This window comes from Nuphar pumila, chromosome 16 (genome assembly GCF_984573655.1).
Source record: "Nuphar pumila chromosome 16, dmNupPumi1.hap1.1, whole genome shotgun sequence".
Taxonomy (NCBI): domain Eukaryota; kingdom Viridiplantae; phylum Streptophyta; class Magnoliopsida; order Nymphaeales; family Nymphaeaceae; genus Nuphar; species Nuphar pumila.
This window is the reverse complement of record NC_143264.1, coordinates 5,628,479-5,700,567: the sequence shown is the minus strand read 5'-3', so window position 1 is coordinate 5,700,567 and position 72,089 is coordinate 5,628,479. Positions and strand designations below refer to the sequence as shown.

The window sequence follows — 72,089 nt, the reverse complement described above, 5'->3', positions numbered from 1 at the left end:
TAAATAGGGAATGTCAACCGTTCCTTTTTGGGTCGGATATCCAACCATGTCCTAATCCATTTAGTCAAATTCGGTAGACCAAACAATATACGATTAAGAATTGGATTTGGATTCAGTGTTCAATTTCACATCTGGATCCAAATCCAAATTTGAGAAAATCTGAATATTTAGATATTTGGATCCAGTTACATGTATAAATGGTATCCAATTAGCTATTTAAGCTAATCATATCTCGATTCCATATCACCTTCTCTCACCTGTATTCAAATTCGACTACTAATCGGATTCAATAATGCCTACATCAGAACTGAATCCAACCCATTTACATCTCTAGCCGTAAATATAAAAGCATACTATTTTTTTTCGAATTATTTCTCATTTTGAAGTAACGAATGCCTTAACAAGAACTTTCTTTTTTTCGAATTATAACTCGAAGAAACTGCATTTGGCAAGAAGACCTGTTCGCATTGGCTCATTCCGCCATACATACGTCCATTGTGCCAGCAGCATAAAACTCTGAGGCTAAGACCCCTGCCCTTGGAGCCTATGTTGGGCATCGGCTTGCGCAGAGGGACGACGCCCATGAGAATCAAACCTTGAATGTCGGTCTAGCAGCCAAGGCCCACACCCACTAAGCACCAACCCCCCTTGGGGCTGCCCTAACAAGGACTTGACAGTGGCAACTCCAACATGGTCAAGCCAAGCCACCTGAATGATTTGGACCTATTATTGTGTAAAAAGAGTGCACTGATCACATGCCTAAGATATTGGCACTAAAAAATTATTCTTGAAATGGACCATACACACAGTTGTGGTGATTATAAATGGAAATATTATAAGTTGATAGTTTCATCATTAACTAATGGATCTAGCACAAAATACCATTCCATTAAAAAGGAAAGGACCAAGAACTAATGCTCTAAGTTCTTTGGACACACGCTAGTGATGGTGGGAACACCAAACCATAAAGGTAATGCTACACCGACAGATTGAGAAAAGATACAAGACATAAATGAAAAGCATCCCTTTTGATTGCCTCCCTTATATTAGCTTAGTTTCACCACTTATTTAGCATCTCTTCATTCCGTTGACTCAATGGAGGGGAAGATTGGGTATTATAGTTTCCACAAAGTTGGAATTAGGCTAGTGGATGTTTGATGAACCAAGCATATGAAACTATTTTGATGTCTCCGTTATGCTAGTGAAAAGATGATTGCACAAATATTTGTACATTAAGCATCTGCCTGTCAGGTGTGGGACCCAAGACCTGATGGAGGGTTATCGAGGTCGTAATGCACAAAATTTTGTGCAATCATATTGCACCCGATCCGGACTCATTATGCTAGGAGACCCCCCCCCTCTCTCTCTCTCTCTCTCTCTCTATATATATATATATATATATATATATATATATATATATATATATATATATATATATATATATATATATATACTCTTAAATCATTCAATTACAATGTATAAGAAGGATCTTTTATGGCTTGAAAATCAATGGCTCAGAATTTTTGTAAATATTCAAGTATACAAAATCACATTTCTTGATCCGATTATGATGATGCAATAGTTGATTTCAAGATATATATATATATATATATATATATATATATATATATATATATATATATATATATATATATATATATATATATATATATATATATATATATATATGTATGTGTGAACTAAGCATTTGCAACACTTGCAAATCCAACCATGTAGATATGTTCCACACGGTAAATTTGCTGAGAATCAACTGTTGATGATTTTTTCTTTTGAATATTTATGATGATTATGAGTTGTTGATTTTAAACCCTTAAAAAATCTTGTTTATGTATCATAATAGGATGATTCAAGAGTTGGTTCTTATCAAACCAATCCTGTAGATGGCATCGGTACAATTAAAGTTAAGAGAAAAGAACAAAATTTTCATAAAAATCATAATTTATAAAATAGTTCTCATATATATATATATATATATATATATATATGCACGTACTGAAATCCATCCAATCATACAGATGCCTCCGGCACATTCTTACTAAGTTTTGAAAGTTTTAAAATTTTTGGGTCCTTGATTTTCAAACTTTCAAAAACCAATGTACATGTTGAATTCAGACAATTCAAAAGCCTATTCCTACTAAATTGACCGTGTAGAACACATCTTGCAGTCAGCTTTCAAAAAAAGGAAAAAAATGGAAAATGGACGTGCTGTGCGTATATATTATATATATTATTTATTTATTCCTTCTTCCTACTTCATTGAAATTATAAAGGCTTATTTTATGTGAATACTTCCCCCCAAAAGGACAAAAGAATGATCATAAACAAAGCTGAAGGACCCAGATGCTTTTTCTTTTCCATGTTCTTTTTATCTTTTCCACAATTTCAGTGAAGAATCACAGTCAAAGTAATGCGTTCCCACTTCCCATCAAATTTTATTAGAGTCCAAAAACCAATGTTCACTATGGTTGCGTATCGGCCCATACATAGTATCGGCAGAACATCGATATACTTCACCCCTGAATCGGCTATTTTTAAAAACTGCAAAAAATACTAAACAATGTTATTTTAATACTATTTTAATGGTTTAACATGTGTACTGTTATGATTGACATGTAATATTTTTTATTATTTATTGGCCATTTGATTGTGTAGGCATTAAATGCATATTTTAGAATTTGTTTGGACCATATAAGTCATTATTTACTTCATTTCTGTATTGTTTTTGAATTTTTATTTTTTATGATTTATTTATTTTTCAAATTAAGGTTTTAAAAAGCTGATTAAAAACAAATTCGATTCAATTCTGAATCGGCCAATTCTCTGAATCATTTTGCAAAACGATTTGGTTCATAAACCGATTGTAATTAACATTGTCACAAAAAATCACCCTGTTATTAACATCATCCATCTACATAATGATATTCTCTTATTTTTCAGAAGATTTGACTTTCCAAAGAAAAAAAAACTCAAATGGCACATTGGGAGTTCATTTAAGATCTTATTAAAAATTATGCCATAATAGATATATGTTAATTTCAAAGCAGTTAAGGAAATTGTTTCCATTTTTTATTGAAACCTTGTGTTTATGATATAGGTAAATGCATGTTTTTTTAAAAAAAAAATCTTTACAAGGTTTCAAGTTTACCTTAATCATTTTTGTGTTTCAACCTTATTATTTTGGCTAGTACCTATACCGACATTAGAACAATTGACACTAGAGAGACCAAGATATTTGAACCATGTTTCTATCTGACCCAATCAATTCAGTCAGTCATGCACCATCTATTTTCATTGTTCAATTTTTTATCACATGAAAAAAAATCAAAAGCTTTCTTCTACATCCCTATTTTCTATTAAAAGGTTGGAGTGGCAGAAAAAGGTTTGCTTTAGTGTGTGTTTGATTATGGCCTATCTTTGAGGAGAATTGAGGTTTCGTGGATCGAATAAACAAACACAAAAAAGCTAAAAGGGAAAAAATAGTTACACACGAAAACAAGAATTTTTCGTGGTTCGGCGAGAACTACCTATGTTCGCGATCGCACGGGTCCTCTATTTCATTGAAATATACAATACAAAGGAGGATGTCTCTTTAAACAAGAGTCTACTAATTTCATGTAGACGACAAGTGTTGCTAGATACAACAAGGAGTCTAGAATAAAATTACAAACAATTGGCTTCTTAAAAATTAAGGATTTATATTTAGGTAAGAAACAAGCTTCATACTCCTCCAAGAAGTTGATGCCTTGATCCAATCTCTACTCCAATAGATCTCAAAACCAAGGTTTTGAACTTTTTAGGCCAAACCCCCTATGAAAGGAGGTGACCTCAAGATCGTTGGATCTTTAATTTAAAGATCTCTGGTTTAAAAAACTTGGATCTTAGATTAGAGGTAAACAAATGCACCCTTAGTGACCCTTTCAATCAAGAATTCAAGAATTGGGACCTCATAATCACTAATTGTACATGTAGAGAGAGTGCCTCGGAGAGGCTAGATTTCCTAAATCTCATTTGAACTGCAAGCAAATTAGTGCAATATTATACGCTTCAATGAGTGAAAACAAAGAAGAATAATTGCCAAACATGTGTGCCTGCCATTGTGTCTTATCCTAAGGCACAGTTTTGTCAACAGTTTGATGCAACTGTCATTTTCAAATAATTTGGGAATCTTTTTTTGTCCTTTGAAATAATTTACACTGATCTAGTGGATGCAGAATGACTGTTTCATAAAGATAAGTTCTTAATTATGGCCATTAAAGTTGTTAAGGTGTTGGCAATTGAATATCTTTGCAAAGACTCCTGATTGATTTTTCATTTTTAAAAGGGACGATCCTAATGCTAGAAACCAACTTTTTGGGTTATGCATTTTAGATTAAAAAAATGAATTTATGAGCCATCAACTGGAGCTCCTTTAGATTGGTAGGAGCTGTCAATGCACGTTTCCTTGTGGTACGTTGAATAACTGGTGGGTCTGCCTAACCTAGGGATGGCAGTGGACCAGGGGATACTAGGATACTGAGGCCCCGCCCCGTTTGGACCGGGGATGAAGGGCATGGAAAGGGGATGGAGGCAAGGATGAAGGTTAAAATCTATCCTCATGCGGGGATGGAGGCGGGAATGGACTTACGCTTTCCCCCGCCCTGCCCTGCGCCATCCCCATCCCCATCTCAATCCCCGCCTTTTCCCGCCCCGTCCCATCCCGTTCCCAATCCTTTAAGAAATGACTATAGACCGAGGGAAAATGAGGCCCTGCCCTGCCTCACCCCCGTTTGGACTGGGGATGGAGGACATGAGGCGCGGGTGGAAGTTAAAATTCATCCCCGTGTCCGGATGGAGGCAGGGATGAAGGTTCAAATTTTGAAACGGGGCAGGGGTGGAGACCTTGTCCTCCGCCCACGGGCATCCCTAGCCTAACCCCTGCTGGATTTTCAAAAAACAAAAAATATCACGTACAAATATTGTATGCTCATGATTTTTTGAGGGTCATAAAAACGTATCTACACCAAAGGGAGCTCCGCTTGTGTGGTAAGAGTAGCTAGTGCACGTCACACCTTGTGATGGGACAATGCAGGTTAAAAACCCAATGGTATAGTTGTTGTTTAACCGTTTGGGTCTGCCTAACCCCAGCTTGCCTTTCAAAATAAAAACATATGGACACTCTAACAGCCGATTCTCACTAACCAAACCATGAAAAAAAGATTTCTTCAAATTACCCAAGTTTGGACAAGCTGAACTTGCGTGGTACAAATTCTCTCAAACCTTGATTATGCTGACTGTGTCACAAAGATATAGCCAATGTAACAATCCATAATTTTTTGGTATTTTTAATTAACGATAATATTTAAGTGGTGGATATTTTAATGACTTATTTTATAATTTTTGAATTTACAACGAAATTGATTTCATCAAAATCAGAGTTTGTGTGAGCTCAAAGTGTTATGGACAACACCAATGGTAAAATAATAATTTTTAAGATTTATTTTATAATTTTTGAACACGTGATTGCATTCATAAAGAAATTTCAAGAAGAACGGTCTTGATTTCATTTAAAATCAAGTTAAAATGAGCTTGAAATGCTCCCGGCAAGTTCCGGAGGCATAATATTAATTTTAGAGAATTTCATGAACATGACCTCGGGGTCATAGTCATCTAAGCCCAGGTTGACAGCCAACCATTTCTTTTGTACTTAATGGCAAAATTGTGCTCTTATATATATTTTTATTTTTTTAGAGACTCTTTTAATAAATACATAAAACATAAATGACCTAGTTTAACTAACTAGGTTATGACCTAGTTAGTGAAACCCTACTTAAATCCCAACTACAAATTGAATCTGAATTGGATCCAGACCCACATCACCAAGATAGCCACTGCTTTTAGCCCCTTGATTTGCAAAGCCAAATTCGTTCTCCCTCTCCCCCTCTACACTTGCTCTCTCATTTTTCGCAAATGGCACCCTCCTATTGCCACTTGTCAACACCCCAACTCCCTTCTCTCACTATAAATAGCCCTCACCTATGAGCCTTTCTCTCATCTCCCACTTGGCCTACTTGCTCTCTCCCACTCTCCTTCCCGCCTTCTATTCTCAACACTCTCTCGTTTTTGGTGTTTGCACCACCTGCAACCATCATCCTACACCCAGTAGGTGTTACTGTTGTGCTTCCAGCAGCGCCAGCGCCCCCCTCTTCCTTTTTTCTTCCTTGTGTTACCAGCGCCACCACCTGCCGATAGTGTAGTTTTGCACATGATCACCAACCTCCATTGGTGCTGCCGTAAACACCAGCTTAGCTTGGCCTAGATTTTTACTCGGTTTGATACTACGCCAAACCCAAAACAACCCTCTCTCTCATTTTTGGTGGTTGCACCACCTGCCCAAGCCTGGTTCGATCATCATCAAATTCCCCTCGGTTTGACCACGGTTGAGCCTCCTTGCTGACTCAGTTCGCCGTCGCTCGTGCTCTATTGAGCCACCATATCAGCTTTGTTTGAACACCCGCGATTCGACCCGAATTGGCCATGCACATCGAAGATTCATATTTTTGGAGGAAGATTCCCTCGAGTATATTTGAAAATTTTCCGTCTCTAATAGATATGCTCTATGAGGTATGTTCTTATACCAAAAGCTCATACTTTTGATATTAAATTCATATTTTTGTTACACTTGTACTCATATATAATTTATTTACATTTTGTTAATTTCGCTTGTATTTTTGTTACATGCATCGTGTTGCATGAAAATTAATATTTAGTTTGCATGCATCATTTGAAGTAAAGAAAAAAAGAAACAATATTTAAATCACATGCACCATTTTATGAGTAAATTAACATTTGATTCATATTTAATTTGCATGCATCACTTTACAAATAAAATAATATTTTATGCATCGCTTTATGAATCAAACAATATTCAATTTGCATGCCTCGCTTTACAAATAAAATAATATTTTATGCATTGCTTTATGAGTAAAACAATATTCAATTTGCTTACATTGCTTTACAAATAAAATAATAATTTATGCATCACTGTATAAATAAAATAATATTCAATCTACAAGCATCACTTTATAAATAAAATAATATTTTATGCAACACTTTATAAATAAAACAATATTCAATCCACATGCATCGCTTTGCAAATAAAAATAATATTTACTTTGTATGCATCGCTTTACAAATAAAATAATATTTTAAGCATCGCCTTAAAACAATATTCACTCTGCATGAATCAATTTACAATGAAAATCATCTTAAATCAATATCATGCATCACCTTATAAGTAAAATAATGCCTCGTATAAGTTATTCCAAGCATGCATATTTGCAATGATTGTTGTAGCTCAATATTGAGGCTAGGGTTTGCAAAACCCTGCAGGCAATTAATTTCTCATACCTAAAAATGAAAGAAATAAATCAATTGTGGCCCAAAAGAGGGTTAAGGTTCAAAGAAACTTTTTGGTGCCATAAGTGCACAATAGTTAGAGTTTGGCTCGTGTGTGAGCTCATGATAATTTAAACACTTGAAGTGCGAAAAAAGACACTATATGATAAGTGAAACATGCCTACACATGCTAGAAAAAAATTGATCTGCCTTACAGGTAAAGTGCTCATATATATATATATATATACTGAGCAAACACTGAGTGGGTTGGCTACACAAGACTATAATTTACCCTGAATGGGTACCTAGGTCACTAAACTCTATTCTGGCCTACAAGAGTAAGACACATAAAATAATGATCCTTGTAATAAAGATAACCCTTAAGATCCATTCTGAAATGATATATGCTTTAGATAAGGTAGATGGTACAACCTCGAGTGATTTCGATATATTTTTGGGAGCAAGGCATCCCAATGCTCTTTAATCATAGGTTTTAGAATTCGAGGCTATCCACGTATACATGTATCTTAGGTAATAGATCATCAACCACTGCACTTAGTACATGATGCATTATATTTTCATTGTGCCTTAGCAGTGACTTCTTTTAGTTACGAAACACCTACTTTGGCTCTGCTTTAGTCAAGCACCCAAGTTAAAATATCTGAGAATATTAGTATACCTCCAGTATGCTTTAGCTGTTTATAATGGTTGTCACCCATGTGCTAGGATGGATGGTTAAATATCCTTTGAATCACACAGTTTTAGATGAAAATATACTCGGATAATGCAAAGCAACTAAGTCTGTTCTTTTCTATGTATTGTTCATACCTTTTTATGGAAATGACTTTAGTCCTAGCTAGAGATAAATTATGACATATGAGTTGCATCAGTATAGCTAAATTATGCTACTTGAATATGTTTTAATATTTTGAATTACTTGAAATTGATACAAACTTAGCATACTATGAGAAGTCTGACCCTTTAATAGGGTTTTATTAAGGTATAGTATAATGAATGCAACGAGGCCAGAGCTACATCAAGAACCAGCACTCTTCAAAAGATCTAAGGCTCAACTTGTGATTTTGTTCATAATCTTTTGTTTTTTCCAAGCTTTATATTTTGAACACTACATTTTGATGGTGATTATGTAAATAATATTTTAGTTTTACTTTGATATGATGGATGGTGATTCACCCCTATTACCCAATCGTAATTGTGAAACCCAGTAACAACAACATAAAACTTTATTTTATGTTGCCTATATTAAAAAAAAAAAATTAAATTTTTAATAGATTTTCAGGTTTTTCAATTTTGAGGCATGACAGAAAGAGTTGGTATTAGAGCCCTGATCTGGAAAGTTTGGTGATATGTCGTACTGTCGACATTACACTGTAAGTTATGCTTAAATTTTTATGCATATAGAATACTAGTAGGTTGTGTATTACCAAAAGCAACTCCTTTAATTAGATATTTTACAATGACATGATTGAGGCTATCAATGCCTTGACTCGAGGTAATCGAGCAACAACGAATGGCTATGCACAACATGGGACAACAAATAGAAGAGTTGATTCGCAGAGCCGACAGCCCCGAGCTTTCGGGTGAATGTTGTTGATAACAGGTAATGTATCCGAAGCATATATGCCCACTTAAGCAATTAGACAACCAATTTTGTGGTGAAGTAGGACATACTCACTTTGAGTGCCACATGAGAAAGGGTTATGAACGAAGAAAACAAGTTGCAGAAACCCTATCTAATACAAAATCACATGTCAGTGTCCTATAATTAACCCCAATAGAAATCATCTCTTAATACTCATCTGTGCTTATGACTAACTAAGGAGAACCTACAAACTCTCTGGTATAGCACCTATTTGCTAACATATGGACAGAGGATCTGAGTTTTTTGGACCATTTCTCAAAAAATGTACCATGAGATAAGAAATTAAATTGCTAATTACAACTCAATATCCCATATATCTTAGTAGGAGCTGTCAGTGAATGTCTCCCTGTGGTGGGACGTTGCAGGTTCAAAACCCCAATGGTATGTTGAATAATAATAACTGGTGGGGCTCTGCCTAACCCCAACTTGCCTTTCAAAAAAAACATAAAAAGGGTGTATCTGGGTTAGGCATTTCCTGACCCTAACTGTTCAGATTCAACCCAATCTGATCTTGATAGACCTGTGGATTTTTGTCGGTCTGAGATATGGACACTTCTTAGAAAAATGTCTATTTTCGAAAAATCAAAATACAAATCCGAACCTGCCTGTCCTGTTTTTTATACCCAACACAAATGATTTCATACAATTTGTACATGCACCTATCCGAAACAAAATCCATACCCAAACTAAACCCTGAACCCACCCAAACTTGAACCAACCCATCTCTCGAACTGACCTAATCCTGAACCCAGTTTGTATCCAAACTCATTTCACGTAATGTTCTTTTGATCTCTAAATTTAATTTTTTATTCTTTAAATAAATGATCTTTGTACGCTTTTCAATTTGTGTGCATATAGTAGAGGCTGTAAATTATACTCTTGCTAAAGGGCAATATCAGACCCGATCCAAAAAAGAATACATTTAAAACTTGACACGTTATACCTGACCAATTTATGTTTGAACTGGTTACCTATAATTGAACGTCTAGAAGTTTAGTAATACCCAGAACTGAACCCAAACCCAAACCCTAACCAAATATATATACTTGGGTCTGGGTCTAATTTTTAGAACCAACTAAAGAATCTAGCCAGTTTATACCCGACCTTGTTTGTATTTGAAGTCATTAAAATGTACAGGTCTCTTTTTTTAGCCATATTACCGAGACCCATACACAAACCTCAACAAAAGTGGGTTAAGGTCAGGGTTCAATATTAAGAAAGAAATGAAAATCCCAGGTTTTCTATTTCTCATCTTACCTTGCCATGCGGCAAATTGTTGTGCTCCATTTTCATAACATCAAGTGAGCCTTCAAGTTCAAGACCCATGGGTGGCAACTAGGGATGTCAACAGGTCCACTTTGTACTGGGTACCTGACCCGAACCTGATTTTTTGGGTATGGGCAAGTAAAGTACCGACCTGAATAATATTTGGGTTGATCCGAACCCTAATTGAGCAATATGTGGGTCGAGTTTGGGTCATGATTTTTGCCAAGCACTCGACCCGAGTATTATATATATATGAAAAATATTTGCTACTGTAAGAAACTAATGAACTGAAAATCATAGGTGCAAGTTGTATTGACTCAACCTAAACCACATAGATGTGTTCAACATGGTTTGTTTGCTAAGGATCAAGCCTTGGATTGTGTTTTTTTTATATTAAAATGTGATCTTTTGAGTTGTAAAATTTGGCACATTGTGGACCATTGATTTTTAGACCCTTTTAAAAACCTAATTACTTGTCATAATCACATGATTCAAAACAAGTTTCCTACTAAACAAACCATATAGATCACATCCCTAACATTTGATTTATAAAAAATTAGAATTTTTTTTAAGAAAAGAGTGATTTATACTCATTAGTTCCCTACCTTTGTTAGTAGCGAATATTTACCGATATATATATATATATATATATATATATATATATTACTTGTCATAATCACATGATTCGAAACAAGTTTCCTACTAAACAAACCATATAGTTCACATCCCTAACATTTGATTTATAAAAAAATTAGAATTTTTTTTAAGAAAAGAGTGATTTATACTCATTAGTTCCCTACCTTTGTTAGTAGCAAATATTTACCGATATATATATATATATATATATATATATATATATATATATATATATATATATATATATATATATATATATATATATATATATATATATATATGTGTGTGTGTGTGTGTGTGTGTGTGTGTGTGTGTGTGTGTAAAATTTTAAAATATGTGGATCCGGGCATGTGATTTTATTTTTATGACCCGATCGATAGAACCCCAACCTCATTAGTACTTATATGGGTGGGTTCGGGTCAACCCTGACATGGGCCTGGCCTGACCTGACCCATAGACAGCCATATTGTATCCCTTATTGCAAGGTCGAAGCTGGGTGTACTCTTTGGTAGGAAGGGGGCCTCAAGGGTTTTACCAATCAGAGGCTGGCCTATATACGGTCAGTGATTTGGGGTCAGGGGTGGGGGTTTGTTTCCTTGGATTGTCCACAAAATAAGAAAAACCATGTGATCCTTGATTTGTATGAGTTAATGGAAAAAATGGGAACTATATGTCTTTACATTAGGCTCCGCTTGGAAACTAGTAGCTGGGATGGGAGTTAAAGCAAAAAGCAATTGGGTAAAAACTTGGTCAAACTGTCTTGGTGGTTGTTAATGTAAAATTGTTCTAGCACAGGACGGACAGAATTAACGTGGTTCGACCAAGAGATGGTCTAAGAACTAGATCCTCGCAAATAGGGTGGTGGTCAGGGTTTCATTCTCATGAGCGTCTATGTTCTTTATACTCAGTAACCGACCCATTTTCTAATAGGTCTATATTTTGGACTGAGCGCAAACCCATGAGTCTACACAGACCAGGTCCTGCCGAGTCTAATTGATTCATGACTTTATGGCAGGTCGGGTATAGGTATACCCCTATACCTGAAATAGGGATGGCAGTGAACCGGGGCAGGGGCGGGGGACAAGGTCTCCACCCGCCATGCCGTCTCAAAATTCTGCCCTTCATCCCTGCATGAGTTTTGATTTTAACTTTCATCCCCGCCTCCATTCTTATATTATGTCCTCCATCTCCAGTCAAAATGAGGGGAGGCAGGGCAGAGCTCCGTTTTCTCTCAGTCCACTATCATCCCTAAAGAGTGCATTTTATCAACGGAGATCAGGGATGGGCCCAGGCAGAGGCGGAGCTGGGGGGGGAGCAGGACTGGGCTGTAGCCCAGTCCTGCCTCCCGAAACAGTTAATTTTTTTTTTAAAGCCCAGCCCTGATTCCATATGAAATAGATTTTTATCCATTTTTTTAGCCCAGTCCAGTCCTAGCCCAGCCCTGACTGCAGCAAATAGTTTGATTTGTCCATATGAAATAGACTTTTATTAATAATTGTAGCCATTTTTTATTTTATCTAAAAAAAAAAATCGCCCCCGAACCCCTGTTTGCCCCCCCCCCCCCCTCACATGAATCCTAGCTACGCCACGGGGCTCGGGAGAAAGTGTAAGTCCATCCCCGCCTCCATCATTTTAACCTCCGTCCCCATTTCATGTCCTCCATCCCTGGTCAAAAACTCCATCTTCATTTCATGTCCTCCGTCCCTGGTGGGTGCTGTTACACCTGGGACACTGACATCCCTAACCTGAAATTCTTATGTGGCAGTCTTCATAAAATCTGTGGCCCGTCAGTACCGTTTCAAAAAATTAGAGATAAATGGTTGGCCTTTAAAACGGAATTTTCTGTAAGGCCGTGTAAAGTACCAATTATTTTGAAAATTAATTACTGTTTTGTCGCAATATTAACACGATAAAAACAGTTGCCGATATTTTCCTGACATTTTAACAAGAAAAACCAAAGCTTTTAAAAAATTCATGTGAGTATAAGATACGGGCATGTCTGTATAGACTTGGGTTGGACCTAAGTGCTAACAAAGTGTACTCGGATTTTGCTTATGAGGTTGTGTGTGTTCAAGAGCAACGTGAATGACTAGCATGGTCAAGCTTGTGTACTCAAGAACAAGGTTTAAGGATCAGATTTCATTTTGCAACTGAGGCGTCCAAAAGACATGGTGACAGAAATATGAGTTGCAAGCCCATATTTACACGAGAATTTAAACTTCACAAGCTTTCAAGACTTTCATATTTACAGATCACAAAAACGTTTCATCGCGATTTTATGAGAATATGAGGATACATCCTTTGCAAGCGAACGAGCTCGTTAGTAACAACAGCCCACTCCACCATTTTTCTGGGACCAAAGCCGATTCTTAGAGTCTCCAGTAACGGTGGACTTTTAAGAATATGCTTCACCAACTTCAATTCAAGCTCTGTACCCTTAAAAGAACCCATGCTCACTCTCACAAGGTGAGCAAGCAGACAACCAGCAGGTTCATATGATGGTCCCATTTTTGGGTATGAGAGAGAGCTGCATTCTTTTGTCATCAAAAGTGAACATAATATGAACTAGTATCACTACTTTGACCCAAAATCTGGGTAATAGGATGGTTTCAATCAATAAGAAGAAATAAACCAATTTGTTCTGAGAATTACCGAGAACTCACTTTCAAAACAGAATCTATGCAGAAAAGGAGAATTTTCAAGTAGAGATGCTACATCTTGGGGAAACAATTTCCTCAAACATGGACGAATAACCAGCGTTTCTAGCTTGCTGAACAGAGGTTGTCGAATGCTATCCTTTAGACATGCACCATAAAAAAATTATCAAGAAGAACAAGAATAAAGAAAAAGAAGGGCACTCATAACTTGTCAACATGACATTATCTTAAAAGTAGATTGACAGCTATGTTGAGACACATTCTATTTATTGGATGTAAATCGCAATTCAATAAATAAAGAACTTGTTTAAATCAAACAAAAAACTCAAATCATAAAATGATTTCTCTTTATTGTCATTTCATAAGTCCAACATTGTGCAACTACATACCTGAAAAACGCAGGTGCAAGCCTTGAGTCTTTACTCGATCCATGCCCCAAAAAAGTTTACTTGAACAACCCTTCTCAGCCCGTTTAGATTGCCAGTCGAACTCGAAGGACTGCAGGCAGGGTGCAGTAATCTCCATGTTGGTAAACTCAGATTCCACAATCCTTAAGGTCGAGAGTTGTCACGCAGATATGTGCGTATTATCTATTTCGGCAAAAGCTTTCAAGCCGTGGGCAAGTGCAAAGCATTTTAGATAACTCATCTATATCAAAAGAAAGATTGCCCAAGCTAAGAGTCTTGAGAGAGCGGAGGAGGGCTTCACCACCCACCTGACAACAAAAACCACGACAACTCAACTTCAAGTGCAGTAAGGACCCAGAGTCGAATAAATTTAGAGGCAGCTCATAGATTGGCTCGGGTTCATCTTCAGCATGACAGTCAAAAAACTTAAGAACTGGTTTGTCAACATGACGAGTTTCCAGACACAGCTCTTCAACTTTCTTTACGGCAATCACATGTTGTAGCCAACTATCAAGGAGTCTCTTCTCTGAATCGTTTCTTAGGGTCAAGTGCAGGCTAAACCTGCGAAGGTGCGCATCATGGTTCAACAAGAAGCGATTGACAGCGGTGAAGAGATCGTTTCCTTCTAGCGGCGAGTGTGACTCGCCGAGCTTCTTCCGTCTCTTGAGTTGCTCCTACCTGCCGACATGCCTTGCCGCAACAGCGTGTCCAACACCTATCAAACATGCCACCCCTTCCTCCATTGCTACAACTTTTGCTATCAGGTCACGCCCATCCTTTGGCAACCCACATGTGTTTCCCTCTTTAGAGGCATGCCTCGTTCCATTTGCCCAGATCCGTAGAACCAATTTTCGTGAGAGTTAGGGTATTAACAGTGGTATCAAACCACTGTTATAAGACCTATGTCAACCAAATTCACTGCATTGAAAGATGCTTTCAATGCAGCAAGAGTCCACACCTTTCACGATTTTTTACTGCCCTCAAACCTATTCCCCTACTTCTTTTTTGCTGTATAAGGCCATAATTACGTATTTATTCGAGTGCAAAACTTATTAATAAGAAAATTTTAAAAAAAACACACAATATATCAGATATTTGCTGAAACCGACCCAACAATTGGGTTATTACATTTAACTGCCTATTTCTTGTGAGTTTATTTTAGATAACTTGTCCTCTTTGCGAGTAAACAACTCCTTGTGGTGTTTTTATTTTTTGTTGAAAAAATAGACAGTAGGGGGCTTTTAGGTCACTTTCTCTAACCGAGAAAATGTCTACTGATTTTAGGGCCAAGCTTGCTTTTGAAATGTAACTTATAAAAGCAGGTGGTGAAATGTAAAGGTTGAAACAATTGATGACTTTTGGCAAATACTTGATAGGTTAGGTTGTTTTTAATAAATTATTGGGAATAAAAATAAATTATAATAACAGATATACCCAACTTAGTTACTCATCAAGCCAAACATAAGCCCTAATATTCTTGATTGTAACCAAAATTATCAAGAGTGCTGGCACTCTCCATAATCGAGTGCTCAAAGCAGTCCAATCAAAATGTAAAAAAATTGATTGGAACTTAAAATAAGTATGCCTAAATCATAAGTATGCCAAAATCAAAATGCCAAAATTTGTTTGGAACTTAAAATCTCCATAATTGAGCAGATTTATTATACAATCATAAGTATGCCAAAATCTAAATGTAAAAAAATTTGTTATTTCTAAACCAATCAATTATATCAACTTAAAATAGACATGAATGTTATATCATATTCAAAATGAATCAAAATAAACAGTTCCAGATTTGGATCGGGTATATATAATTAACTTTGTGCATAAACGGGTTTGGGATCAGGTTGGTTCTGATACATACCGGGTTTGGGTCAGTTTGAGTAAGAAGTCGGTTCGGGTACATATAGGGTTTGGGTTCAGGTCAATTCAGATATCGATTGTGTCAAACCGTTTCATCATATATAAAAGAAGGGTTAAGTCTAAACAGGTTTGGGTCTATGTTTCTTATACTCAGGAACTGACCCATTTTCTAATAGGTCTATATTTTGGACTGAGGGCAAACCCACGGGTCTAGACAGACCAGGTCCTGCCGGGTCTAATCAATTCATGATTTCAGGGCAGGTCGGGTATATAGGTATACACCCCTATACCTGAAATAGAGATGGAAGTGTCCGGATCGGGTGCAATTACATGTGCTGAATTAATTATATCTATAAATGTATTAATGTGTGTGTGTGTGTGTGAACTTATCCTTATATTAATATCAGCAGTTTTCTTTTTTTTATAAACAAAAAAAGCTTCTTTTAATCCTGAGTCAAACCCGCTAATTCATTGGAGTCCAGATCGGGTGAAATCACATGGCACACAATTTGTGCATTAAATACCTGATTGCCCTCTATCAGACCTTCGGCCCCACAATCGACACGCCTATCCTCAAGATGGACGGTGATCAGGTGATTAATGCACAAATATTTGTACCATCATTTGCACCTCCACTGCGCTATACGGCCTGTTGCAAGTCAAACCCTTATATTAATATCAGCAGTTTTCCACTTATTGAAAACTGCTAAAGACCCTCAAAATCTATGTTTATTTTGAAAACATGTAGTTATTCTTTGGGTAGAATAGTCCTTCACTTTGAAGAGAAAAAAAAACCACCCCTATTTTTTCAAAAAGTAACAAAAAAGTGAATTTGTAAAATTACTTTAAAAAATAAAAATAATTTTATTACCTTAATTAGAAACTTTTTATTTTTTAAATTACCATAGCTTTTGAGGGTATAGTATTTCAGACAGTTGACCGCTATTTGCATTTAATTAACAGTTAAAAATTTAATTAATGAGAGAAAAAGGTAATTCATACCGTTATTGATAGCTTGAAACTTTGAATACAAGGGCCACATCCATCCCACAAAGAAAGCCAAGATTTCAATGAACTGTGCATTAATCACTTTGACAAAATCACTAAGCCACTAATCATCGTTTTGAGCTAGAAAAAAAAACCAAAAAGTTTTGGTGGGGAAGGATGGGGAGTGAAACAAGGGGGAGGTCGTGGATGAGCAAACAAGAGCACAATAATTTTTTGTCAAGAGTATAGTGAGTAAAACACTGCTCACCCCAGAGGAAAGACCAGGTCGACCCCATCACATTAATTATCATGATATGATATACTGACTTAATGGCGTTTAAAACCAGAAAGGGTTTTGTTAATTATTCAAAAGGAAGTTGGCAAGTATCCAATTTGGCCACCATCCCAGTTTTTCGTCACCACCTTTGCATATCTTTCCCCCGTTTCCCTCCTCATGGCTCATGGGCAATGAGAGAGAGAGAGAGAGTAATGACTTCGTATACCCATATCTTGAATCGGCCCCTGATTTGGTTCTCATGATAATATAACATATTGGAATAATGAAGAAGAGATATCCAAGAGTTCATAAACTCTTTCTCTCTCTTGTTTTTCTCCTCATTCATGATTTTTGTGTTTTCCTATTTCTTTACTTAAGACTTAATGGCGTTTAAAACCAGAAAGGGTTTTGTTAATTATTCAAAAGGAAGTTGGGAGTATCCAATTTGGCCACCCAGTTTTTCGTCACCACCTTTGCATATCTTTCCCTCCTCATGGCTCATGGGCAATCAGAGAGATAGAGAGAGAGTAATGACTTCGTATACCCATATCTTGAATCAGCACCTGATTTGGTTCTCATGATAATACAACATATTCGAATAATGAAGAGAGAAAGACTTCACACCTATATCTTGGATTTGGATTGGATAAACATGTGTTGTAATTTAGTTCAAAATATACTTAGTTTTTTGGCAAAATAACTTTTTTGTCAAGTTATTCTAGGAAGCCTTTTGAAAGGAAAAACCAACTTTACGAGAGTTTACTTAAAAGAGCAAGGCTTTCTAGGGCTTTAGATTTTGGGCTTGTCAATTGAATATCGAATGTTAAAAGAATTTTTGTACCTCATAAAAAGGTTGGCTTGTAACTTGCGAAATTCTTTGTTACACGTTTTTTTTTTTTCGACCTTTGACAAATATGTGATCGGCTCATTGACCAACAAAGTGTCCGGATCTGATTGTAGTTGTGTGTTAAACAGCATCAATGTGTACTCAAGATCAAGGTAAAGATAGATTTCATTTTGCAACCTGAGACATCCAAAAGACGACAAAAAATAGGACTTGTAAGCCCATATTTACATGAGACTTTAAAGTTATCAAGCTTTCAAAATTATCATATTTACACAAAAGATGATAAAAACCACCCCACGAGTCAAAATGACTCTACGTGCAACTGCGGATACGTCCTCTGCAAGGAGAGGAGCTCATTGGTAACCAACGCCCACTGTACCCTCTTTCTCGGTCTTAAACAGATTCTTAAAGACTTTAAAATTGGTGAGCTTTTGACAATAAGCTTGACCATCTTCAGTTCAAGCACCGAACCCTTGAAGGAATCGATTCTGAGACTCTCAAGGTGCTGAAGCACTATATCAGCAGGTTCATATGGAGGTCCCCATTTTGGGTAGGTGAGAGAGCTGCATTCTTTTGTCATCAAAAGTGAACATAATATGAACTAGTATCACTACTTTGATGCAAAATCTGGGTAATAGGATGGTTCCAATCAATAAGAAGAAATAAACCAATTTGTTGAGAATTAACCAAAACTCACTTTCAAAGCAGAATCTATGCAGAAGTGGAGAATTCCCAAGTAGAGATGCTACATCTTGGGGAAACAATTTCCTCGAACATGGACGAATAACCAGCGTTTCCAGCTTGCTGAACAGAGGTTGTCGAATGCTATCCTTTAGATATGCACCATAAAAAAATTGTCAAGAAGAACAAGAATAAAGAAAAAGAAGGGCACTCATAACTTGTGAACATGACATTATCTTGGAAGTAGATTGGAAGCGTCCAACATTGTGCAACCATTTACCTGAAAAACGCAGGTGCAAGCCTTGAGAGTCTTTACTCGATCAATGCCCCCAAAACACTTACTTGAACAATCCTTCACAGACCCCTTTGATTCACAGTCGAACTCGAAGGACTGCAGGCAGGGTGCAGTAATCTCCATGTTGGTAAACTCAGAATCCACGATCCTTAAGGTCGAGAGTTGTCGGGCAGAGATGTGTGTATTATCTGTTTCGGCCAAACAATTGCATAGGCACAAGCTTTCAAGCCGTAGGCAAGCGCAAAGCATTTCAGATAACTAATCTACACCAAAAAAAATATTGCCCAAGCTAAGAGTTTTGAGAGAGCGGAGGAGGGCCTCATCACTCACCGGACAACAAAAAACACAACGAATCAACTTCAAGTACACTAAGGACCCAGAGTCGAATAAATTTAAAGGCAGCTCATAGATTGTCTCGGGTTCATATTCAACATGACAGCCAAAAAACTTAACAAGTGGTTTGTTAACAGGACGAGTTTCCAGACACAGCTCTTCGACTTTCTTTACGGCAATCACATGCCGTAGCCAACTATCAAGGAGTCTCTTCTCCGAATCGTTTCTCAGGGTCAAGCGCAGGCTAAACCTGCGAAGGTGCACATCATGGTTCAACAAGAAGCGATTGACAGCAGTGAAGAGATTGTTTCTTTCTAGCGACGAGTGCGACTCGCCGGGCTTTTTCTGTCTCTTGAGTTGTTCTATGATCGAAGGAAAATGATCCTCGTCGAATTCTGCCAAAGGGATTGCAATGGGAAAATACCTCCATCTCTCGGACAAGATGCTGGTCCTCACTGCAGCTTTGATGGGGGAGAAAGGAAAGAATGTGTAGCAATAGCGAATCAGACAATGCATTGATCCTGCAGCACCCGGTGGCTTTCATTATCGTTCCTCACCTTTTACAGAAGATCTGACTTTCTGGATGGTCTCACAGAACAACTATCTCATACCCTGAAAATTGAAGAGCGCAGAGATGAAATAAAGGGCTCCCCAAAGAAAGGGGGAAAGGGTGATGATCCCCATGTTAGCCCGTACAGATTGCAGCCTACTCTACCTGCCAAAAAATATTAGCTCAGATTTTGATTTCCTGCCGCCAGATTTTGTAGCAGGGCCTTGTTCAGAGATGTAATGATCATGGAATACAGCCTTTCTTTAGGAATGTAATGAATATGATCAAAACCTGACGAGGTTGGTTACCATTCAAAAGTAGTTCAATTATTTAACTAGGAGAGTAACTAAAAGAGTTGGATAAGAAACCAATCATATATGTCTGGCCCCTATCCCACCCTTTTTTTGGTTTCCTCTTATCGGATTCATGAAACCCAATCAGTAGGAAATAGAGATGTAAACGGTTTGGATTCTTATCGAATGCGAGATTCGATTATTTTGGGATGTTGGCTAGGGATCGCAGTGGACCTAAGGGAAACAGCGTCTCTCGCCCTGTTTGGGTGCCTTTCACTGGTGGGCTGTCCTGCCCACGAGAATAGCCCCGGACAAGGACGGTAAAATGTTTTTTCGTTTTCCAAAAGTGTCTGTCCTGTCCTGTCCTATTCAATCCTGTTTGGGGAGGAGGGTGGAACACTCACCCGTCCGTGCGTCCCACGTTTGCATGGGAGCGCATGGGCCCAATGCATTGCACGGACGGTGGAGACCGCTGTCTGAAATCAATCGCCCCCTGATGGTGATGAAAATGTAGACGACAATGGTGATTGAAGTCCAGAATTAAACTAAGCAACTCTATCTTGGCAGAGTTTCTGGCGATTTAGGTGAAGTTTATACAAGAAAAATCCATGTTTAAGCAAATAACATGGATTTGCATGAAGATGCCAGCAACCCTCTTCATTTCACGCTGCAAGGGAATTCTATATTCAGATGCGGATTTTTTCTCTGCAACTTCACCAGCTCGTTAAAATCATAGGAAACTCCAACTTGTTCACATAACCAAAGGTGAATCTCGCTGATTCTAGCAATGGTACACTCTAGAAAATATGCTTTACCAACATTACCTCCGGTTCTGCTACATTATTGCACAACTGAAAACCAAGGTATCACCACGGGGTCACCCATGTGTTCAGCAGGGTGGCTGTGAGGGTGCTGAGATGAAGGCTCCAGATCAAGCCCTGCTGGTGTATGGGTGTGTCCGTATCTTTCAGAGGTGGGTCATGTAAGGAAGTGGGGCCCCGTTTTCCTAGCTTCAGTGAGGGTTCCTTGTCATCAAAAAAACAAAAACAAGTAGGGTATAAATACATCGGATGTGATCAGATATCCAATCCAAATCTGATAATTGTTTTCAAATGTGGATCTCAAAAATAAATATTCAGATCAAAATCACACTTATGTGATTGAACTTTTTCAAAATCGAATTCAGGTCAATATGTGCTATCAGATTTATGTTTGCATGTGGATAAATCAATCCATTTGCACATGTACACCTAAAACCCTCACTTCCAACCTTTTGTACCAAACCCTGTAGTACCATGTAAAATTCAGCCCCAGATTCAACTCTATCCGATCGTATGACTGAGATTCTAGTAAAATTCAACTTGTGTTTATCTTTGCGACTGTAGACACTTATATACCATGACTGACTACATGAGTTGGCTTGTGTCAGGGATCGGTGGCCGTTCATCTGCAGGTAGAGGCAATGGGCTGGGATACCATCTTGGGGCCTTTCATCCTTAAGATGAACGACATGTGAAGGCCATAGTTAGAAAACACATGTAATCACATGATTTTTTTCCATGAGGGATTGAAAAACCACCCCCGGAGTAAGAAACCTGGTCGCACTGGTCAATGCTCTACAGTTGCAACTCTGGCAACGTAAAACTGTGGCGCACCCTCTCCTGCCCTGAGGGAGTCGCCTCGCATCGGCTACAATGCAAGAGATTGATACTCATGAGATAACCTGGATCTCCAGTCTAGCGGCCCACGCCCCATCCCACTGCACCAAATCCCTTGGAGCTGTAACTACACATGATTCCAAATCATGAGTAAACTCACCCCAATCGTGATTTGAAATCTCATTGTAAAAATTTTTTCATGTTTGTTCACGTGAGAGAGAAAAAGCAAAAGAGAATCGTTTTCTTGCAATCGTGAGAATGAATCTCATTTGGGCCAACCAAATATATTGACCGCGACTTGGATGAATGGCGTTTTCAGGTCTTCAGAATCAACGGCCAAGAACTGATCTTATCGGCATGGCCTTGAAGGGCCATAGAGATGAACAGTATGGCGGATGGATAGGCCACCGGGAGCTTCAAACCCGAGACCTCTGGGTTGAGATTGTGAAACCCCACTGATCTAGTGTCACCTCGAGGAAGAAGTCAAATATGATCTATGAAGGCGATGACATTTCTTTATTTACCAGAATTTCCAAATCTTTTCTCCTTGTTACTCTTTCACCCTGTTAACATTTTTCCTTTAAATTTAGTATCACTTGTACCATTTAGAGCATGTACAAATCCATATCATTTACTTTTACGCAGTGAAGCAGCCAGACTCCCTCCCGTTTGGTCGCGATGATAGCAATGAGGCTATCTCGTAATAGTCAATCCTCGTGAACAAAACATACTTTTACATCAAAATGCTATGTAAAATTTACCAGTAAATTGCAGAAATTTGTATCCATCATCTCAGCTGGCCTACAACCCACTAAAATCTCACCCACCGTGTAAAAAATTAAGAACAGAGAACCTTGAATCGCACTATTATGGCTAATTATAAAAAAGTAACATTTTTATGCAGCAGTGCAACATGCTAAGCATGCAGCTCTGATGCTGATGACCACCCATTTAAACATTTCTGGAGACAGACATCACATATCTAGAGAAACACTAAGATGTGTGGCTGTCAAGCAGGTCTCGCTGCATGCGCACCATGCAGCAATGCTGCATATAAATGTGGACACTTATAAAAAGGCCAGGCTAACCCAAATTTATAAAAGCGACCCTACTAATCCCACCATCTTTACAAACGGTTACCATCGAACTGCATTGCTATCAGGATATATGCAAGTCGCCAGAAGGCAAAATTTGAATCAGAGACAACACTAGGACAATCGCCAACAGCATGAAGATCTTTCCAATATCTGAACTAAGAAAGAAAATGCAGCCAGGTAAAGAGTAAAACAAGATGAAGGAAAAACAAGACAAATAACTACATGCATAATAAAGGCAGCAAGAATGAGGAAGCATTAAATCGAAACTGGCCTTTGCATGGGTTCCGTGGGCAGCAATCCATCAGAAAAAAAAAATTCCTTGGAGACCAAGGCCAACCTCGAGAGTTGATTTTTTTGCCTCAAGCGCCTCGGTTCAAAAAAACCCACAAAAGGAAAGAATAATCTCCCCCGACCTCGTGTCTCAGTGAGAAAAAATGGATGGCATTTCTTTTCTGAAGAACGTCTCTCTCTCTCTCTCAAAATCAAATGATATGCCATTATGATGTTGAAGAGGCAGGGGATTATATCAAAAAAAGAATTAAGGAAGCAAGTCAGTTGAGCTCAAGCTGCATGGGTCCCAAGCACACTTCTGCCGATATGGGACAGCCTTGAGGATGGAATAAGGGGCACTTCTTCATCTGCATCAGCACTTGCTTGCAAGGAATTGCCTCCGTTGTTGCCGCTATTAGGATATAGATCGGATGACTTCTTATCCAGCTTCCATTCCTGTCAGTGAAACGTTCAAAATAATTACAACAATGGTGATGTTTAACACAACTGAGCCACACAAGGCAGCCCTGACACAACGCGCCCTATGCGCTTTCAACCAGACCTGGTCAGCTGAATCAGCTATCCTAAAGCCATATCTGTGTCACACAGCACCAATGGCGGGCTGTACGGCTAAATGCCCATTATCTATTTAGCCAGCAAAGGTGGTGGCATGACTGCAGTAACTTGTCCATCAAATATGGTTGCCTAATCAATCCAACTTGTTATATGGAAAGCTGGCAACAAGAGAGTTAAAACCAATTGTTGAAAATGACACATAATTCAGACAAACCCTACACGGGTTCACCCACAGACAGTGATTCGAGCAAGGAAAGTACTGAGGAACAGACAACTTTTGTAGACATCACAAAGAGATGAACCTATCAACCCTGATATAAAAAGTTAGACTGCCTACCTTTGGTGTCCTTTCTGAAAGAATTTCAGCAGTAGAAGCGTGCACATCCTTGACTTTCAAGTAATTGTACATTACAACACCAATCAGAGCTGCAAATAAACATCTTTTAAATGATGAGAAAATATGGGTGTGTCAGGTGCAAGGCAAATGTAAGCATGAAAGTATGGGGTCTGAGCATCAGACGAAGCCTACCGATGGCATAGCCAATAATATTCAGGCCAGTAATTGTTGATTCTGGAAATATAACAGTTGAGAGAGCAATCAATATCCAATCCTTCAAAACACCCGCAACACGGATGGTAACAGCTCCTGTTCTTCCAATTACCAAGAATATTGAGAAATTCAAAGCTAAAGCACAGACGGCATTCGAGAAAAAAATCCAGAAGTTGAATTGGATTTGTGAAACTTCCATCCCAGGCTTCTCCAACAAAAACCAAGGCACAAACAGAAACAGGAAACTGCACAAAAAGAAACAATTAAAACGTGATTGTGATGCATGAAACATGAACTATACGACAAGATTGTGTAGTAGTGTTGCTAGTTGCTACTTCAAAAGGATGGCGTATGTCTGATACATACCATCAACAGGCATTAGAAAATAAACATGCGACCGTACTGAGCCATTTAAAAATTACTGTCCCCAGACCCAATCATCTTTTGGTCATAGTGAACTAGTGGGGATACTGTTAGAATCAAAACCAGGACCATGTTGTAAAAAGGATTTTCATATAACATGATATGCAAATAAAACATTTGATTCAAATCGTAACAAGGTTCAAACATGTCATATACGGTTTTAAACCAAAATCCAAATCAGATCAAAAGATCAAACATATGCATTGAACAGAATAAAAACAACAAAGAAAGCATGTTATTATTCTGCAAAAGGCTAAGGCGTATTAAAATACTCTCCTTAGAGAAGATTCACCCCCACATACGATGCAAAAAGAGTTCGGGATCCTTCCCCCAGGATACAGTAGCCTCGACGATCTGGATCGGTGCACTCCTATGGTAGATCATCCTTCAAAAACAACCTCAACGAACGGATGATGCAGACCATCTCTTTCAGGGGAACACCCACAGGAAAAACCGAGAGAGAGATACAGCAGGAAGAGAGAAAACCAACATTTTCGTATGTCTGTCTGTGTAATCTCAGTCCTCTAACCCCGTTTTATAACCCCTGAAAGGTTACAAAACGCGGACGTGACCCATTACATATTACGAAGTGACATGACCCGATAACGGATCGACCCGTTATTCATTTCTCTTATCTCATTATTTAATCCAAATAAAACAATAATGCGGGACAAAAAGAACATTGGACTTAGAATGGATATGGCCCTAAAGGGCTAATTACCCGAACCCGGACCCGACCCGGCCCGGCTCGGCACGGCGCGGCCGGCAGGCGGGCGCGCGTGTGGTAGCCATCTCATCCACTTGTTCTTTGGAACAAGTGTTAGAATCTCTACGTAGGTTATAAAGCCCACAACTTTTTTGAGATTCTTCAATGTGGGACTATTCCACGTTATCAAAGTCCAAACACACTCCATAAAGGAGTGGTCCCCACATGTTTTCTTTATTTGAATTACCTCCTCATCTCTTCCTACATCCAACATTCCCCCACAAATTCAAAGAATGAAACAGGAGGAAACAAAGATGCAAGGTGAAGTAATCTGCAGCAGGATATATCATGCTTTCAGTAATAGTACATTCCGGTTTGAACCACTACCTTAGTTGACTAACTTTACCCCCACAGGAACAAAGTGAACTAAAGTCTTGAACTTGAACCTTTGGTGTAGGAGTGTCCATTAGCAACAACACGATAAATGTTCTGGTTGTAATCCTTAAGGGTGGCGCGTTAATGGTCATGCGCCTGAATCATGTTTCATGAGTGACTTCAGGAATAACCCAATTCCTTAAACTGCGGTCATATAGTCACACTCACATAGGTGAACTTCTCTAGAGATGCACTGCTAACATCTCGCCAAGAAGGCTTTGAACTCATTCAGAGTTTTCACTCTTCCTAAACTTGCAGCTACAACACCTTTCCAGAGTAATCAGGAAAAAAGACACAGATACTTAGTATCACATTAAGAAGGTGATATTCAGTTCATCCTACAACTTATTATTACCACATTGAACCTACCTATATGTGGGGGGATGCTCTGAATACGGCTCGCCATATTCCGAATAGAGTTCACCAGAAGTATAAGAATAGTAGCCCATTTGAACTCTAGAGAAATAGGAAATCTAGCTTAATATACCTCAAAGTGTAGGGGTGTCTTGCAAAGGTACTTGTCTCAGAGCACAACAGGAAGAAACTGTGTCCTAAAACTGTAGATGTTGTCTTTTGGGGTTATATAAAAAATATCTATGCCTATAAGTTCTTAGTAATTAAGTCTGAGATATCTGGCATAGATGTAAACTCTATTGTTGAGCTTCGAGAAACTACATTCTTTGAGGATGTATTTCCCATGAAAGTTTGTGGAATCTTTCTTCGTCAGATGTACCTTCAACTTCTGGTTTCATTCCCGAACATATGAAAAGGATGACAGATGTGGGGGTGTCTTGCAAAGGTACTTGTCCCAGAACACAACAGAAAGAAGCTGGGTACTAAAACTGTAGATGTTTTTTTGGGTTATGTAGAGAACACCTATGCCTATAAGTTCTTAGTAATTAAGTCTGAGATATCTAGCATAAATGTAAACTCTATTGTTGAGCTTCGAGAAGCTACATTCTTTGATGATGTATTTCCCATGAAAGTTTGTGTACCTCAGAATCTTTTTTCGTCAGATGTACCTTCAACTTCTGGTTTCATTCTCAAACATGTAAAAAGAATGACTGATGTGGGGGTTGAGCCATCTTGTTCTCACTCTAGAACAACTGAGTTTAAGGAAGTGGTTGAACCAAGAAGAAGCAAGAGACCATGGATTACCAAGGATTTGGGAAGTTATTATATCACTTACCTTATCGAGGATGATCCTCCCACTTTCCGAGATATAATGGCAAGAAATGTTGGATGTAGGAAGAGATGAAGAGGTAATTCAAATAAAGAAAACATGTGGGGACCACTCCTTTACGGAGTGTGTTTGGACTTTGATGATGTGAATAGTCTCATATTGAAGAATCTCAAAAAAGTTATGGGCTTTATAACCTACATAGAGATTCTAACACTTGTTCCAAAGAACAAGGGGATGGGATGGCTACTACACACACGCGACGCGCGCGCGCGCGCGCCCGCCGTGCCGTGCTGAGCCGAGTTTGGGTTCAAGTTTGGCTAATTGGCCATTTAGGGCCATATCCATTCTAAGTCCGATGTTCTTTTTGTCCCACATTATTGTTTTATTTGGATTAAATAATGGGATAAGACAAATGGATAACGGGTCGATCCGTTATCGGGTCATGTCACTTCGTAATGTGTAATGGGTCACGTTCGCGTTTTGTAATCGTTCAGGGGTTATAAAACGGGTTAGAGGACTGAGATTCATACGAAGACGTTGGTTTTCTCTCTTCCTACTGTATCGCTCTCTCGGTTTTCCCTGTGGGTGTTTCCCTGAAAAGGAAGTTTTGCATCATCCGTTCGCTGAGGTTGTTTTCGAAGGACAATCTACCATCAGAGTGCACCGATCCAGATCATCGAGGCTACTGTATCCAGGGAGAAGGACGCCAGACCCTTTTTGCACCGTATGTGAGGGCGAATCTTCTCTAAGGAGAGTATTTTAATACGCCTTAGCCTTTTGCAGAATAATAACATGTTTTCTTTGTTGTTTTTATTTTGTTCAATGCATATGTTTGATCTGGTCTGGATTTTGGTTTAAAACCGTATATGACATGCTTGAACCCTGTTACGATTTGAATCAAATGTTTTATTTGCATATCATGTTATATGAAAATCATTTTTACAACATGATCCTGATTTTGATTCTAACAGTTGCCATCATCTATAAAAGTGATAAAATACTTTTTATTATTTTTATTTAACACTTCATTAAATTCACAAATATCTGTGTGCACCAGATCCAATATTTCAGAATCTCTAACAATCGTATGGAATGGTTTCCTACATTGTTTTGTTTGCACACAAATCTCACATTTTTTAGTTTTATCCATGGAATGTTTAGGAATCATCTTCAAGTTCATCATGTGTTTTACAGAATTAAAATTCACATAACCCAATCTATTATACTATAAATAAGATGATTTTATATTATAAGCAACATTAGACAATGAATCAAAAGAAACATCATTCTCTAATTTATTACTGCAAACATGTTCAACACGAAGTTTAAACAAACTATCATCTAAATACTTCTTGACAATAAATGTTCGAAAATGTAAAATAACAACTTTATTACATTTAAAATTAAACTCATAACCCTCTCTAACTAGACATGAACTACTTAAAATATTTTTTCTAACTACAGACACATGGTGTACTATATCTAGAGATAGAACTCGTCCTGAAGGAAACTTCAGGTTCACGCATCCAATCCCTAACACTTTTGTAGTTGTTGAATTGCCCATAGTTACGGATCTGCCTGCAGCAGCCTGATAGGAGACAAAGACAGACTTATCAGCACAAACGTGCACATTAGCCCCAGTGTCAACCAGTCACTCAGTTGGCTCATAAACATGATAGATTTGCGGGTTAACAGACAAATACCCAATACTGGTCCCAACAACCTCAGTCACCATATTGACTTGAGGCGTTTCATCCGTAGTCCCATGAGTCTTGGCCTTCTTAGAAGGACATTATGTAGCCCAGTGCCCGACCTGTTGACGGTTCCAGCAAGGTTTGTTCTTTGCCTTCTTCCGGATTTTGGCCTTAGGTTTAAATTGGTTTTTCATTACAGGTTTCGCTCTTTGTCCCTTGCCTTTAAAAGATCCGGTCATCATATTCACTTTAGGTTGTTCAGTTGGCATCACAAATTGTTTCTGAATCTTATGTTCTTCCTCAATGGTTATGGCTACTATAAGATCATCCAAGGAGATCTTTCCTCTACGGTGCTTGAGAGACATGCCAAAATCTATCCAAGACTTAGAAAATTTTTCCACGATGGTCATTACTTGAAACTTCTTAGGAAGTTTCATATCAGCCTCAGTCAAACTATGGAGCAACAGCAGAAACTCGTACGCTTGTTTAGTGACCGACTTGCCCTCAACCATCTGATATTTCAGAAACTTGGCAACCAAATACTTCTCAAGACCTTGCTCTTCGGTATTGTACTTTTTGTCAAGTTGATCCCATAGAGCTTTAGCAATTGTAGATGAAGAACAATATACATCGAACAAAGTGTTGGACAGAGCCAACAGAATGCAACCACGACATATACCATCCTTCTCTTTCCACTCTACAGCCGCATTAACAGCAGCAGGATCAGGATCAATCTCGAACACCGAAGGGCGTTCGAGTTCTAGAACAAACAGCAAGCCTATAGTCGTGAACCAGATTTTCATGCGTTGTTTCCAGCGCTTGAAATTCTGACCGGCAAATTTTTCAAGCATACCGAACATGTCTACTTTCAGTATAAAACCTGATGCAATCGACATGCTTAGAAGAATCTTCTCTAAGACTTTCTCTAAGACTGTTAAAATCAAAACCTGGATCATGTTATATGAAAATCCATTTTACAACATGATCTTGGTTTTGATTTGGGCCTCAATAGTAGAAATATCTATGAAACTTAACAATTTTACCAGATAACAACCAAAACAGGAGCTAATCTACCCAGATATTCATTACATAGTACCTATATTTTTCTGTCGGGGAGAAACCACCAATTTTTTGGGTCACCGAGTGGTGCAACATTGACTGAGCCCTTTCCGAGTGGCACCTGTACTACAAAGATCTGGGAGGAAGCTTAGGACAGGCTCCAACTGGTCAAATTTACACCTGGACATATGAAGAACCTGGTCCTACCTGGTCCAAGTCCAAACTGGTTCTTAACTCTACATTTAGGATTGGCTCATCATTTTAGTAACGTTGACAATCAGCGCAATGGAGGGAGCCCATTGAAGAATCATCAAACTTGGCTACGCAATTGATTCTGGTGAGATTACAAGCAGGAAAACAGCTGAAACTGTTTGCCTCCTCCTAAGCCTATGAGAAAATTCATCCATGACACTTGAAAACAGAATTCTAAGCGTAACCTAATAATTCCACCTGTCTCAGAAGCTCCAAAACACTATCAAGCAGCCAAAATGAACTAGACACAAAATTAAAGGTTCTAAGTGCCAGCTAGCCTATATTTGTATTTTGTAGGTTCACTACTAGCTTCTATAGTATCTAAATTCCTTGAGGCCTATTCAAGAACTGCATTAAATGAAGCAAAATACTGCATGTTACACAACATACATAATGCAGCACCATTTTCAAGGGTATGGTCATTCTCCTAGTTCAAAGAAGAAATAAATTCAATTTATACATAAAAGTTCCAGAACATGGCATACAGACATTATAGCTGGATCAGAACAGCAGCACCATCCTGGTTGAGGGTCCCCAGTTACGAATCCCACTATAGGCATTCCAACTAAGGTTGCCAAATGAAAGCAGGAAAAAAAAGAAAAAACCCATAACACACTAGTTTGCCAGGAATAAATCCTTGAGTGTTATTATTCTTTTTAGCTGCTCTTGTGGTTATTGCTTCAAAAAGAATTACTTTTCGCCATTTTCTACAGTTTTAACTAGAATATATAACACAAAAGTATTTGATTTGACATTTTTCTGCCTACCTCTTATGCCAATGGCCACTCTTGTCAATGTTCTACTTCGGCATTATGCTTCATATATCTATTATGGTCGGAAAATTTTGGAGAGGAACTTTAGTTGTCCAGCGAAGAAGAGAATAAATCAAGGTTGCTAGACTAGGAAGCGGAAGCAGGAAACGATACGGGAAGCAGAAGCTATGCATTTTAAAATGTGTAGGAAGTGGGAAGAGAGAAATAAATATATATATATATATAGAAGAATTGAATGGGAATCAAAATGAAACACAAATAAAAACTAAAATAAAAGTGACTGATATTACATTTCATGATTTTTTAGTGTAAAAATTAAATTTTTAACAAAATCTAAAAATGATGACTACCAATTTAGAGAAATCGCATGAAAGTTAGTGAGAAGCGTGAGAGAAAACACATAAAAACATGAAAAGTTGAGTAAGAGAACATATAAGAATAATAGATGAAGCATGCGGAAAACATAGGAAAAGCATGGGGGGAATCGAGGTTCTCATCAAGTTTCGGAAGCGAGGAGTATCGCGCTTCCGAAGCAATTCCGGAAAGCGAGCTTCCCACCTACCTAAGAAGCTTCCGGTAACTCTGGAATAAATAGATAAGACAATCCCTCAACATAAGATCAACCATGATGATGTTACTCTATTTCTCTTTTGTAGCCCATACATGCTCATTTTATTGAGAAAGTAAGAAAGAAAATTTCAAACCTAATTCAAAAGTACATACCTGCAGGGTGCTATGTAATACAAGCTGGTAATAGGATTCAGTGTCAAGCCCTTCTTCTGAAGGAGGACTTGAGTTAAGACCAGCCTAAGAGCTTCTGCAAATATACCCGTCACCTGGTACACTGTTCCAACTATATTAAAATGAATCTCCCCATAGGACGAAATAACAACTCCAATGCTGACCAACACCATATTCGAGAACACGTCACACCTCAATTTGTCAGTGCCACATATAACAGCCATTAGGAAAGTTGCAACTGGCACTGTAACAGAAAACAGAACATAGATGTAAGATGAAGACTAATTATGTTACAAGAATATTATTTCAAAAGGAGATAGAAGTACATACTGAGGGCTTTAAGCATCTGGATGAAGGCCACTGAAATATGCAGATAAGCAGTGTTACCAAACCTGTGATCACAGAGAATGTGTTGCAAAAACTAAGACAAAAGGTGTTCAAAGATGCAGATAAGACACCCAACAAGAAAAAATCGCTAAACTTTTGGGGAGAAAAAAAACACTAAAGTAGAAAATTTTGCAAGAAAATCTACATAAAAGCTTTGACAATCTTTGTATGATCTGCAGTTCATTATGTTATTCATTATGAAACTGATCACTGTGTTCCACAGATTAAGAGACATACCACAGGCTTGATGCAAAGAAAGCACTGATAGGAATCACACAAGTTGCATATCTGCAAGACAGATGAACATCATTAAGGGAGATGGAAACAAGGTGAGAAATTAAAAAAAAAAACATTCAGTATTCTTACATTTCAAATGTCATATTGACAGGTGCAACAACCTGAATAAGACAACTAGACTTGTTAGACAACCAAAGAGGGATAGAGTGACATAGTCTACAATGTTCCAACCATATGGGAGAAAAGAAAGAACAAACAAGAAAGAAAGAATTCCAGAAACAAAGAACACATTCGTGTAGATGAACATGCAGAATTCCAGAAACAAAGAACGCATTCATGTAGATGAACATGCAATGGGCGGTCCTTTTTGTGACCATGCACATTGTATAGAAGAACATGTGCGTGCATGCAAAACCAAAACAACAAACTCACAGAACCAAACAAGATGAAATCTGAACAAACTTCCAGTTCAACATAAGAAGTGCAAAAGATGACAGTACAGGAAACAGGACAGAAGGCAAGCTACATTATCATAAACAACATTATCCTCTGTTAAAATTCTCAAACATCCATAAGACAAATGAGAGGTAGGAATTCAAGCCACTTTTAATAAAGACAAATGGTATAACATCCGGAAACAACTATTTCCATCACTTCCTAAATTTTAAATTGAAAAGGACAAAGAACTGACTGATCGTTCAATTGATTGATTTAATATGGCTTTCCAGAGAAAAAGGAGACACTAAAAACCTTAATATTGTTTTTTCCTTTTATTTTGTAATTGCGTTCACATACCTTTATAATTGTTTTCCAAAGAAGCAATATGAGATGATGTCTTCAGGATATTGTTACAAAAAATTTATTTAAACTAGTTCGCGAACAATGAGAAATTGTGCCTTTGACTAGCTCCTTTCCAAACCTCAGAAAATACCATGATCCTTTAAAATATCCAAAATTGCATAGTAGACGAGTGCACACACACACACACACACACCCAACATATCATTAGAACAAAAAAGAAAAATAAGAGTAAAATCAGAATATTAAACATCGCCTATTGGTGACATAAATAGCAGTTTTGTGCAAAGGCTAGGGAAGATCAGGAAGGACACAGTATAACAAGGGAACATCAACTGCACTATATAGCATCTAAAAGAGAACAAAACCATACCTTGAGAACACGAACAAGAATGAATGCAACGGCGCCAGAAAATCCCATGTGAATCATGGTAAGTGTTATGGGAAATGGAAAATTGAAATATTTTGGAGATAGGACCCACTGCAGGAGCAAAAATAAAACACTTTTAACAATCAAGCTCCAGAAAGGCCTATTTTGAGACAATACCAATTAGAAGCCACATACATACATATGAATATGTATGCACATGTGCATCTGCAGCCTTCCATGGACATTAACAACTTCAGCACAAATTTACATCTCTAATAAAGTTTTTAAAAAATAAATAACACATGGTGGTCTCATGTTATAGAGGTAAATGACAAATTTATGAAGCAGAAACATTAAAAAGTTTCAAATGATCTATGCATGTTTATGAACTTCAAAGAGAACAATTAAAATTGGCATCTATAAGGGCCTTGCTACATTTTAGCCATAGCTCCCAGATTCTCCAGTGAAATCTGCAAACCATGACCCACCAAACTGTAGCATCGGATAGTTTACTGGGTTTTCATGCATGTGTCAACCTGCAATCCACAATCAATGATCCTGGTGACTGTTATCATACCACTCCATCTCTTGGTTATGTTTAACATTAATAGATTTCTCTTTCTCCCTTTCAGGAACATGTCTCCAATCCACTTTATATTTTGTGTGATGCACTCTTAGCTTTGCTGACTACAAGTCAATAGCATACAATAATAAACTGACAAAATAATGATACCCATGGTTTCCAAAATTTTCAAATCGAGATAGCACCACTGGATAGGAAATTCCTCCAAGTTGGAACTTCCCTTTGGCATGCAGAAATCTGAAACTCTAAAATAGTAATCTTGGATAACAATTTAGCAACTTCTAGTGAAGATAATCTAGGTGATTTTATCAAGAAGTAAAAATCATGGAAGTATTGGTACTTGACTACCCATGCTTCCACCACCCCGCTACCTATCCGACACACATGTATGTATATGTGTGTGTGTTGTTGCTGATTCATGGAAATTTGGGACAATTTTCCATAGGTCTGCAAATCGATTTCATTGTTTCAGATATCATTTCTAGTTCTCATTATCGCTTTATGTCTTATGTGATCCTCCAATGACATCTTTTCTCCATTTTATTTTCCATTTGAAATACTACCATAGATACAGGAGAAACAACCATACTACTCATTAAACAAGCGGGAGATGACATTGCAAATAAATATCGACACCGCAAAAGAAAACTGAATGTTTCAATTTCAATCCTTTCTCTGAGTTGCACAATGAAACCATATAATTGGCAAGGAAACCTAGCTATCACTTTCCAATGAAACATTACATGCTTATATTATCTCAACATCTATTAGTCAAAAGCAAATTTAAGAATCACAATGCCAAAAAACGAAGAAAGGAAAGATGCTTAACCTTGTTATACAAAATAACTCCAGATGACAGCAATATGTATATTAGTAGGTAGAGATAGGTAAGCATAAGTGGCTTGTTGATCAACATGTCTAATCTCTTCACTGACAACAGCAAATGACCTTTTAGTAATATTCTTAGCTAAACAGCATCAAGCATCTAACAACTGGAGGTATCCCATTTTATATCTCTGATGCCAGAATCCTGGTGGCATGATCTTCTACGGAGCAAAGGCAGGTCTTGCACTACAACATGGCCACAAATATCGTTCAAAATAAGGCAGCATTATTGGAAACGAACCAATCTCTTGACACAACACGATCTACCCTTTCCACCTAAAACATCATAAGACATGCATAAATTAGGATATGCGAGCGAGGCATCTACACAGAAGCACCCAAACAATAGTACCAATTGACTTCACAAATATATGTTCTCAATTCTCAAACCCTGCCCACAAGAAAAGAAAGTCATAAACTAACAACTTCATGCTTGCATCTAAAGTATAAAATATTTTACTTAGATATGGAATTTTGATCCCTGAAAATAAAAAACAAGAATAAAAATTTAAAAATAATATTATACTTATGCATTCCAAAATATACATCCTTTTCGGCAATTCCCAAATAGAAAAAAAAACTGATAAATGAATAGTAAAGCGTCTTGGAGCCATCCATCTCAAAGTATATAGTCTTGTCTATGGACCAACTTATAACGCAAAGTCAGCTGATTGTATTTCACAGTTTTGATCATCAAAATTCCCCAAGAACAAATACAATAAGATGAACAGGCATACTAACATTTATCCAAGCTAAGTTTTCCAAGTTTCCTACGCGAAACAAGATAAATGAGTCAATTTATACAGAACTTCTTCCACATTATTAAACTTCATTGTCCCAGTAATTTTAGTAAATCTTGCCACAAAATTAAACGAAAACATTGGAAATCCTGCCGTACTTCACCTAATGTAGGCAAATTGCTTTAACAATTTTAACAGTATAAATATTTACACCATAGAAAAATTCAAACTAAATAACGAAAAAACCGTTTATTTGAAAGATGAACTTCTAAGGGTCTTGAAATCAGATTTACATGTCTAGGAACGAAAAGACACAGAAAGAACCCCCAAGAAAATATGATGTTTCCACATTTTGACCTACTTTTGCAAACTAAAGCATTTCTCGTAGCTTCAAAATTTAGATTGATGAGAAAGTAAAGAAGGAAAACATCGTTTCTGAGAAAGAAAGTGCGATAAAGATTACTAAAAAACTGAGATCTGTACGCTTCACACAGAAAAGACGGGATCCAAAAGACTTCTCAATTGTTTTACCCCTAATCTTTTACAATGTGATTATCCTCTTCTTTATAATCAATCTTTTTCAAAAATTAGAAGAATCGAGAGAAAGAGAGCGAAAGAGAGAGAACTTAGGGTTTCCACAAGAGAGAAGTGGAAGGGAAAACGATAGGAAACGAGTTGGAAGAAGATACAGACCTTCGCCTCCTCGTTCTCTGTCCACTCTCTTCCCTCCCTCTCTTCGAATTCACACAAGAAGAAGAGGGTAAAAACAAACAAATCTTGAGAAAACACATTAACTCGTGAACGTTCTCTCGTTATATAGTGGCCGGCAGATCGAGCTCGTGGCCGGTCGGAGGACACCTTTGTAAATAAACTCAAATAGAAGGGGAATTTACATGGAATTAAGACGGCTTTAAGTTTAGCTCTAATCTTCTTTGATTGCGTGTTTTTAAAGGACTTCAAACTGACAGCTTATAATACGAAAAATATGACATCTTTTCATAAATGCCTTGCAATTTTAGCTGTGTTTCCCAAGTCCAAAATTGCAAATATCTAAATTCAACTTTTTAACCGTGTGCGAAACTGGTGCGATATATCGCTCCACTCTAAAGATAACACAAACAACGACTTAAATGCAGTTCTGCACGTTTTTTTTTCGAACATTATGAAAGTCGCATAAAATTTATATGTGAAATTTCTATTAATCTCAAACTTTGCAATATAGCACATATGTCATGAAGTTTGCACATATTTCATAAAGTTGGCAAAACTAATTTTACATGAACCTTGTTGTACTCTCAATCTTCAAAACATCGCTAAAAACTCATGAAGTTCGCACTTATTTCATAAAGTTCACAAATAATTTACGTGCTAAAGTTGTAAGTATAAAAACTGAAACTTTACCTTCCAGAATTTTTAAGGTTATTTGTAGTCGCCAACCAGCGGTCTCCAACCAATTGCCCCATCCTGTTTTCTATTGCTACTTTTCTGGCAACTATTTTGTTTGGACTTCATCTTCAAGTATTCTGAAATTTTTCACTGTATTTTTTCGATAAGCACATATTTAATTGATAAACCAGTTACTTTTTTTAAACACCATTTTTTTGAAACATGATTTAACAATGACATGCTGTGGATGTTTATATATATATATATATATATATATATATATATATATATATATATATATATATATATATATATATATATATATATTTATTTATTTATTTATTTATTTAAATTTGGTTGTTGTTGTTGCTCTATTTTATGTGTCGCCATATATTTACCGTTTAGGGTTTACTATGTTTATGATTTTTTTTCATATATGTATATACAAAAATAAGTAGGTGCCAGACGCTTTTTGTGCCTACTGCATGCCTACCAAGCTTGGATAGGGGTTTTCAAGTTGTTTTTCAAAAATATGACCCGAAAAATGTGTTTTGCGTAATTGATTGGCTAAAAAATCATACTTGGATCATGTTTTTTTGAGAAAAAATGATTTTTAAGCATTGAATATTTTTTAAAATTACAAAGCATTGATTTTTTAATCTCATAAAAACCTAACTTGGTGTTGGAATCGAATAATCCAAAAGTCAATTCTCATGAAATCAAGCATGTAGATCACATCTGTATGGTCAAATTTTAGAAAAAATAGAAACAATCTTTCCAAAACTCAGTAAGCATGTGGTAGGCACAAAAAAACATTAGGCACCTACCCATCACTTGATATATATATATAGAGAGAGAGAGAGATAAATAAGTTTGTGTTAAATGAAACATAATAAATGGGGTTTTCTGCTCTTCTGGTGCTTGTTTCGCAGTTTCAACCCCATAAATGTGTTGGGCACGGTCGATTTACGAGGAATCCACACCTGGATCATGTGTTTTCGATAAATAAAAAATGATATTTAGAGCCTCAAAAATTTATAAAGATTTTGGACCGTTGATTTTTTGAATGTTATAAAAACTCACCCATGTGTCAAAATTGACCACTTCAAAAGTTGGTCCCTATAAAATCAAGTACATAGATCACATATGGTCAGAATTTAAAATAAAAAACTGGAATAACTCATTTAGCATATTTTATTAGCAGAGACCCATTACTCTCTCTATCTTTCAACACACTGATGTCTACTCATTGGCTCTCATGGCACTTCAATCCAATGATTCGTGTCACGTCCTTCAACGTGATGATCATTTCAAAATATTCGAAATAGAATATGTCCATTGTCAGATTCTAGAACTGTACAATGACCTCTAAGAAGGAGCAACCGATGTTCCATGGTATGATCTCAAATAATTATAAAAAATGTATCTCATGCAGTAACTCCTTCACTTCCTTTGTTAGTCTTAGGTACTATTGGTGTGCTTGAAACCAGTAGAACTGTTGAAAGTGGGATTATATATCTTTTGACACTTTTGGTTGCAGATCTTGCAATTATAATTAATTTTGTTAGAATCAATCAAATGAATCATTTTATGAAATATATATAGCAGTTTACACATTATACTGCAAGAATCAAACTAGTTATCTTAACATGTTTCACACATACATGAATCAACAAGAAAATAATAGTTCATTATTCATACATATACACAAACATATATAGTCACTAGAATATGAGAACTAAAAATATAGGCATTTTCAACACTTTTTTTATAAATCTAACCACGCGGATGTGCTTGGCATGATGAATTTGCTAAGAATCAACCATTGGATCATGTATTTTTTATGAAAAATATGATTTTTGAATGCTTGAATATTTATAAAGATTATGATCCATTGATTTTAAAGCCTTAAAAAAAATCTCGTTTGTGCATCAAGATCAAATGATTCAAGAGTGGGTTCTTATAAAACTAAGCATGTAGATCATATCCATATAATTAAATTTAGAAGAAAAGAACAAAAAATCCATGAAATCATCGTTCACACATTAGTGCTTATATTTTCAGTTTTCCTTGTTCTCCACTGCAATATCTCCTTCAGAGCTTGCACTTTCTCCGCTAAGATCAGATGCTTTGACTTGTGAGATTCACCCCCCTTATAATCGTTTAATGCACTTTCCATCTCAGCCTGAACATCTCCCTCAACATCCAAAATAACCACATGATCATGTGATATATCTACTTCCTGAAACTCAACCTTAAGTTTTTCATCATCTACTTGGTGAGGTAAATTCATTCTCGTCTCACCACTGCTATAGCAACTGGCCGCATCTCCAGCCTTATTTATTCAGATATTTAGGTCTGCAATAATATCAAAATGAGTCAATGGGTCGCTCTTTTTTATCACTGAGTGATCTTTTTTCTCTTTAGATACTTTTAGGATGAAAGATAAGATTGTGCCCACAAACCCTTCAACTTTTTCTATGCATTTTTTCTTAGATATGGGCCATTATGAAATGACTAGCTGCTATTTGGCAAACTTGTTTTGCATTTTCTACTTAGTGTGTGAGTACAATTTTCTAAGTTTACGAAGAATGCCTTTTTCATGAAAAATATCAGACATCCAAACTTTTGACATTGGATGTGGTACCCTCTATCCACGAGTCAAGCAAGTTCCTTGTTTCATAATACCAATTATGAGCCAATTCATTTTTTTTTTTGTACACTAACAATTAAAGAGTATGAATCCCTTTGATATAGTCCTTTCAGTTTGCATGTTATATTAAACAAATTAAGAATTCCATGCAATACCAAGGCATGAAATATAGGTAAACACACGTGCAAAAGATATATGTAGACAAAAAACCCAAATCGTTAAGAAAATAAAAAAACCAACCAGTATGCCAACATAACATGTTTATTGTACAAGATTCACAAAATATAAACAACAAAACTAGAGGATGGAACAGAAGCATACAAATCGTTGAAACAAATGAAGAAAATTTGTGTTTAAAAAAAAATAGTTCAACAGTTAAATATGTGCTTACTGAAAAAAATATCATTGAAGATTTCAGAATACTTGAGGATGAAGTCTCGCTAGAATAGTTGCCAAAAAAAGTCACTATCGTAAAGTAGGTTGGGGACCACTGTTTTGGGACTGCAAATAACCCTAAAAATTCTATGAAAAGATTTTGGGTTGCGGTATTTCGATTTTATATTCATGACGTTTGCACATAAATCGCTTGCGAATTTTGTGAAATATGTGCGAACTTCATGAGTTTTTTTGCGATGTTATGAAGTTTGAGCGAAGTTCAAACATAAATTATTTGGAAACTTTATGAGTTTTCTATGATGTTTAAAAGTTTGAGAGTAAAACAAGGTTCACATAAAATTATTTACGAACTTTGTGAAATATGTGCGAACTTTGAGACATATGTGTGATGTTATGAAGTTCAAGATTAACAGAAAATTCACACATAAATTTTATGCGACCTTTGTGATGTCTGCAAGAAAAAATGTGCAGAACTGTACTTAAGTGGTTGTTTGCGTTAGCCAAGGAGCGGAGCGATATATCTTAAAAAGGTCATAGTGAATTTGGGTATTTGTGATTTTGAACATTGAGGGAATAGCGAAAATTGCAAGGCATTTCTGAAAACAGGTTATATTTTTCATTTATAATAAACCCAGAAGTACCACCCTGATCATTATAGGGTCTACCTAACCCATACCCAAACCTAGGGGTGGACATTGGCCCGGCCCAAATCCATGCCCACTTGCCCCAACAGGCCCGACCCAATCAGTGACCTGCCCAAAACCTGACCCTTCCCTTGTCGGGTTTGGGTTTGGGTTTGGGTTTGGGTTTGTCACGGTTTTATCGAGCTAGTTTTGGTTCAAATAGGGATGTAAATGCATCTGTCTGGGGTTGGATTCTAGGAATACATAGTCCGACCTAACTAGATCTGACCTAATCAAGTTTGGATTTTGATTCAGTCATATGGGATCAGCTAAAACCCATTCCTGATATTGATTAAGTTTAAAAGACATTTATATGAGATTTTGTCGGTTTTGGATCTTAATTGGATTCAAACTCAGATTCGAATGCAAAACAAGACACCAGTCCGGATCCAATAACTCATTGGATTTGATTTTGGCTACCGAATGGTCTGACTAATGGGATTTGGAATCAGGTCAGATGTCAGATAATATCCAATCCTTTGACATCCCTAGGTTCAAGTCAAGTCTGGCCCTTTCAAGCATGATGGGTTCAACGTAGAGATGCAAATGGTTCGGATCCTTAACATCTAAATACATGGGGATTCAATTTGGAATCGGATCCGAACAGCCAAAAATTGCAAAAACCCCATCCTGGATCCGACTCATTTGCATCCCTAGTTCAATAGATAACTCTCCATTGACATGTCTCTTCATGCACAGTCAAACCCCTGCCAGGGAGGGTTCAGTTCTATCTGGCTTCGAGCCACACATGTAGTCAAAGCCCGGACCACCTCGGGTTGGGCACCAAATAATCCATATCCAAGCCAAGTCAAACCCAATCCACTTGCACCCAAATTGGCATTAACCTCAACCCATTAACCCGTATGGGCACTTGATAAACGTCATAACTTATACCCAAGCCTAAAGCCAGTTAGTATTGGTTCGGGTTTAGGCCTAATTTCATACTATTTAAATTAAGGGCTAATTATGCTAGACTTGCTTATAATCAACCTGCCATAACCGAAACCCAAATATCATGTGATCATGTTATAATATATTCAAGACCCATTCGATTTGAAACTTTGAATGTATCATTTGATACAAAATTGGATCTAACAAAATCCAGCCAAACCCAACTTCAAATATATATTTTCTGTAATCAATTATAGTTACAATCTAGTTGGAATTTCGCCATGCAAGCTGTTTCAACTCAATTTAATATATGTTCAGCATAAACCAGTTGGTGAGAATCAACCATCATATCATATTTTTTCAATGAAAAGACATATTTATGATCATATATAAATGAACATAGATTTAACAAAAAAAGTGGGCTAAGTTGTTGCAGGCATAGTGACAAATATCGCAAAAATTTCATGATAATATCGTGAGAAATTGCCTGAAAGTTTAAAACGGCAAATTCTGATAAGATTTATGAAAAACATAAATACTGTGATTTAAATGAGATATTTATGTTTTAAACATCTATTTATCATGAAAAACCCTGTATTTTTATTTTTAAATAATTTTTATTAATATTTTCTTTTAAAAATTATCTTTTATATTTTTTAATATATTTTTTTATTGCCGAGATTTTGCCAAAAATGCAAGATTTATGAAAAAATTTCAATTTCTCACAAGTTTTTAAAAAATGAGATTTTGCCATTTTTACCGATTGTCACTATGGTTGTAGGTACAATCTATTATAGCAAATATAGGCCTCCCACCTTCATCGGGCTCGCTTAGATTCTCACACATTGTGTGATGAGTTGTGGAGTTTGATTCAAAGTTTTTTGCCCTTGTAGAAAGGAGGTTTCGGGGGCTCCCCCAATGCAGGTCCCGAGGAGGCCACCCCTGGTGGGGGGTCGTGGGGGGCAGCGCTCCTCGAAAGATTTTTTTTAGAGCTTATGTTTGAGACCCGGTTTCTTATGGATCAGACCCGATTTGTTTATGTTTAGAGTTGTTGCCCTTGCCTTGTATAAATACTTTGTTTTCTTTCTCTCTTGTAACAGTCGAAGAAGAACAATAAAGTTTCTCTGAGCAGCCGTGGTTTTTTACTCTCTCTCGAATTTAAGGAAAAGTTTTCCCACATAAATCTTTGTGTCTTTATTGTGTTTAGTTTCATCGTTCTTGTCTATTGTTTCCTTCGGTTGTTTCTTGCTTGCGGTTTTCCTAACATTGTGCATACAAGTTTGTTGGTATTAGGGATGCAAATGGACCAGATCCAGTATGGAACTTTTATGGTTTTTTGGCAGTTTCGACCCAATCCATATCCGACTTCTCATGTATTTAGCTGATCCTGATATGATTCATTTGCATCCCTAGTTGAAATGCTTGGATCAACTATAGAACTTCATACATGCAAGATAATTAATGTTTGATAAGGTCATTGTGAAGGTATTAAATAGGTAGCTTTGGGTCTCATTGATGATCTTGGTGTTTTGGGTCTCTCTCGTTTTTCCACTTTACAGTATGCAGATGATTTTCTGGTAATTGGAAAGTCAATTCTGTGCAGCAGATGGCTAGAATCTGGTAGGTCATCAAGAATTTTTAGGCCATATCTGGCCTCTCTATCAGCAAGGAGAAATGTTAATTAGTCCTCCTCAATGCAGCGCATGCTAGTGTTGACTTGGCCAAAGCCTTTTTTGGTGGACATGCTTTTGATTTAACTATCAAAGGCATGAAGATTGACATTTGGAACCCAAGCTCTCGAAGGAAGAACTGCATTTGCAACGACCTTATATTCAGCCTCTGTATTGGACCTGAAGACAACACTTCTTAGAACTATAGAAAATAAGATTTGATCCATGAGTGGAGGTGGACTTCACGATCATCTGAGGAGTCAGCCCAGTCAGCATCAGGGGGCGTAGCGCACAAACAGGGGTGTAGCGAAAAAAAAATTGTGTGATAGTCTGGGGTTCGAGGGCAGCGCCCCCGAAAAAAAAATTGAGATAAAATAAAAAATGGCTACAATTATTAATAAAAATCTATTTCATATGGACAAATCAAACTATTTGCTGCAGTCAGGGCTGGGCTAGGACTGGGCTTTTTAAAAAATAATAACTGGGCCGGGAGGCAGGACTGGGCTACAGCCCAGTTCTGCCCCCGCCGCCCCAGCTCCGCCTATGATCAGCATACAGACATAGTGTGGTCAACCTGCTAGGAGAGAATTTTATATAATGCTGGATGGTAAACTTAGCAGAATGTGTTCCACCTGCAGACCAGAGTCCAAACTATGTGCCTTGACAATCTAGAGAAGAAGATTATTTGTAAGACTCATAGCTGGTGTGCTCGGTAATTATCTTTTGCAGGCTGATCGGTTCTTCTACAACATTCCCTCAGCCAGCTTTAAAGAGGATCATCTGCCCTTTGTAAGGTATCTCAAAATTGAATAATAGAGTTTCAATGCAGGCAATTCTTGCCGAACCACATAAATCTTTATTCTTTCGTGTGGTTTGATTTCTTCTTTTGTTTCTTCCCATTTATTTATTTATCGATTCATCGGTTGTGTGCCTATCATTTTCCAACACATGGCCTACCCGCCCCGCCGAATAAAGCATGGGGTTCTCATAATTGGAAAGGCTGGTTGAAGGCTTTTGATTTTCTTCTTGCCAATGGATTTAAGGATAGGGCTGGTTCTGGCAACTTCACTGGGAAACTCACGACTGATGGTGCTTTCTCAGTTGCATCTCTACTTTGCTTCTGATGCAGAGTTATAATGAATCATTTTCCTTATTCTACAAGAAAAAACATATTTCTCTTAGGTCCAAAACTAATGAATGGTAGTGAATCTAAGAGACTTTAGGTCAAAGCCAAAGCACACCTAGTTGAATTATATCAAATATTAGAATTAGTCGGATCACCTTGTATTTGGGTTGGTCCTCGGTTAAATAGGTTTGATCCACATTGAATCATTGATCAGTTTAGCTGACAAAAGGTTTCGATGGGTCTATCCATAATTTACAAAACCATGTTAATCTTGTTTTTTTTTCGTTTTTCCAACGAAAATATTTAAAGAGAAGTAGTTGAGTCTCATTCCAACCAAAAAATAAGTTAGCAAATCTCACACTTATTAAATAAGACAATTAGGAGCCTGATCCAGTTGCTCAGTGGTTAGGGCAGTGCTTCCTAGGACGGTGGGACCCTTTCTTGCCCGAGATCGATTCTCCATAGAATCATACTAGTGGCTTGCCTGACAGGTGTCCCTTGAGGGCTAGGGCACTCACCTACAGTTTACTCTCTAGGACAGAAGTAACCATTAAACAACCCCTGTTTCCAGGGAGGTTCCTCGTCATATAAATGGATAAATAAGTTGGTTATGTTTACTCTTAAGATTCAGTCATTTGGCATTGACTTGCATGGTCGGGCCATAATATTGAAGAAGGTTAAAGATTTAATTTCACTTTGTAACTGAGCTTCAGATAATTTCACTTGTTCAGTTGACGAAAACGAAATGAAGGTATATTATTTGCAACTCCAACCAAAAGTAGATGGGACAAATGGATGACAATATTAATGATGATGAAAATGAAGATGATCAAGGTGATGGGAGTTACAGAGTTAAATTAAACAGCTCTTAATTGCGTAATTTCTTCCATTCCCAAGTCCATTGTGCACAAGAAACACTCCATTGCAATTAGAGCAGAAAAACAAGCCTTTCTCCATTTCTTACCGATCCATAATAATACTTTGTTACTGTGACGGATGCCTAGACAGATTAAGCTCGTCCATATATTGCATCCACCTGATTCATCTTCTATTTTAAATTAAGAAAATCTATTATTAGCTTTGGATACATTCTCTGCAAGCGCAGCAACTCGTTAGTAGCAGCAGCCAACTCTGATACTTCCATCGAACCAAGTGTGATCCTCAAAGATTCTAGTGATGGTGCAAGATTGAGAATATTCTTCACCAACATCAGTTCAACTTCTGTTCCGTTGAAAAAACCAATGCTCACCCTTTGAAGGTGCTTATTCTTACTCAGATGAACAACAGGTTTATATGGAGCACCTGCTTTTGGACAACAGAGAGAGCTGCAATCTTTCCAATCCAAAGGAATATAGAATGAACCATTGTCAGCACTTACTTTCGAACAGAGAGCTGCAAAATTTGGGTGAAACAATTGCGATCCAGAAGAAGACACCAACCAGCTTGTTATGATAACTTACTTTCAATGCATAGTCTACGCAGGCGTGGAGACCTTCTCAGTAGAAATGCAACACCTTCTGATCTCAATTTCCTTGAACATGGACGAATAATGGCTCCTTCCAACTTTTCGAATCGAGGCCAATGCAAGGCATCTTTCCGCTTGTAGAAAACCTTCAAGCATGCACCAGAAAAGTTTGTGAAGAAAAACAAAAAGATAAAAAGTACTTGGTTATAACTTATAACATAAAAGTGAACATGATTTCTGGGAAACAGCTTGTCAGCTGTGTTCAGATCACATCTGACTTGTTGGATTCTGATTAGAACCCATTATATGGGACTCAATGCAGTCAGATCCTCTGCTTATGAAATCGGATAAGAAAAAGTCTAGTTCCCTCTGTCGGTTCAGTTGGATAGTAACAGAGAGTTGGGGCTAACAAGCCTAATTAAAGTAAAATGAACAATATGTAGAACCAAAATCTGCAATCTAAACTAAAACAGTTATGTAGAATCTCCCAATGTACAAATCTTCATCAGTTAACACCACGGGGTTGGATTGACAGAAGTCAAGAGAATCTTTACTTAATAAGGCCATGGCAAGATGAGCAGTTTGTCATCACGATAGGGGTGAAGAACAATCTTGTGTTTGCACAAGGCTCCTAGATGGATTTGCTGCCAAGCACAAGCCTGGCAAGCTTCAGGAGGGTCTTGCCTATTAAACAGAACACTGTGATCATCAGTGCTTTTTGTTAGCACCCTAACAATCATTACACACATGGCAGCACCAGAATGCTTGCTTGCTCTTCAGGATGCATCAGCAAACACCTCTTCATGATTAAAAGGAAAAAAAAGGCATAAACACAAAGAATAGTTACAAGTCTTGTTATCAAAAGTTTCTCTGTAAAGGAAAATCTTGAGATAAATTGAAAAAAATCGTTTTTCTCAGAAAATCTCAGGAAAATGACTATATTTAAATCTAAGAATATAAAAATATAAGAAAAACATTACAAATATAAAAAAGCAAAAGACACATTTTTCAAAATGTGTATTTTTAAAATATCATGTTTTTTCTTGGAATTATATTGATTTTTGAAAATCTGGCAGTAAAATGGGGAGATTTTAAAACTTAACCGATAATTTGCATGGATGAAAGATAAAAGGCACGAACACCACTTACTTCAACAACGCAAGCACAGGCCTTGAGAGTCTTCACTCCACTTATACACCAAGGGAAATTGGTTAAACAATAATCGTCTACCACCTTGGAATGACAATCAAACTCGAAGGATTGCAGGAATGGTTCATTGATACACATGTTTGTAAAAACAGAAGCTATAATCCTCAAGCTCGTGAGCTGTAGTGAACAGAAATAGATTGGTGCCTCATTTGTCCTAACAGAACAATTGTCTAAGATCAGGCTTTCAAGCTGTGGGCAAGCGTTACGCATGATGGAAATCTGATCTCCATGCAGTTCATAATCATGCAAACTTAGGCTCTTGAGGGAAGAAAGGACGACGCCACCATATTTTGCAGAGTCAAAAAGACAACCAAGCAACTTTAACTGCAGTATGGAGCTGAAGTCGATTGAATCAAAAGGCAGCTCATAGCCTACTGTGCCATTATTGTAAATTTTGAGACTCAACTCTTCAACTTTCTTTACTGCAACAACATGGCGTAACCAATTACCAAGGAGTCTTCTCTCTGAAGTGTTTCTCACAGTCAAGCACAGGCTAAAGCTGCGAAGGCATCCATCATGGCTAAGCAATAGATGATTGACAACTGTAAAGAGATCAGCTCTCTTCGTGGACATAGAGAAGTCATTTTCATTGAGTTCCATAGAGGGGATCACCGTCCAGAGATACCTCCATCTTTGGGAGAGGATGCTGGTTCTTACTGCGGTTTTGATGGGGAGAAAGCAGAGAGTGTGTACCAGAATTGAATCAGGTAATGCATCGATTCTGCACTCGGTGGTGTTCTCCATTGCTGCTCTACAAACAGAATGTTATGATCACACTAAATGAATGATGAGAGTGCTATAATCCTGCACTGTAAATGAGAATTGTAATGGTAAGAATGCAATTATCTCGCAATGCAAAAGAGAAATGCAACAAACAAAATAAGCACGCCTTTGGATGAAAATTTGAAAGAGCAGAAAATTAATTCCGTTTCTTTCGTTCTTTTTCTTTTTTTTTAATAATAGTCTTTCCTATTTTTCTTGGTTGAGCTGTGACAAAATGTGAAGCGATAAGAGAAGAAGGAAGAAAGAGGAGGCGAGATTTTACGTGGTTCGGCATTGAGCATACATCCACGGGAAAAAGAACAACTCTTATGATTCACTACATTGTTCTGCGCACCGGGGTACTTCACGTTTTTATAAGGCATAAGGGATCGGCTGTGGTTCTTATCTTTGATAAGGATTAATGGTGTCACACGTTATCCTTGATAAGGATAACATGTATGCCGTGTGCGACATATGAGGAAACAGACTGTTGTGATAACACAGGTGGTGGAACTGCATATTGTGTGTTAAGGATAACACGGGCAGTGTAACAACATATGTAACGTGATACAATGTAGCGTGATCACGTTATCCTTGATCAAATGATGATCTTTAACACTCCCCCTCAAGTCAGGACACGATGTTGATTAGTCCCAACTTGGTTCCAATGTATCGAAGCTTATCACTGCCGACGGCTTTAATGAGAATGTCTACCAACTTATCGGCACTTTTAACATGTGGGGTGGATATGATCCCTACGTGAACTTTCTCCCTCACAAAATGGCATTCGACTTCGATGTGCTTTGTCCATTCATGGAAAACTGGATTCACCCCGATATGGATGGCCGCTTGATTGCCACACTTTAACTCCATGGGCACGGTGTCTGAAAAACCCATGTCGTGTAAGACGGCTTTAATCCATATGAGCTCGCAGGATGTAGAGGCCATGGTCCGATACTCGGCTTCCGCACTAGATCTGGCCATAATGTTTTGTTTTTTGCTTCTCCACGTAACCAAATTTTCTCCCACAAACGTGGCACGTACCCTGATATGAACCTCCTGTCATTCGGATCTCCAGTCCAATCCGCATCCAAATATCCTGTAATTTTGGTGTGACCATACCAGTGCATGAGGATTCATGTGCCCGGTGAGGACTTGACGTACCTTAGGATCCTGTGGGCGATGGCCAAGTGAGGGATCCTTGGTTCATGCATGAACTGGCTGATGAGGTTGACCGCATATGTAATGTCAAGTCTCGTGGCTAAGAGGTAGATCAGGAGTCCCACAAGTCTTTAAAAACTGCCGATGTCACGTACGAGTTCTCCCTCATTCTTGGTCACCTTGTGGTTTTGGTCAATCGATGTATTTATGGGCTTTGCTCCCAACATGTTGGCTTCTTTAAGTAAATCCATGGCATATTTTCTTTTAATACAAAAAATATTCCTTTGTTTGACTGGGCAACTTCGATACCAATGAAGTAACAGAGTTTTTCGAGGTTTTTGATTTCAAATTTTTGATGTAGGTGCTCCTTCACGTTGTTGATCAACTTGGGGTCGTCTTCTATTATGATGATATCATCTACGTAGACGAGAATGATGGTCATGCATGTGGTACTCCTCTAACTGAACATGGAATGCTCAGATGAACTTCTATGAAAACCAAACTATGTGAGAGCATTACTAAGTTTGGCAAACCAGGCACAAGACGACTACTGGAGACCATACAAAGATTTCTTTAGTCAGCAGACGAGGTTCTTGTCGCAGGTATTGGGGTGCCATGGAAGTAATTCCATGTATACCTCTTCTTGGAGGTCTCCACGTAGGAAAGCGTTCTTAACGTCAAGTTGATATAGAGGCCATCTTTAGTTGATAGCGATGGACAAGAGTATCCTTATGGAATTCATTTTGGTAACTAGGGCAAATGTCTCGTGGTAATCAGTCTCTTTCACCTGGGTGTAACCTTTTGCGACGAGTCTTGCCTTATACCTTTCAATCGTTCCGTCACTGCGATACTTGATTTTGTAGGTTCAACAGCAACCCACCGGTCTTTTGCCTGGAGGAAGGAGAATGATCTCTCATGTCTCATTTTTTTTTAAGTTGCAAGTTCTTCGTCCATACAACAACAACAACAACAACTACGACTTCATCCCAAAACAATTGGGGTCAGTGAAATTCATTTTGGGTCTTCCACATGAATCCTTTTCCTCCAATCATTTCTATCCAATGCCATGTCCTCGGTGAGGTTCAAAGCATTCATATCCTTTCCTATCATCTCCATCCAAGTCTTCCTAGGCCTACCCCGACCTCTTTTAACTAATATATTTTCCCATTTCTCCAACCTTCTAACTGGAGCATCATTAGGCCTTCGCCGAATATGTCCAAACCACCGTAAACGATTCTCTCGCATCTTATTTTCAATGGGTGCAACACCTACCTTCTTACGTATCTCCTCGTTCCGAATCTTATCTTTTATTGTATTTCCACACATCCATCTAAGCATCCGCATCTCAGCTACACTCATTTTTTGAATATGATGTCTCTTGGCAGCCCAACATTCCGTACCATATAGTAAAGCGGGTTTAATAGTCGTCCTATAAAACTTTGCCTTCAACCGCAATGGCATTCTACGATCGCACAGCACTCCAGCTGCACTTTTCCATTTCATCCAACCAACCTTTATCCTATGATTTACATCTCCATCAATTTCTCCATACTTTTGAATGATGGATCCCAAATATTTGAAATAATCATTCACCGGTATTTCTTGCTCACCAAGCTTCACTACACTCCCATCACTACTTCGTTGCTTACTAAACCGACATTCCATATATTCAGTCTTACTCTTACTCAACTTAAAACCTCTAGCTTCCAATGTCTTTCTCCATAATTCTAACTTAGCATTAACCCCAACTCTAGACTCATCAATCAAAACAATATCATCAGCAAACAACATACACCACGGTACATTTTCTTGAATTGATCTCGTAAGCTCATCCATCACTATCGCAAATAGGAAAGGGCTTAAAGCAGATCCTTGATGTAACCCAACCGTTATCGGAAAATTGGTTGTCACCCCTCCACAAGTGCGGACATTGGTTACTACTCCTTCATACATATCTTTAATTATACTAATGTACTTGAGAGAAACACCTTTCTTCATCATTGTCCACCAGAGAACGTCCCTAGGTACTCTATCGTATGCCTTCTCTAAATCAATAAAAACCATATGCAAATCTTTGTTCCTCTCTCTATATCTTTCAATAAGTTGTCTAAGAAGATGTATAGCTTTCATAGTTTATCTTTCAGGCATAAAACCAAATTGATTCTCCGATATCATGACAACCTTCCTCAACCTAGACTCAATCACCCTCTCCCAAAGTTTCATAGTATGACTCATGAGTTTTATACCACGATAGTTTGTGCAATCTTGTATATCACCCTTATTCTTATATAAAGGCACCAAAGTACTCTTCCTCCACTCATTAGGCATCTTATTAGTTCGCCAAATCAAGTTAAAAAGATTTGTCAACCATTCTAAACCTTTCTCTCCCAAGCATTTCCAAGCCTCGATAGGTATACCATCTGGGCCAACTGCCCTTCTTGATTTCATTTTCTTCAAAGCCTCTGCAATTTCTTTCTTTTGAATCTTGCGCATAAAGTCACGATTTATCTCATGAAAATGAATGGAGAAGTCTCCAAGATCTTGAGCATGACTATCATTAAATAGCTTATCAAAATAATCTTTCCATCTCTCCTTAATCTCCTCATCTTTGACTAAAACCCTTCGCGTTTCATCTTTGATACATCTAACCATACCCAAATCCTTCGATTTCCTATCTCTCATCTTTGCAAGCCTATAAATATCCTTCTCGCCTTTTGGTATCCAACTTGTCATAAACCTCCTTATATACATTAGCCTTCGCGTTTCGAACAACTTTTTTAGCTTCCTTCTTTGCTATCATATACTTCTCCAAATTCTCATTATCACGACTCTTACTTAGATTTCTATAACACTCTCTTTTAACCTTAATAGCTAATTTGACATCCACGTTCCACCATGATGTATCCTTACCTAATGGTGCACCGCCTTTAGACTCACCCAATACCTCTTTAGCCACTTTTCTCATGCCACCCGCTATCTTATTCCACATTGATTCTGAATCTTCCTCGAGACACCAATCAACTTCCTTAACTACCTGCTCTACAAACATTCCTTGTTTAGCTCCTTTCAGTGCCCACCACTTAATTCTAGGATCTATCCTATGTCTATTCCTTTTGCGGCATTGTCTAATTCTAAGATCTAAAATTAAGACTCTATGTTGTGTAGCTACACTTTCTCCCGGTATAACCTTACAATCGATGCAACAACCCCTATCTCTCTTTCTAAGTAGGAAAAAATCTATCTGACTCGTATTAACCCCACTTTTAAATGTTACTAGGTGAGACTCCCTCTTCCTAAACCAAGTGTTTGCTAAGATCATATCATAGGACAAACAAAAATCTAAAATCCTTTCTCCACTTTCATTTTTTTCTCCTATACCATAGCCTCCATGGATACTCTCAAATCCATCCCTACTAATGCCTACATGTCCATTAAGGTCACCGCCGATGAAAAGCTTATCTCCATAAGATATCCCTTGTACTACTCCATCTAAATCTTCCCAAAATTGATGCTTAATGGAATCATCTAAACCTACTTGAGGTGCATAAACACTAATAATATTAATAATATCCGTACCTAATACTAATTTAATAAGTAAAATTCTATCACCCTTCCTACGGACCTCAACTACATTATCTATAAATTGACGACTCATAACAATCCCTACTACATTCCTATTCCTATTTATTCCTGTATACCAAATCTTATATCCCCAAGGTTCTATCACTTTAGCTTTCTCACCTACCCATTTGGTCTCTTGAAGACATAAAATATTAATTTTTCTCCTACACATAACATCTACTAACTCTACCAACTTACCAGTTAAAGACCCTATGTTCCAAGAGGCTAACCTAATTTTATGGTCTTGGACTAACTTCTTTACCCCCACCCGTCCAACAAAGTGAGGGAACCCTTGCCTATTTGACACCACACCCAGGCGCCGGTGTGACGCGTCGCTTCTGGGCGACGACCTAGCAACCCTTGCCCATTTATCACTGCCTCCGGGCCTAGAGAGTACAGCGCGTCGCTCAGTAGGGAACGCCCCAACGAAATTCTCATATTGGTTCATTTTCATAGGATATGACAAAGTTTTTATGCTGGCTGTCACAAGCCTACCGCAACCCTCCTCCTTTATCCGGGCTTGGGACCGACAGTGTATAACTAAATAGTTATACACAGGCGGAGTTGCAAGTTCTTTGTCCATAGCTGCTTTATATACTTTTTTTTTGGGGTGTTGGTTTCGCTGAATATGGATGGCTCGATCGACATGTGATGAGTGCTCCCCCCTGGAGTTCATCATTAAATAAGTCTTTGTTTTGGTAGTAAGGCTCTTCTTCGAAGAACTCGACGTCACGAGAGAAAAAAAGTCTCTTGCTTAGGGGATAGTAACACTTGTATCCCTTTTTTATGGAGGAGTATCCCAAGAATATGCACTTAATCGCCTTTCTTTCTAGTTTGTCCCTATGTCGCTCTTGTAGGTGAACAAAATACTTACACCCAAAACCTCATAAGTGCGACAAGAACAGTTTTTTCCTCTTAATCATTTCCACGGGGGTCATGTAATTAATGGCTTGGTTGGGTAGACGGTATAATGAAATGGACTAAATCCAAGAATGTCGCTTATGGACAAACAAGAACACACTTAAATCAAATAGAATACTTGATTGAATAATCCAAACCACCCTCATAAGGGTCAAAAATATATATATCAGTGCTTGAGTGAAGAAGTCCACTAGTTGATACTCTGAAGGAACATAAGGCAATGTGATAGTCTTCTGCAGGAATTCTTCACGAACATAGTGGCAATCAATTTCAATGTGTTTCGTCCAGTGATGGAACATATGATTGCTTGCAATGTATACAACACTCTTGTTGTCACAACATAATCTGAAGGGTTCTGTGATGTGAATCCCCAGATCTTCCAGTAGTTGTCGCAATCATACTAACTCAGACGTAGTCGTTGCTATGGCACGATACTCAGCTTCAATGGAATAAAGAGATACCTTTTCTTGCTTCTTGCATCACCATAAGATTAGAAAATCACCTACAAAAATACATAAACCAATAGTTGAGCGTCAATCATTCACATTCCCTCTTCAGTCAAAATCAGAGTATACGATGACTTCTAACGAGAAAGAGGATGACAGAAACAATTCATGACTTATGAAATTCTTAATATATCTAATAATTCTTATTAGAGCACTCATATGTATTGTAGTGAGAGCATGCTGAAATGAACTAACAAAGTGAATAGCATGAGAAATATCAAGACGAGTAATAGAAAGGTAAGACAAAGCTCCAATCATTTGTCTGTATGGGGTTGGATCTTGCAGAGGTTCTCCATCATCTTTCTTCATTTTTTGCATTTATGACCTCTAGAGTGTCAACCCATTTTCATATGAGAGTCCTGACCGCTCAATGAACTTTGTTGCATACTTAGTCTATGACAAAAAATACCCCGAGGTGAGTATGTCACTTCAATTCTAAGAAAATATCGTAAAAAGTCAAGATCTGTCATAATGAAGTGGTCTTTGAGCATTTCTTTGATATGATTAACTCTCTGCTTATCGCTTCATGTGATTATCATAACATCTACTTAAAGTAATAATATAATCATTCATGCATTTGAAGACTTAACAAACAATGCAGTGTCAGTAAAACAAGATTTAAAATGAAGTTGTGTCATCACATTAATGAACCTATCATACCAAGCTTTGAGAGCTTGTTTTAAGCCATACAAGGGTTTTCGTAGCAAAAGAGTTTTCCCATGTGCTAAATTCAAACCTAGTAGAGGATCCATATAAACCTCCTCGTCCAGATTATCATTTAAAAATGCATTTTTTACATCCATTTGAAATATAAATCATTTTTTAATTGATGTTATAGAGATAAGAGTTCTAAGAGTCGTCATTCGAACAACTAGAGCAAAGGTTTCATCATAGTCAGTTCCACATTCTTGACCGCATCCCTTAGCTATCAGTCAAGCTTTATATCTTTTCAATGTTCCATCAACTTTAGTTTTTATTTTGTAGACCCATCTAAATCCTATATTTTTCTGTCCTTTAGGCAATGTTTGAATTTCCCCAGTTTTTGCTTTCTAAAGCTTCTAATTCAATCTATTCTTGATGATTTTTAGCTTCATGATAAGATGATAGTTTTTTATATGAGTGTATAGCCATAAAACATGATCTATACCTAGGTTCAAAAGAATCATAGGATACAAATCTACTAGGGGCTTTTAAAATTTTTACCAATTTTCTAATATTAGTAGAATCTACATTTTGATTTTGAGAATATCTTTCTAAAGCACATGGTGGGTGATCTTCGGTACGTCGAGTATAGGTTTGTATGTTATTATGAGATAGGTCATCGTATACATTCTCACTTGCATCATGAGTCTTCATTTTCACTCTCATGCTCATTATAAATGTTTTAATACCATTCATATTCGTTGACAAGACAAAAAAGAAATGAATAATCATAGTTCTCTTGGATTTTTTTCTTTGCTAAAACCATTTTCATTTTCAAGAAAAGTAACATCTCGTGAAACATATAATTTGTTTCTTTCTATCATAACATCTATATCCCTTTTGATTTTTTGCATAGCCTAAAAAGACATAAGGGATTGATTTTGAGAAAAGTTTGTCATTCTTATTAGTAAAAACAAAACATTTATATCCAAAGCCTCTTAACCTTTTATAATCGAGAGATGTTCTAAACAAATTTTCAATAGGAAATATATTTTTAATATTTTTTTAAAGCATTCTATTTATCAAATAAACTGTCGTAAGAGCGGCTTCGGCCCAAAACACTTTTGTAACATTTCTTGATACAAGAAGTGTTCTAGTGGTCTCAATAATATGTTTATTCTTTCTTTCAGCTAGTCCATTTTGTTGAAGAGTGTATGGACAAGATTTTTTATGAATAATCCCATTTAGATCAAGAAATTTTTTGAATTCTTTTGATACAAATTCTCTTTCAGAATCGGATCTAAAAATTTGAATCTTGGTTTTGAATCGAGTCTTTACATAGTAATGAAACTTTTTAAAGCAATCAAATACTTCTTATTTTTGCTTAAGAAAAAAGATCCAAGAACGTCTATTATAGTCATCCACAAACACAACATAGTACGATTCCCGCCTTTGGATATAATTATGAAAATCTCTATAAAAAGAGATTATGTGTAACACCACAATACAAGAAATACAAAGAGTGCACAAAGGCACAAACGAGAACACTCACAAGTGCATGAAGGCACGGATACACATGCACAAAAGCATGAAACAAAATGAACTTCAATTCATAAGTTCCCAAGAGGGGCTTTACAAAAGCATTGTTATTGCATATGCACTCATAAAAAAGGATATGTTCACAAGGGCCACTAAGGCCTATTTATAATGAAAAAAAGAAGCCACAGGGTGTAGCTCAATATGACTCTTGGGGCAGCTCCAACAGCTATATAGAGTTGTCCCTTTCACAACAGTCAAAAAGAAAAAAAGTGTAAAAAGAAAAAGGTGTAAAAGGCAAAAGTAAATAAAAAAAAAGAAAAAGTAAAAATGTTAGCCCATTAGGGTGGCTGACACCTATTGAGTAAAAGGACTAAAATACCCCTAATGGGTATTTCAGTTTACAGTTAAAAGAGACATAATATTTTAACACTCCCCCTCAAACTTAGGGTGTCAAGACCGAAAGTTTGCCAAGAAGGAAGTTAAATCTTGGAGAACACAACGCCTTGGTGAAGAAGTCTGTCAGTTGATATTCTGATGTAACATAAGGAAGGTCAATGGTTTTTCTTAAATATTCTTCACGAACATAGTGGCAGTCCATCTCGATATGCTTCGTGCGCTCATGAAATGTGTGATTTTTGGCAATGTAGATTGCACTTTTATTATCACAACATAATTTTGTGGGCCCTTGAACTTGAATATTCATATCTTCCAACAAGTTGCAAATCCAAACAATCTCCATGGTAGTAGATGCCATGGCTCTATACTCAGCTTCGGTGGATGAAAACGATACTTTTTGTTGCTTCTTGCATCTCCAAGAGATTAATGATTCACCTAAAAAAATACAGAAACAAGTGGTAGAGTGGTGCATGCACATATGTGTCTGTTGTGTGACAAATACCAGTGATGTTTTGAAAATATTACAAAAAGATGCTTTTTTGGTTGGCATTTTAAACAGCCAAAATATTCTGATATTTTCAATATATTTCATTACAAAACAACAACAACAACAACTACCCCTTCATCCCAAAACAATTAGGGTCGGCGATATGAACCAAAAAAGAAATTCATTTTGGGTCTTCCACATGAATCCTTTTCCTCCAATCATTTCTATCCAATGCCATGTCCTCGGTGAGGTTCAAAGCATTCATATCCTTTCCTATCATCTCCATCCAAGTCTTCCTAGGCCTACCCCGACCTCTTTTAACTAATATATTTTCCCATTTCTCCAACCTTCTAACTGGAGCATCATTAGGCCTTCGCCGAATATGTCCAAACCACCGTAAACGATTCTCTCGCATCTTATTTTCAATGGGTGCAACACCTACCTCATTTCGGCGAATCCATCTAAGCATCCGCATCTCAGCTACACTCATTTTTTGAATATGATGTCTCTTGGCAGCCCAACATTCCGTACCATATAGTAAAGCGGGTCTAATAGTCGTCCTATAAAACTTTCCCTTCAACCGCAATGGCATTCTACGATCGCACAGCACTCCAGTTGCACTTTTCCATTTCATCCACCCAACCTTTATCCTATGATTTACATCTTCATCAATTTCTCCATACTTTTGAATGATGGATCCCAAATATTTGAAATAATCACCCACCAGTATTTCTTGCTCACCAAGCTTCACTACACTCCCATCACTACTTCGTTGCTTACTAAACCGACATTCCATATATTCAGTCTTACTCTTACTCAACTTAAATCTCTAGCTTCCAATGTCTGTCTCCATAATTCTAACTTAGCATTAACCCCAACTCTAGACTCATCAATGAAAACAATATCATCAGGAAACAACATACACCACGGTACATTTTCTTGAATTGATCTCGTAAGCTCATCCATCACTATAGCAAATAGGAAAGGGCTTAAAGCAGATCCTTGATGTAACCCAACCGTTATCGGAAAATTGGTTGTCACCCCTCCACAAGTGCGGACATTGGTTACTACTCCTTCATACATATCTTTAATTATACTAATGTACTTGAGAGAAACACTTTTCTTCATCATTGTCCACCAGAGAACGTCCCTAGGTACTCTATCGTATGCCTTCTCTAAATCAATAAAAACCATATGCAAATCTTTGTTCCTCTCTCTATATCTTTCAATAAGTTGTCTAAGAAGATGTATAGCTTCCATAGTTGATCTTCCAGGCATAAAACCAAATTGATTCTCCGATATCATGACAACCTTCCTCAACCTAGACTCAATCACCCTCTCCCAAAGTTTCATAGTATGACTCATGAGTTTTATACCACGATAGTTTGTGCAATCTTGTATATCACCCTTATTCTTATATAAAGGCACCAAAGTACTCTTCCTCCACTCATTAGGCATCTTATTAGTTCGCCAAATCAAGTTAAAAAGATTTGTCAACCATTTTAAACCTTTCTCTCCCAAGCATTTCCAAGCCTCGATAGGTATACCATCTGGGCCAACTGCCCTTCTTGATTTCATTTTCTTCAAAGCCTCTGCAATTTCTTTCTTTTGAATCTTGTGCATAAAGTCACGATTTATCTCATGAAAAGGAATGGAGAAGTCTCCAAGATCTTGAGCATGACTATCATTAAATAGCTTATCAAAATAATCTTTCCATCTCTCCTTAATCTCCTCATCTTTGACTAAAACCCTTCGCGTTTCATCTTTGATACATCTAACCATACCCAAATCCTTCAATTTCCTATCTCTCATCTTTGCAAGCCTATAAATATCCTTCTCGCCTTCTTTGGTATCCAACTTGTCATAAACCTCCTTATATACATTAGCCTTCGCGTTTCGAACAACTTTTTTAGCTTCCTTCTTTGCTATCATATACTTCTCCAAATTCTCATTATCACGACTCTTACTTAGATTTCTATAACACTCTCTTTTAACCTTAATAGCTAATTTGACATCCACGTTCCACCATGATGTATCCTTACCTAATGGTGCACCGCCTTTAGACTCACCCAATACCTCTTTAGCCACTTTTCTCATGCCACCCGCTATCTTATTCCACATTGATTCTGAATCTTCCTCGAGACACCAATCAACTTCCTTAACTACCTGCTCTACAAACATTCCTTGTTTAGCTCCTTTCAGTGCCCACCACTTAATTCTAGGATCTATCCTATGTCTATCCCTTTTGCGGCATTGTCTAATTCTAAGATCTAAAATTAAGACTCTATGTTGTGTAGCTAAACTTTCTCCCGGTATAACCTTACAATCGATGCAACAACCCCTGTCTCTCTTTCTAAGTAGGAAAAAATCTATCTGACTCGTATTAACCCCACTTTTAAATGTTACTAGGTGAGACTCCCTCTTCCTAAACCAAGTGTTTGCTAAGATCATATCATAGGACAAATCAAAATCTAAAATCCTTTCTCCACTTTCATTTCTTTCTCCTATATCATAGCCTCCATGGATACTCTCAAATCCATCCCTACTAACGCCTACATGTCCATTAAGGTCACTGCCGATGAAAAGCTTTTCTCCATAAGATATCCCTTGTACTACTCCATCTAAATCTTCCCAAAATTGATGCTTAATGGAATCATCTAAACCTACTTGAGGTGCATAAACACTAATAATATTAATAATATTTGTACCTAATACTAATTTAATAAATAAAATCCTATCACCCTTCCTACGGACCTCAACTACATTATCTATAAACTCACGACTCATAACAATCCCTACTCCATTCTTATTCCTATTTATTCCTGTATACCAAATCTTATATCCCCAAGGTTCTATCACTTTTGCTTTCTCACCTACCCATTTGGTCTCTTGTAGACATAAAATATTAATCTTTCTCCTACACATAACATCTATTAACTCTACCAACTTACTAGTTAAAGACCCTATGTTCTAAGTGGCTAACCTAATTTTATGGTCTTGGACTAACTTCTTTACCCCCACCCGTCCAACAAAGTGAGGGAACCCTTGCCTATTTGACACCACACCCGGGCGCCGGTGTGACGCGTCGCTTCTGAGCGACGACCTAGCAACCCTTGCCCATTTATCACTGCCTCTCGGCCTAGAGAGTACAGCGCGTCGCTCAGTAGGGAACGCCCCAACGAAATTCTTATATTGGTTCATTTTCATAGGGTATGACTAAGTTTTTATGTTGGCTGTCACTGGCCTACCTCAACCCTCCTCCTTTGTCCGGGCTTGGGACCGGCAGTGTATAACTAAACAGTTATACACAGGCGGAGTTTTTCAATATGTTTCATTAACATGTAAATAATGTGATCTTACTGTGATAGTAAAATTCCTATTTTCTAGGTTTTGTAAAAAAATGGGAGATTTTTTTATATGTTTTTTTATATATACTTTTATTTTTAATTTTTTATTGTTATGATTATTTGCCAATAAAAAGGACAGAACTGTGAAAATTTTCTATTTCTCATGTAAATTTGGCAGTTGTTATTTTTTTGTTTTTAACGTTTGTCATGTGTATGTGTAGGTAGGTCTAGAACTTACGTTAACAAGACCTGAACAATTCCTAGGTTAATCAACTAAAATCACCATTTCTTAAGAGTTCATAGGTAGAATTTTTAAATCTGAATTGGGTTTCAAGTTGGAGTTAGATCTGTTTTGCAAGAAAAATATAGGTTCATTTACTACTTAGAGAGTAATGTGTAGCTTCCAGACCGTCCCATACCCTTTTTAAAAACATACCTGGGTTTATTTGCATAATCCAAACCTGTAGATGTATTTATCATTATTTATTTACTAAAAACCATGCTTTGGATTGAATCAATCTAATAAGAGTTCTTGATTTTTAGTTAATCAAAATTTTGGTGCAATATATGCTGTTGATTTTTTGTGGAGCTAAAAACACATCTAAAAATGAAAAAATGCTTAAACCAATACATGATTTCTACTAAATAAATCATAGAGATCGTATCTACTGGAGTGCGGTGCGATCGTAGAATGCCATTGCGGTTGAAGGGAAAGTTTTATAGGACGACTATTAGACCCGCTTTACTTTATGGTACGGAATGTTGGGCTGCCAAGAGACATCATATTCAAAAAATGAGTGTAGCTGAGATGCGGATGCTTAGATGGATGTGTGGAAATACAATAAAAGATAAGATTCGGAACGAAGAGATACGTAAGAAGGTAGGTGTTGCACCCATTGAAAATAAGATGCGAGAGAATCGTTTACGGTGGTTTGGACATATTCGGCGAAGGCCTAATGATGCTCCAGTTAGAAGGTTGGAGAAATGGGAAAATATATTAGTTAAAAGAGGTCGGGGTAGGCCTAGGAAGACTTGGATGGAGATGATAGGAAAGGATATGAATGCTTTGAACCTCACCGAGGACATGGCGTTGGATAGAAATGATTGGAGGAAAAGGATTCATGTGGAAGACCCAAAATGAATTTCTTTTTTGGTTCATATCGCTGACCCCAATTGTTTTGGGATGAAGGCGTAGTTGTTGTTGTTGTTGTATGCTGTAAAATCTACATCTTAAACATCTAAAATCATGTGAACCAAAGGATAGTGCAGTTGCCTAGCACAACAAGATTTACATAGTTTGGCAATATGCTTAAATTCTACATTTTTTTCTTTGAACTAGTAACGAAGCAAAGCAATATCTATACAAGAGAACCAACTGAAAAACAGAAAGCAAAGGTCATACCTTCGTTTTCAGCTAGCAGCATACATTCCTCTTTCACTAGCTACAATAGAAATCATATTCCCATTCATGGTTGTGATGGTGTTTCAATAAGGAAAAGAAATTACCCAAAAGATGTAAGCCACTGTCTTGCCCAGCCTTCAATGAGGAAACCCAAAAGACAAGAAAAAAAAAACAAAGCTTGGGCTCTTTATTTATCTTTCTCTCTCTTTCTGTAGCTTCTTTTCTGCATTTCTTAGCCTCGAAGGAAGAAGGGAAAACATCTCAAATGGTGTTGGCTTTTGAGATTCCATACATCACACGTCTCTAGAAAGGTAAACGGGTCGGATTCAGCTCGAATGTTAAGTCCAATGTAAATAAATGTGGCCTAAACGAATTTGGAGTCAGGTTAAGGTATGGATGGAGCAGGCCGCTACCGAATCTTGATCTTGATCTGATTATCTATTTTAGCTAATTGGATCCACTTTTACGCATATCTGGTTTGTTTCACATGTTAATCACATTCGGGTTTGGGTGTATACTCTAAAATCGTATCCAAACCATTTAGTTAATCGGATCATCAGAGATGCTTTACAAAACATGACCAAGGAGTAATCGAACATCCAGATATCCACTTCAAATTCAATTGCTTTGAGTACATCTCGACTTTGTTGGGTTTCCAAAAGATGATTCTTAGGAGACAAGGTGACATGGAATGTAGAATTCCATTTAAAGTTGGATCCATTCAAGCCACACAACACTTGGTAACATTTGAGTGTGAGTGGATGTAAGTTCAAAACATGTTACGTAAGAAGGGCAATCAAATGTGTATTTGTAGTGAATAAGGGTAAGAATTTTAAAGCACTTTATATAAATATAAAAAAAAAATAAAAAATAAAATTTCATATTTATAAAACATAATTTACAAATGAATTAAATTTTATATTTAAAAAATATATTTATGTTTGGGTCTCAAGTCAATCATAAAATGACAAACCCAAACCCCTTATAAAAAGATAGTGAAGGGCTCTTCCCCTTTTATAACACATAGAGGGGCCTTACTTTCTTTGATTCTTTGATATGGGGCTATTCATCCTACAAGATAATTATGTATGTGTTGACACCCAAAATTTTATGGGTTCCTCCAAACCAACTTCAATTGTTGGTTCGCGACATCATGATATGGCATGACTCATTGGAAATCAGAATATGTTCATTGACATTCCTCGAGATTTAGAGTGTGAACCTTTTATACTTCATTATTCATCCATAATACAAAAAAGAGTCTTATATGTTTTTGAAGTCCTATTTGATAAATGCATTCCTAAGAATATTTTTAAATGTTTTTGATGTTTTTGGGTCTTTTTTAGAGTAAAATTGGTTTTTAACGAACATTGACTTATAAACTAACATCTACGACCTCTCAACCAAAAGTGGGGGTATAACTTTCAAACGAACTAAAAATCACTTTGATACGATGCCATAGTGAAAAGTTATAGCCAAAAAATGATTTTGGATTTCGAAATAACTTGTTTAGAAAGTATAGCCTATTTTAAAGGAATTTTTGTCCTTCTAAATGGTTGAATTAGAGATTTTGTACAGGAGGATGTTAGTTTTTCAACACACCAAATTGTTTGTCTAACGAACTTATACAACCCAAGATATGGGCATTTTATCAAAGCCGGTCAGAATAGCCCTAGGTCTACACTAGTTGCACTAACTGGTGTTGATCCTTATTAGTGTCTGTGAAGTCCAACAGGAATTCTGCATAAGGAGCCTATAAATACCCCTCTTGGTTCTCATTTTTCATACATCTTGAGCTTGGGTGAGCTCCTCTACTTAAGTACTTGGGTCCCGGTGGAGAATTGGGAGCATCCACCTTCTTCCTTTCTTTCCCTCGCTTCGGGGAATAACCTTACGAGGTAAATTTCTTAAGTTTCTTCCTAGGCTAGCTAGCTTTTCTAGCTAGTTTTCTTACGTCCTAGGCTAGCTTTCTTAGGTTGGCTACCAACTTGTGATTTATTTATTTTATTCATTGTTCACTAATTTGCATACATTTTCTTTGCTTGTCTAAGCCTTGATTAGGTCTGTCACTCTAGACTTACTATACAAGTGCTCAAATGAGGCTTTTTGAAGGTCAACTTTCTTAAGAAACCTTTGTAAATAAACTCATATAGAAGAAAACATTTCATGAAATTAAGGCAGCTTTAAGTTCAGCCCTAATTTTCTTTGATTGTGTGTTTTTAAGAGACTTGACAGTTTTATAATAACCCCAAGCAGTACCACCCCTGATCATTATAGGGTCTACCCAACCCATACCCGTACCTAGGGGTGGACATTGGCTTGGTTAATCCGTGCCCACTTGATCTGAAAGACTGTCCCAATCAATGACCTGCTCAAAACCTGGTTATTCCCTTGTCAGGTTTGTGTTAGGAATACAGAGTCTGACCTAAGTAGATTTGACCTAATCTAGTTTGGATTTTGATTCAGAGTCATATGAGATTAGCTAAAATCCATTATTGATACTGATTAGGTTTAAAATCAAACATTTACACATAATTTGGATCTTAATCGGACATCCAGAGTATGATGAAAGATCTAGGTCCAATGCCCAGGATCTAAACGTCACTTTCAGAACCCTTTGGGTGTCCGACCCACCAAGTTGATGACATGGAAGCTGACATGACTTCTCTAATGATGGACAAGTCAACGATCTAGATTCCAAGTCAAGAGAAGGAGAAGCAGAAGGCCGAAAGGCATGACAATTAGAGAGTGGGGTCCACCTAAGGGTATGCAATGCTAGAGAGTCCTATGGGACATCCCATAGTTCTTGAATTGGTTAATTATTAGTTCTTTCGAGAGAGTCCTATGGGACAACAACTTTCTCTCAGCATCACTAAATCAATTTTCACACATTTTAGGGGAAGTTTTTTCTTTTTTAAAATCATTCCAAATTTAATCGAATCAGATTGTTACTGAACCGAACCATTTTGAAGCTCAATGTTCTATTTAATTTTATTTTTATGAGTAGGTTCAGGGTGAAATAGCACCCATTGGGCAAAAAATTGGGTAACACGAAGCTAGAAAGGTATAAACCTGCTACGGTTTGGGCAATCAAGGTGGCCTCACTCTAGACTCGGGCTTACCATGAAAAGAAGAGAACCATGTTCAGACCAAGTCATGTCACTTGACTCATCTCAGAGGTAATTGTCCATAATTGAATAAAGCACAAAGATATTGATGAGAGAGAGAGAGAGAGATTGCTACCTTCTTCTTCAAGAGATCAAATATGGCCTTTGAATTCCATAGCCTACTCGTATTCCAAACATCTTCTTGTTCTTGGCAAACTATGTCCCTCCACTTATCTCGAATCAGATCATGCATAAGAAACTGCATGAGCGACCTTTGCTCAAGGAATTTAATAGCCACCACAGGGTGCCAGCTCTATAACAAATACCGTGAGATTTATAAAAAAATCTCGCGATAATATCGTGAGAAATTGCCTGAAAGTTTAAAACTGCAATTTCTCCCAAGATTCTCAATCCGTGACAAATATCGCTATATTTACCATTTTAGCAGATATTTATCGCAAGATTTTCATTTTTAAGTGTGTTTTATTTATATTTTTCTATAAATTTATTTTTTTTTTATATTTTTTAATTGTTTTTTTTTATTACCAAGATTTTGCCAAAAAAATGTGAGATTCATGAAATATGTCAAAATCTCTTGAGTTTTTGACTCCCAAGATTTTGCCGTTTTTAACTTTTGTCACTATGGGTGCCATCCATGATCTTCCTGCAAATAAGTTGCTCTTTCACTATCCTTACCAATAAAAAAATATGATATGTCTAGAAATACTTTGTGTTTCTCAGTCGAGACTATCATAACTTAATTATCATCAAATTTTCCCCTTAATATTTTGATTCAAATCTTTTTGCAACATTGCCAGTATATCTCTCCATTATGTATCATCTATCTTTTCAGATAAAAGTGAATCAAATACTTCAAGGGCTAAGGGTACCATTCCAGCAGCCACAACAAACTCATTTAATAAGCCATTGCACTTCCTCTCTTCTGGTTCACGACCCTTGAAGCTAAATTTCTTGATCAGACTAACAGATTCAACATTTTTCAATAAATCAATGTTATAAATTTGACTCTTTTTTCACATCATTTTTGTAAATCCTTGTTTCTTGATGTGATTGACGTTCACACTCTTTGTACCAAACAAATCCCTTCCAATAGCTAATGCATTTAATTATTTTGTATCATCAACATCATCTAGAATGACTCGAATCTTCTTAGACTTGATCACACTTATTCCTTTATCAATGCTGCTTATGGATGAGGATAGGAATCCCTCTTCAAGTTTTAAGATGTCACGAATAAGTTGCTTCTGTAACTCAAGTTTGTCTCTTTCAAACCTTTCCCGGATATCTGCAACGAAAGCACAGGCATCAAACTCAAGAAACAATTCATTATAAACCTTGGCAATGATGGTCTTTTCGGTGACCCCAACCCTTGGATTCTGATCATATGCACGCCCCTTTCTTCACTCAGACGGTTTATCACTTCCTCAACACGAGATTCAATTCCAACTGGGTACTTTGCAACATCAAAGATAACATCATCTAGTAGAGATTGTACCCTCCTAACAATCTTGATTTTTAGTTTTGCCTTATTACTGACATTAGCAAACAAAGAGCTTAAGCACCAATTGCTTGTATAGTAAATCCACATAAATTGTCTTGAAAGAAGATATCCACTAAGCAAAGATTATGTTATTGTGAAGGACAACTGGGGATTGTTCAGGGATATTGGGAAATTGGTACACATGCAGAGAAAGAGAGAGATTTCCAATGTGGAGATTGTAAGAACATTGGGATTTTGTAGGTAAAAAAATCATTTTTTGAGGCATGCACAAGATATTCATCGTCAAAGAACTAAGAGGGCAAAATTAAAGTTATACAGAGTATCTCAAGTCAAATCTGTTGGAATTTTTGGTATTTTTTTTGCAATGCATTTGTCAGATTCATGGAGCATCTCAAGTCAAATCACTTGGTCAAATTTTCCATGCCATTACTTTGAAGCTTGTTTTAATCCATATGACTTAAACAGTTTGTAAAATTATTTTCTTGATCAAGAACTATAAGACCTTCATGTTGCTCTATGTAAATTTCTTTTTCTAAATTATCATTTTGAAATGTAGTTTTCTTTCTAATATATCTTATTAGGTGAGTACATTGCTTCAGAAAAGGTTAATGGATCTTTATCAATCATGTAAAGATAAAAATTTGTTCCAAAATCCTTTGGGTCATTTGCTCTCATACTTTTTCTAATTTTTAGATTTTCATGTTCTAAAACACATATTTTGGATACAGTTTTCTAAAAATTATTTGGAGAAAGATTTTGCAAAACTTTTAAACTTAAATCTTCTCTAAATTCAGCTTATATAGATTTACAAATTACTTTAGTCTCTAAGTTCATAAATCTATATGTTTTGCTATTTTGAGAGTAGCCAATAAAAACACCTACTAGTTTTAGGTTTTAATTTAATTTGTTTAGATTCATTAATAAACAACACAACCCCAAACTTTAAGGTAACTTAAATTTTATTTTTTTATTTTTTTATAATTTATAAGGACTAACTTTTAATTTCAAGTAAGATACACGATTTAAGATATAAAAAACAAAGTAAAGCTTTTTTCACAAACTAAAATCAAGACAAGAATTAATGAGCATTCCATTCACCATATTAATGGGCAATCGGCACCCACTAATGTCCCAACGTTCTTGGACATGTTGAGACTAGCCATTAAGGTTAGGTTTCGCCTTCTAGTAAAGTCATAAATGACCATCAAAATGTTTAAAAAAAATAAATCTTATTAAGTGATATTATGAGGTATAAATTTATCTAAAAACTAATAAAAATATTAGTCAAAGTCAAACCATGACCAAGACCGAATCAGATCGAATCAAACCAAACCGGGCCAAATTTGAATCTGAGTCCAAGTCATGTGTTGTCTGAAGATTGTCAAAAAGGAAAGCAAGCAAAGGCCTACTAGGGTGGGTGCTTCTCACTGACTAAATTAAGAGGGCCAAATCCTGTGCTGACCAACCCACGACCAAGTCTTTGAGTAGATCTTTGAGGCACTAGGAAAGGTTAAGGCCATTCCAAAAATCATGGAAAATTGCCTGCATAAAGCCACATGACCAAAACAAGTGTATCGTGGATTCTTCATGTTTGAATCACATTCAATATCTGTTGCTCAACTAAATTCCTTTCTTTTGAGATTTAGTTCAGTCTTGATTTTATCCTGCATCACACACCAACCCACTATTAAGCCCTTGGGAGGGAAGCCCTTGTCCCTCCACTAGGCCCTATTGGGAAGCCATTGCACCATTGAGAATCTAAGAGCCCAATTGCATGGGCTCACTGTAAAGAAGTCATTTGAGGAAAATGGCCAACATATTTCATATTGGATTGCATTAAGCCTAAAGAGCTCTAATAGACTCTAACAACTTTGTTGTAATTTTTGAGGCTCATGCCTATGATCACACTAGGTTGGATCTGATATTGAAGCGATTAGAGAACACAAACTATCACAGTAAAAAACTAACAAATAAGCAAATAACCACAACACAAGTGGGTTTTACGTAGTTTGGCAAAATTGCATACATTCATGGAGAGAGTACTGAGAGCGTTTATTAATATAATCAATCATTGATACAAGAGAAAATAAATAAAATAAAAAATGAAAACAACTGTACATGTCGTTTGACTCAACAAGAAGATCAATGTGTGCAATCCAAAACTTCATCTCACTCACTAAGAAGTCGTCACATTCTCTCTCATTTTTTTCAAAATTCAAAAGAAGCCTCAAGCAACAGAGAACCACCCAAGAGAATGAAATCACCTCTTTCAACACCAAAAGAGAAATATCCTCACTTTTCTTCTTTCTCAAGCCAAGAAGTACCTCTTCATTTTTCCAAAGAGAGCACACACTCTATTTATATTTCTCAAAGGTAGAATCCTTATTCATTAAGGAACCTCATGTGGTTCCTATTTCACATCTCATATAAAATTCTAAATAAGAGTCCAAAAAAAGGCTTCTTTATGTGACAGAGACTCATTCAAGTCACAATTAACATTCTCCATCTTTGCTTGAATGTTCTTTAACCAACTATCTTTAAACATCCTCTATAGCAAGCTATCTCATGATTAAACCTGAGAAGATCTTAATAAAGAACCATCACCCCTTCCTTTATTCTTAATTTTGTACTCGACCTGCAACAAAGTTTTCTTTGTTATCTTTACCTTTTAAACACCTTGTTTAAATAAACAAATATTTAACCCTTCTTTTTCATAATGAAAAGTTTTCTTTTTCATCAAATTTTTCTATCTCAAACTTAAAATTCATCACCCTTGAAGCATGTCAGATCTTTCCTATAACCAATAGCTCTGATACCACTTGTGATTTTTAAGGCTCGTGCTTATGATTACACTAGTTCGGATATGATATTGATTTAATTAAGGAACACTAACAATCACAAAACAACACCAACAACAAAGAAGCAAAGAACTACAAAATAAGAGGATTTTACATAGTTTAACAAAATTATTTACTTCCATGGAGAGAGTACTGAGAGCCTTTATTTATATAATTAGTCATCAATATAAGTTAAAATAAATAAAATAAAAAACAAAAATAACTGCATCTGTTTTGTGATTTTTAGGGTCCGTACGTACCAAGATTACACTAAGTTAGATATGATATTGATGTGATTAAGAAACATTGACAATCACAATAAAATTAGCAAAGAAGCAAATAACCACAAGACAAGAGGATTTTAAGTGATTCGACAAAACCGCCTACATCCACAAAAAGAGTACCGAGAGCCTTTTTTAATAGAATCAATCATATATATAAGAGAGAATAAATAAAACCACAAATAAGAACAATCGCACATGTCATTCGACCTATCAAAAATATTGATACATGCAACTCAAAACTTTATCTCACTCACCAAGAAGTCGTCATATTCTTACATTTCTCTCAAAATTCAAGAAAAGCCCCAAACATTGAAGAACCCTTAAGAGAGCAAAAGCACTATCTTTTAGTACCAAAAAAGTGATACTCTCTATTTTCTCTCTCTCTTAAGTCAAGAAGTAGCTTTTCATCTTTCCAAAAAAGAACACACCCATTATTTATAATTTTCAAACATAGAGTTTTTATCCATTAAGAAACCTTATATGGTTTCTATTTCTCATATCATATGGGATTCTAAACAAGAGTCCAAAATGAACTTCTTTATGTAGCAAAGTGAGTCCTAGTTCAATAAAGACACATTCAAGCAATAATCAACAAACTTAAGCATTTGAGAGGCCTCAACTACCATTCTCCAATCGCATGGATCTGATAAGACTATCTTTATTTTTTAGTTGACTCTAAAATTGTTTTTTCTTTTTAAGAAAAGATGACTCTAAAATTATTATTGCCTTAAGTTTTAAATTTTTATTTTTTGGCTTTGTCATTTGTGAAAGTCTTTAATTGGTGTTGATGTACTTGCCAAAGTTTTCTTGTTTATAATTTAATCTGGCCTACCATTTGTGATCAACAATTTCATTTTGCATAACCGAAGCAGGGATGCCAGTGGATGGGATATCCAACCAAATATGAATCCATTGACTCCAATTCGCTAGAACATAGCACAAAATCTGATTTAATAATTGTATTCAATATTAATGTGAATCGAATCTAGTCCAGCCAATAAGCTTAAGAAGAATACATGTAAAAGTTATCCAAGTTGGATTCAGATTAAATTAATTTTTCATTCAACTCTAAATGTGCATCCCCAATCCGAATCCAATTAGATATATTGTATTAAGTAAATGCCTTCATCTTAATCAAGTTTTAACACTTTTACATCCCCCTTCATTACCTCAATTGAAGGGGTATTGAGCCAAAACTATTTTAGATCCTAATCAAGTATGAACACTCAGCCAAGTGTGAAGGTTCTCTTGCCATAATGTCAAAGTTTGGTATGCTTTCTATGGGCAAGGAGAATGATGTAAATCGAGAGGGATATATTTGTGAGAAAACTACCTAAGAGTAGTTCAAATTATTCTGGTATGTGTTTGGGAGCTCAAAATATTCTTTCCGAACCAACCAAAGTTATATGCATTTTGATAATGATCTGGGTCAAAGGGATCAAATGGATCTAGTGTAGGCTTGATCCGATGTGAAGAAATTGCTCAATAAAGGATCTTAACCACTTGCTTTGTCACTGAGCTCTAAAAATGCTAGTTCAGAACATGGCTTTAGACCCATGAAAAAATTGAGAAACTCAAATCCACTAAAGAACGAATGGGGGTATGAAGGCTCGTACTGATGCATATGGTCTCTAAACCAGTCCGATTAGGATTCAAACTGGCTTGAAACTGCTCTGAATCGGTGGAAAGCTTAGACCTTCTTTTTTATTAGGTCTCATTAGGCCCATTCAAAAATCACAGTTTTAGGTATTTTTTCTAATTTTTGACTGTAGATGTGATCTATAGGTTTTGTTTAGTGAAAACCGAATTTTAGATCGCCGAAATTTGACCATTATACAAGTTTTTATGGTGATCCAAAATCAATGGCTATGAAGTTACTAATTTTCCCAGCTCATAAAAATATGTTTTTTCTGTCAAAAAAATATGATCCAAGGGATGATTTTCACTAAATAGAGCATGCTAAATACATCTAATGGTTCAGATCTATCATAAAATACTTAAAATCTATAGTACAGAATGGGTCACAATGAGAAATGGAGCCTAATATGTCCAGTTCTCTCTCTCTCTCTCACACACACACTCATATTATTACATTTCCAATCAATAAGATAATATGACCCAACGAACAATGGAGAAGTGAAGCATTTTCTTTTCTTTTCTTTTTGTTTCTCAATGAGAAAAGTCTCTTATGGAAAATTGAATCTCCTTTAGCTTCATAATTGGCCAAAGCATTTTACCATAAGCCATGCACACTTGGCTTCAGAGAGAGAGCTGAAAGTAATTCAACATTACCACTCATGAAGATCAACAAAATGTTGAACCCATGAACTGAACAAGAGCAAAAGCCAAAACAAAAAAAGAAAGCACAAGAGAAAAGAACATCAGACAAATAAAACAGGCTCACGCCGTAGCCGCTTGCCCTGATTGCAACAAAAGAGAGGAAGCGTCAGCAAGAGGGAGCGAAAGATCACTAAGATGAATACGCAAGATCGCATAAACATCTACCAAA

The 72,089-nt window shown here is 36.9% G+C and overlaps 2 protein-coding genes across 4 annotated transcripts; both read right to left on the bottom strand.

The window, feature by feature from the left end:
• Positions 1–23,197: 23,197 nt before the first annotated feature.
• On the bottom strand, positions 23,198–36,331 carry LOC149812777 (putative sugar phosphate/phosphate translocator At3g17430). Its single transcript, XM_089991661.1, has 10 exons — positions 36,261–36,331; positions 34,772–35,103; positions 33,363–33,470; positions 32,321–32,352; positions 32,192–32,242; positions 31,898–31,959; positions 31,550–31,811; positions 24,281–24,546; positions 24,089–24,177; positions 23,198–23,631 (listed from the first exon to the last, which is right to left on the bottom strand). The coding sequence occupies exons 2-10, from the start codon at positions 34,856–34,858 to the stop codon at positions 23,467–23,469; spliced, it is 1,122 nt and encodes a 373-aa protein (XP_089847787.1). The 5' UTR covers positions 34,859–35,103; positions 36,261–36,331; the 3' UTR covers positions 23,198–23,466.
• An 8,890-nt stretch (positions 36,332–45,221) lies between these two features.
• On the bottom strand, positions 45,222–61,981 carry LOC149812776 (F-box protein At5g03100-like). 3 transcript variants are annotated; one of them, XM_089991660.1, is made up of 5 exons: positions 61,831–61,938; positions 53,973–54,013; positions 46,987–47,855; positions 45,833–45,983; positions 45,222–45,704 (listed from the first exon to the last, which is right to left on the bottom strand). In XM_089991660.1, the coding sequence occupies exons 3-5, from the start codon at positions 47,788–47,790 to the stop codon at positions 45,421–45,423; spliced, it is 1,239 nt and encodes a 412-aa protein (XP_089847786.1). In that variant the 5' UTR covers positions 47,791–47,855; positions 53,973–54,013; positions 61,831–61,938; the 3' UTR covers positions 45,222–45,420. The 3 variants fall into 3 exon arrangements, with proteins under 3 accessions (XP_089847786.1, XP_089847785.1, XP_089847784.1); XM_089991659.1 differs by lacking the exon at positions 53,973–54,013 and having other exon boundaries at positions 61,831–61,981; XM_089991658.1 differs by lacking the exon at positions 53,973–54,013 and having other exon boundaries at positions 46,987–47,792; positions 61,831–61,978.
• Between the last annotated feature and the right edge of the window lie 10,108 nt (positions 61,982–72,089).

Excerpts from the sequence above, each read along its gene's own strand:
- LOC149812777 (XM_089991661.1), bottom strand. The coding sequence starts at position 34,858 with ATGTTGATCAACAAGCCACTTATGCTTACCTATCTCTACCTACTAATA. Across the intron at positions 32,243-32,320 it reads GTCAATATGACATTTGAAAT|ATATGCAACTTGTGTGATTC; the intron begins GTAAGAATACTG and ends TCTGTCTTGCAG. Across the intron at positions 23,632-24,088 it reads TTTCAGAAAGGACACCAAAG|GAATGGAAGCTGGATAAGAA; the intron begins GTAGGCAGTCTA and ends TTTCACTGACAG.
- LOC149812776 (XM_089991658.1), bottom strand. The coding sequence starts at position 61,852 with ATGCTGCTAGCTGAAAACGAAG. Across the intron at positions 47,793-61,830 it reads GCTGCTAGCTGAAAACGAAG|CAATGGAGAACACCACCGAG; the intron begins GTATGACCTTTG and ends TTTGTAGAGCAG. Across the intron at positions 45,984-46,986 it reads CCTGTGCTTGCGTTGTTGAA|GTTTTCTACAAGCGGAAAGA; the intron begins GTAAGTGGTGTT and ends GCATGCTTGAAG.